The sequence below is a fragment of the Salvia hispanica genome, chromosome 1 (genome assembly GCF_029641045.1).
Source record: "Salvia hispanica isolate PSC_SH4W2 chromosome 1, Shi_PSC_v1, whole genome shotgun sequence".
NCBI lineage: Eukaryota > Viridiplantae > Streptophyta > Magnoliopsida > Lamiales > Lamiaceae > Salvia > Salvia hispanica.
In genome coordinates, this window is record NC_142692.1 from 30,156,177 (window position 1) to 30,227,291 (window position 71,115).

The window sequence follows — 71,115 nt, forward strand, 5'->3', positions numbered from 1 at the left end:
TCCCTTGTAACCACATCAAAAGAGATGTGGGAAAGCCTAAAAAAGAAGTACAGTGTAGACAATGCTGCCGGTACGGAACATGTTGTAGTATCCAAGTTCATGGACTACAAAATGGTCGACTCTAGACCGGTCATGAAACAAGTTCAAGAGTTCCAAATGATCATCCACGGACTCGTGGCTGAAGGGATGAATTTGCCCGACAACTTTGTGCGGTGCATACTCATTGAGAAGCTTCCTCCTAGTTGGAAGGACTTCAAGCACTATCTCAAGCACAAGCGAAAGAAGATGAGTCTTGAAGACTTGATCGTGAAGCTGCGCATTGAAGCGGATGTGCGCAAGATCGATCACAAGGCTAAGGGCTTTAGCCCACTTGACGCCAAAGCCAACTTGTTGGAGCGGGGCGGACCCTCCAACAAACGCCCCCGCCCAAATCAGAAAGACAAAGGGAAGGGAAAGCAGCCTGCAAAGAAATTTGAAGGCGAGTGCTACAAGTGTGGCAAAGTTGGCCACTTTGCCAAAGACTGCCGCAGCAAGAAGAAGAAGCCGGCAGCCCACGTCGTTGAGAAAGAGTTCAAGGACTGGAATGAAGATGACCTCGTTGCCGTGGTCACTGAAGAAGTCAACATTGTTGACAACAAGGGCGGCTGGTACGTCGACACCGGCGCTACTGCTCATGTTTGCTCCGATAGGAGCAAGTTTGCCTCCTACACCGCTGTTGAAGGGAGGAAGATCAACATGGGGAATCAAGCATCGTCCGAGGTCCTCGGCATTGGCAATGTGATACTCATGATGACATCTGGAGTCACGATCACTTTGAAGGATGTGCTACATGTTCCGGACATCCGCAAGAACCTAGTGACAGGATCAATACTAGTTAATAAGGAGTTTAAACTTGTACTCGAGTCTGATAGGTTTGTTTTGTACAAGTTTGGGAAGTCCCTCGGAAAAGGTTATGTAACCGACGGACTTTTCAAGCTTAGTGTGGCTACGCGCCTTGTTCCAAAGCCTTTGGCTAACAATAATAATAAAGCATCTACTTCCTCTTATTTGACCGAGTCTTCAAATTTGTGGCATTGTAGATTGGGACATGTAAATTCAAAAGCCGTAAAAAGATTAGTAAATTTAGATTTACTAAAGGCAATTGAAGTAGATACCCAAGACAAATGTGAAATATGTCTTGAGGCAAAAATGACTAAGTTACCGTTTCACTCAGTTGAACGAAAAAAAAAACCCCTTGAATTAATTCACACGGATGTATGTGATTTAAAGATGGTGCAAACTAGAAGTGGTAAAAAGTACTTTATCACTTTTATAGATGATTGCACAAGATATTGCTATATTTATCTTTTAAGAAGTAAAGATGAAGCAATCGAAGCGTTCAAAAATTATAAGAACGAAGTTGAGAATCAACTTGGTTGTAAAATCAAAGCGATTCGAAGTGATAGAGGAGGCGAGTATGTAGCCCCGTTTGAGGAGTTATGCAACGCAAGTGGTATAATTCATCAAACAACTGCTCCATACTCACCACAATCTAATGGTGTAGCGGAACGCAAAAATCAAACTCTAAAAGAGATGATGAATGCGTTACTACTAAGTTCAGGATTACCCCAGAACATGTGGGGGGAGACTATTTTGACAGCCAACTATATCCTAAACAAAATTCCACTCAAAGGAAAAGACATCACTCCTTATGAATTGTGGAAAGGTAGGAAACCATCCTACAAATACCTCAAAGTGTGGGGGTATTTGGCCAAGGTGATGGTTCCCCCGCCCAAAGAAGTTGCAATTGGCCCTAAAACAGTCGATTGTATCTTCATTGGATATGCACTTAACAGCAGTGCATATAGATTTGTTGTTCACAAGTCTGAAATATCGACTATTACAGTAGGAACAACAATCGAGTCAAGGAATGCCGTATTTCTCGAAAATACATTTCCTTGCAAGGACAAAGAAGAAGTCCCAGTCAATTCCGAGACAAGAATTGAAGATGAGGCCACTAGTTCTAAAACAGTGAATGAAGCCACTAGTTCTAAATCCGCGGATGAAGAGCCTAAATGGCGCAAGCGAGTGAGGCATGATCCAAGTGATGCAGTACTAAGACGTGGTAGTAGGGTCAGAACACCAAAAACATTTGGTCCTGACTACATTGCTTTTATGTTGGATGAAGAGCCAACGTCAATAAAAGTAGCCTTCGATGGCCCAGACGGGTTACATTGGAGAGAAGCTGTTCAAAGCGAAATTGATTCAATTTTGCTAAACCACACTTGGGAGTTGGTCGATTTGCCCGAAGGTGCGAAACCTTTAGGGTGCAACTAGGTGCTTAAAAGAAAATTTAAGGCCGATGGAACAGTGGATAAGTATAAAGCCCGATTAGTAGTAAAGGGTTTTAAACAAAAGGAAGGACATGACTTCTTCGATACCTATTCACCTGCAACGAGGATTACATCTATCCGAGTGCTTCTCGCGATTGCTGCATTGCACAATCTTGAGATTCATCAAATGGATGTTAAGACTGCGTTTCTAAATGGTGAACTAGAGGATGAAATCTATATGGAACAACCCGAAGGGTTTGTAGTGTCCGGACAAGAAAAGAAGGTATGCAAACTAGTTAAGTCCCTCTATGGATTAAAACAAGCGCCGTTGCAATGGCACTTGAAGTTTGATAATGTGATGTTATCAAATGGGTTTAAAATCAACGAGTGTGACAAATGTGTCTATATTAAGAGCACTGATAACGAGTACGTTATAGTGTGTCTCTACGTTGATGACATGTTAATCATGGGTAGTAATACTCAAGTGATTAACGAGACAAAAGCCATGTTAAAGAGAAACTTTGACATGAAAGACATGGGTCTAGTCGATGTAATTCTTGGAATGAAAATTCTAAGAACATCCGATGGAATCATCTTAACCCAATCTCATTATGTTGAGAAGATATTGAAGAAATTCAATGCCTATGATGGCGCGCCGGTTAAGACTCCAATTGAACTCAATGTTCACTTGAGCAAAAACAAGGGCGAACCCGTTACACAAGAAGAATATGCACGGGTCATTGGGTGCATTATGTACTTAACTAATTGCACTCGACCGGACATTGCCTGTGCCGTGAACAAGTTGAGTCGCTACACGAGTAATCTAAGCAAAGAGCATTGGAGAGCTCTTATAAGGGTTTTGAGATATCTAAAACATACTCAAAATCATGGGCTATACTTTTCGAGATACCCCCCGGTACTTGAAGGGTACTGTGATGCGAATTGGATATCCGACAATAAGGACTCACTTTCAACAAGTGGATACGTCTTTACTATTGGGGGTGGTGCTGTCTCGTGGAAATCCACGAAACAGACATGTATAGCCCGTTCAACTATGGAATCAGAATTCATAGCTTTAGATAAAGCTAGGGAAGAAGCCGAATGGCTTAAGAACTTCCTTGAGGATATTCCAGGTTGGTGTAAGCCGGTGCCTCCAGTGTTGATTCACTGTGATAGCCAAGCCGCTATCGGGAGGGCGAACAATGGCTTCTATAACGGCAAGTCTCGACATATTCGACGACGACATAACACCGTGAGACATTTGATCACAACAGGCGTGATTACAATTGACTACGTGAAGTCAATAGATAATCTAGCGGATCCGCTAACCAAAGGGTTAAATCGTGATCAAATGAATAAGTTGCTAGAGGGAATGGGTTTGAAATCCACAAACTAAAGAATTGTCATAGTGGTAACCCAACCATGATGACTGGAGATCCCAAGAACTTGGTTCAATGGGAAAACTAAGCTATGGGAGTTCGTGTGAAACACTCATCTACATCTATTCCCTAAAGAGCAATAGAGTGTTGAAAACTTGCCTTGTGGTGAGGATAAGTCTATGACTTTTAATGATTTCTAAGGATCTCAAGGAGATTGAGTTCTCTAAGAGACCGAGTAGGGCAAGATACTCGAGTAGGAATCACCTATGTAAGTGTGAAGTGTGGCCGCTTCAAATTACACACTTATGAATCCAAAGTGGTGTCCAAGGCCGCAAAGGACACAAAACGTGAGAACGGATGAGGTTGAGGTGTTTAAGTGTTAACACCATTGTCTCGGTGCACGCCGTGGGGGGCTAGTTCAAAGCATCGCGCTACTAGGCCACCTGTGTATCCGATGGCGTTGACTATGGAAGGTTCAAAGCTAAAAGCTACCTATCCCTATGCTTATATGCCTCTCGAGGGTTGAGCTTGTGTCTGCATGCATTTGCATTTGACTATTTCCACTCATGTGGGGGATTATTGGAATCTATGCCCGGTCAATGGACTTTGACCAATTATAATTTCAACGAGACATTTAATTTTGTAAAATTAAATGATATAGTGTCGATCTACGTTCGGAGTAGATGACCGTGGTATATTTATTTTCTCAAATCCGATTCCCGGTGAGTGAGAAATAATTGTTTAAAGTTGTGCAAAAATTGCAAACTTAATAAGCTATGAGAGGAGATTAGGGAATAATTAAGAGAGTTAATTATCCCACATTGAAAGTTTCAACCTTATTAAACTAGTATTTAATAAGAAGGATTATTACATGTAATAATTATAGTGGACTAAGATGGGCTGTAAGAGCCCACACGCGCGCACCGCCCGCCCCGCCGCGCGCCCGTGCCCTTGTCCTTGGACTTGGACTTGGCAATTGGTCTTTGGGCTGTTCTTTGGGCCTGGTCGTGGGCTTGGTCCTTGGGCCTAGTTGCGGGCTTGGCCCAAGTCTAGTGGGTCTAGTTCTTTTTAGACCACCACCGTTTCCACGTCAGCGAGCCAAGCGGGATGCCACCTCGTCAGTATGACGCGGTAAGCCAACGTGGCTGGCACGTGAGAGTCCACGTCGTGAACGAATCTAGAAGCTTCTAGACTCAGCCTCTCTAGCTCTGAGCGCGTAACGGCTTGTAACGCCCGAACGTTACAGCTCGTAACCGACGACCGTTACGGTCTAGCTTTAATGACGGCCATTATGGCCGTTGACCCCCTGCAGTGGACCGAGCCTATAAATAGGCTAGCCATTCTAGCATTCTACACATCAGAAAACTAGAATACACTCTGCATCATACACTCTCTTCTCCCTCTGCATTGTTCTTCTGTCGAAGCTCTGCCCTCTCCTCCATCCAGTTCGCCGGAGCTCTGCTGATAGCGGTGCTGCTTCATCAGAGACGTAGCCGTTTTATCTTTGGGGACGAAACGCCAATTCGAAGAGCACTACCGGGGCGTATCTCGTCTTGCGGAAAGAGGCCTCCTCGACTCGGCTATTTCCTTTTACGGTTCATTAGTTTCGAATTTTCCGTTGTAATTTTCGTTTCAGTTCTTCTTGTATTCCTTCTTGTAATCCCTAAATCTCCAACAATTCTGAGATTATTTTCGGATTTCGAATGTGTAGCTCAATTTTTACAGAGATTCACCTCAGAAGGACAATTCTTATGGAAGCAGGGAATTTTCTATTGGTCAAGGTGCATCTGATGATGCTGATGCTGATGCTGGAAATTAAGTCTAATGAAAGACGCAGTGGTTCTAGCGAGATGACACTGGAGGAGAAAAGAAAGGCTCTGCCGGCCCTTAAAACTGACAAGCAGGAAAAGGTTGATGTTAAAGAGTTGGAGTCCATGCAACAACTTTCAAACAACAAAGCTGCTGCTGATGTTTTCCATCCAACTGGTAATTGACTTGCACTTATGACAGAATGAAGTCATACTTCTCACTCTTGTCAATTTTTTTCCTTTTTCACTTGTGTTTCATTTCTCTCATCTGTCCTTTTCTTTTGTTTCTGTATTTGATTCAATAAAACACTACAGTAATCAGTATTTGTAATCTATGCCAAGATTATAAGGTTGATTCTATTTCAGATTTTCAGTATATTATTTTCCATACTGAATTCACCCCCATTTTCCCATATTACTCCGTGCTCCAAACATAATTTTCCTCTCGATTTTGGAATATTTCAGACATTAGTTTTTTTTTTTTTTTTAATTATCTTCAACTTGGTTAAAATGTTAGTACATCTATATAAGTTGAAGTATGCACGATTTAATGATCATCACAAATTTATGGTTTCGTAAAATTTCGTCAAATTTTACACTGATAATTTCTTTTGTTTTCACATGTATTTATTGCATGAATAATGTGATCTCTGTCAAACTATAGAAGGAAGAAAATCATCTCAAGGCAGAGAATCAGAGGAAATTACGTGATTGATACACATAATTGATATCACAATGTATAGCCTAGAATAGATTTATTTCATCCTTACTTAGATACATTCTTCTCCTATAAAAGGAGCCCTACTGTACAGAATTTATATACAAAAATAACAGAACAATATATCATTCTCCACACACAAAAATGTTTAGCCTTTCTTTCCCTACCTCTCTCGATTACCATCGTTAAGATGGTATCAGAGCAGGTTTGGGACTCAGAACAGATTCATCACAGTCCCGGGCATAACTTTCCCGACCTTTCCTAAAATCCCTGCAAAACCACCAAGATGTCAGAATTTGACAAAACCAAACTCGAAACCACAGAAAGCTCCCAACTATTCAATATGAATACAGATCTTGCTGCACAGTTTGCAGAATTTGTGAAATGGCAAAACAGCCAACAATCGAAACCACCAAGCCGAATCTCCCCTCAACCAGAGTCGTTTGGGGAAGTTCACTTACAAACCAGACTAAATGGAGACAATTACTCCTTTTGGTCAAATCTGATGGAGCGGGCTATCGGAGGAAAGGGCTTAGCATCTCACATCGATGGAGTTCACGGCCCTCCTCCAACCGACAACCCAGATTATCCCAAATGGAAGTAGCGAGATCACTGCTGTTTCAACTGGATCATCAACAACATCGAGACCAACTTGGTGAGCGAGGTGTCCCAGTACGCAACGACCCGAGACCTATTGGGAGGGTCTGGCCATTACATACGGAAGTGGCGCCGACCCGTTCCAAGTCAGCGACATACACAGACAGGCATATGGTATGAAGCAAGGGAACTTATCCCTGGGGCTCTCTGGGTCAAATTCCAGGATCTCTGGATCTCAATCGATGCAAGGGACCCGAATCCAATGTACACCCCTAGCACAATAGAGAAATACAACAAGAATACACAAAGGCATAGGTTGTATCAATTTTTGTGGGCATTAGATGAAAAATACGATGCAGTCAAGAGAGAACTATTGAACAAGGAGCCATTACCCACAATGAGGGAAGCTTACGGAGTAGTAAGGCGAGAGTCAGCCAACTCGAAGGTCATGAAGACAACCAACGAGTCCAAAGAATCTGGAGTCGGAATCGGCCTCGGAGCGTTCGACCGAGGCCGCCCACCAGTCACCACGCCACCGTCTTGTTTTCCGGCCAACCGAAGGGGAGAGGAAGACAAGAGCAAACTCGTGTGTAGTCACTGTGGCGGGAAGAAACATACCGAGAGACTTGTTTCCTACTCCATGGTTACCCAAATGGTGGGAGGAGATGAAAAAGGCACGCCAGCAGCGGAATGGCGGTGGGGGAGGACGAGCCTCGGCAGCCGTGATGGTCGGAGACCGAGCTACACCCACATCGGGAAGCATCGGTACCTCAGACACCAACACTATGCGAGATGAGGAGAAGGCAGTAGCTACGGTGGCTAGGGTTTGGAGCTCGGGAACGGAGGTGACGGGCGGCAATGCGAGGGCTGGAAACTCGGAGATCCGAAATGGGGCGGCTAGGGTTTGGGAAGAAGGTAAAGAGGGATTCAATTTGAATCCCTCTATCTCTCTAAATTCCGATTTTTTACCCCATTTCATAAATAATACCATTTCCCCCCCTCAACCTGTTAATAAATTGCTAATCAGTCCCTCTAGTGTTGATGACTCCAAATTTGGGCCCAAGTTTTTCGAAATCTGCCCATCCATACCTTGTCATAACTCTTTTAAGGCTTTAACCAACTCATCGACCTTCGAAACTGGGGAACGGGATCATAATTGGATATTTGATTGTGGGGCAACGGACACAATGTCTTTTGATTCAGCTGATTTTTTAAATATGTCTAAATCTAAGAAATCGTTTGTTCAAACTGCCAATGGGGAACCTGTTAGGTTTGGTATACTGAAAAGCATGTTTTGAGCAAGTTTCGCTCGAATAGAATCTTGCTTGTATACGTAAAACTCTATAATCCACTTTTAACCCGATTCAGTATTATTCGAGCAGTTTCGCACGAAAAGAATCACTATTATTATTACATTGTGTTTGCTTGTGCATTTATAAGATGTTTTACAAACATTTAAATGCATAAGAAGTAAACAAAGTCTAAGTCTTTTGCTTAGTAGACCGGTTGTGGGCGTCGTCCACTTTAAGGTAACACGGTCAGATCTATGCAATGCTTTGCAAAAGAAAAAGAAGAATTTCACAACCTAGATAGGCTTTGGCTACCTATCGTGAAAGGTTGCAATGTCAGTCCGCATATTTCTAAGCCTTACTGAAATAAGATGACATTGGTGTGGTATAGCACTGAACGGATCTAACAGCAAGACGTGTATTTATGCTATCTACTGAAAGACTAGGTCTTGATAAAATACTATTTCTTAATCTACATATGTTAGCATTGAGCATACGGTATTGGTTATGCACTACTTTGACTTATCAAATGGTGCGGGTTTTTCGCAACCCAATAATCCTGATATATTGGATAGTGGTGATTAATATCTAGCAGTGCTAGGATTGCTATTATGTTGAAACATGCGCGAGGTGAGTCTCGTTTGATAATGTCCTCAAGAGGAGCTCGAACAAAGTTTTATTATTCGGAAAACTGGCCAGTTGGAGTTTTATTACTCTATGAATAATAAATAAATGTTTATTGCTAAGTCCACTCTTGGAATTAATAAGATATTAATTAATTAAGTCCATAGCAGACATTAATTAATTAATGGACATTTATATCTTAAGCGCGGGAAATAAGTAATAAATAACGGAAACCCGGATTACTTAATTTCAGATTTGGATGGGGAGAGTTCAATATTACTTCTGTAGTGGCTGCTCGTAATATTTGTATTAAATTGTGGGTTCAATTTAATTAGTAAAAAGCTAATTGAAGGAGCCCATATCCAAAACCTTCCATAGATCCCTGTCTGGGCCTAAAAGGAACTTAATATAAATAGGAGAATAAAGGAGACATAAATCATTATTATTATTACTCATAATTTTCGTTCTCCTCTACCTAGAGGAGTTCGAATTTCTCTCCTAATTGGAGAAGGATTTCTTCTGTCTTCTTTATTCGAGTCCTAGTATTTTGATAAGATCAGCCCACCCTGATATCGAGATACAGTTCGGGAACCAGAGAGAAGATCCGTGGTCTAGTATTGAAAATCATCACGTGGAGAAGGCGCGAGCAATCAACGATTCTTTGGAGAATCAAATCGGTAACTCTAAACCGTAGAAATCATGTTTAGGATTTATTTTCTATGAGCATGAATTATTTGCGTTCTAGCATGCAATTATCTGTTTAACATGTGAATTGATTAATTGCATAATCGGTCAAATAGATCCTTTGTCTGATTTATTTGTTTTGTACAAGTCTTCCGCTGTGCAAGGGGCACTAAACCCCATCAGAACTAACACATGTTCAGGGATCGGGTACCATTAATATATCTTCGACACTCCGTCTGTCAAACTGCCTATATGTCCCATCCTTGTCTCATAAATTACTATCAGTGAGTCATGCTACTCGAGAACTTAATTGCAAATTGTTGATGCAACCTCACTTGTGTCTATTACAGGATACCCAGACGGGGATGACAGTTGGGCGTGGCACTGAACGACGCGGGCTGTATTATGTGGATGAGGTGGCTCAACAGAGTACTGCGTTGCTGTCTCACGGACTGACCGAAGACAGGCTTGGCTTTGGCATCGCCGATTAGGGCACCCATCCATAGGATATCTTCGCATGCTTTTTCCTAAAATCAATTCATCATTTACTATGAACTGTGAAACTTGTTTTTTGGCCAAAATCCACAGACACTCATTTCCTTTAAATAGTACTCGAGTGAAAACTCCTTTCTCTTTGATTCATACTGATGTTTGGGGTCCGACACCTATTATTGGGGGTTTTGGCTTGCGTTATTTCTTACTCCCTCTGTCCCATTATAAATGAAACGTTTTCCTTTTTAGGATGTCCCATTAAAAATGAAACGTTTCTAAAAATGGAAACAATATTCTCTCTACTTTTTCTTCTCTCTTACTTTACTCTCTCTTCATTAACTCACAAAACAACACTACATAAAATCCTGTGCCGAAAAGCAAATGCTGCATATTTAATGGGACGGAGGGAGTATTATTTGTGGATGATTATTCGCGTATGACTTGGGTTTACTTTTTAAAAACAAAATCAGAAGTTTTTGAAAAATTCACTCAATTTTATACGCTCATACAAACTCAATACGAACAGACCATCCAAATCCTAAGGTCCGATAATGGGGGGAGTTTGTCAACTCCGCAATGCAAAATTTCTTTAGAGAGAAAGGGCTAGTCCACCAAACTACTTGTCCACACACTCCTGAACAAAACAGGGGTAGCTGAGAGGAAAAACAGGTATATTCTAGAAATCACCCGAGCCTTTCTCATTGAATCTAAAATTCCCAAATCATTCTGGCCAGAAGCAATTGCCACCTCCGTCTACCTTATTAACCGTCTCCCAACCAAAATACTTGACTTCAAAACCCCACTTGAAATTCTATCCACTCAAACCACTGTACCATCATCACTTACCCTCGAACCCAGAGTCTTTGGGTGTACCGTATTTGTCCATATCCCAAAACAAGAACGCTCTAAATTCTCACCATGCGCTATCAAATGTGTCTTCCTAGGGTATGGAAAAACCAGAAAGGGTATAGATGTTATGACCCTAAGAGCCGAACTCTTTACACCACCATGAATTGTGATTTTGTCGAGGGGGAATTCTTTTATAGCCAATCCGGGAGTCAGGGGGAGAATCAACCAACTAATCTAGAAGGTGACTCACCTGATTGGCTACCCACTATCACACTAAACCATAGTTCGATTGAGGGGGAGAAAAACCAAAGGAGAGAAGCCTGTCGGGATAGTGAAAACTGCCAACCAAATCCAGGTCTTGTCTCTACCGTCGGTCCACCCGAGACAGTTAGCGGTACCGCCGAGACACCAAATCCAAGTATACAAAACGAGGAGTTAAGTGACAATCCGGAATTGTCAAACCCGCTCTCGGATCCTGAGGTAAGGCATTCTGACTGTAATACTGTTCCTCAAGTTAGTCCAACTGTTATGGATAACATAAGACAGGAGGATGAGATCCTACAGTTAACTGGAGAAACAGAAGTTGTTGAGGGAAGAGAAGAGAATGGAGATACAGGGCAATTTAGAATGCCACCAAGAAGTACACGAGGCATACCACCGAGAAGATACTCCCCAGACTGGAAATGGAAGAAAACCAAATACTCAATTGTAAACATGGCTCAAGAACAACTTACAGAGATGGCACGAGCATTTGAGACTGCCCTGTACGAGGAAGAAGAAATACCCCAGGCAGTGCAGGAAACAATGAGACATAAGCATTGGAGAGCAGCTATGAAAAAAGAGATGGACGCACTGATTGCTAATCAAACTTGGGAAAGGTGTATGCTGCCTGAAGGGAAGAAACCTGTGGGATGTCGTTGGGTGTTTACTATCAAGAGGCGAGCGGATGGTTCAATCGAGAGATACAAGGCAAGATTGGTAGCCAAAGGATACACTCAAGTGTATGGTGTTGACTATGAAGAGACATTCTCTCCAGTGGCGAAACTAAGCACAGTCCGAACACTGCTGTGCTGTCTGTAGCCGCAAGTAGAGATTGGCCCCTACATCAATTAGATGTTACGAATGCATTCCTGCACGGAGAGCTTGATAAGAAAACAGAGGTCTACATGGAGGCTCCACCAGGGTATGCCGGGGAGTTTGAAAGTGGTGAAGTCTGCAGACTCAGAAAAACCTTGTACGGGTTAAAACAGTCTCCAAGGGTGTGGTTTGGAAGGTTTTGCCAGGCTATGCTCAAACATGACTTCAAGCAGAGTCACTCCGACCATACACTTTTCGTGAAGAAAAGGGAAGGCAAGGTGACATGCCTGATTATCTACATCGACGACATGATCATTACCGGAGATGACAGAGAGGAAATCAAGAAGTTAAAGGAGAATCTCTTCAAAGAATTTGAAATGAAGGACCTTGGTGCACTGAAATATTTCTTGGGGATAGAAGTGCTCAGATCAGAACGAGGAATCTTCCTGCGACAAAAGAAGTATGTACTAGACCTGTTGGCAGGAACAGGCCTACTAGAGTGCAGGCCTGCAGAAACACCCATAATGACCAACTATGGATTGAGAATTGTAGAAGGAGCAAAACTAGCAGATCGAGAACAGTATCAAAGGTTGGTAGGGAAGTTGATTTATCTTTCTCACACAAGGCCAGACATAGCCTATGCTGTTGGAGTAATGAGTCAATTTATGCACCAACCGCAAGAGGACCACATGGATGCAGTCTTAAGGATTGTGAGATATCTGAAAGGAATCACCGGCTATGGAGTGTTCCTAGAAAAAGGAGAAGATCTGGAGATTGATGGGTATACTGACGCTGACTGGGCAAGTAATCCCATCGACAGACGATCAACTGGAGGATACTTTACCTTTGTAGGAGGAAACTTGGTCACATGGAGGAGCAAAAAACAGAAAGTTGTTGCACTATCCAGTGCAGAGGCCGAGTTCCGTGGGATGAAGAGTGGTTTGATGGAAATCATGTGGGTAAGAAGACTCCTAACAGAAATAGGCTATCCTCCAAAACAGAAAAGTAGACTATTTTGTGATAACAAGACAACAATTAGTATCTCCGAAAATCCTGTGCAACATGATAGGACGAAACATGTGGAGGTAGATCGTCACTTCATCAAAGAAAAACTTGAAGACGGGGTCATTGAGTTTCCATTTGTCCGATCAGAAGAACAACTTGCAGACATACTTACCAAGGCCGTAAATCCCAAGGTGTTCAAAGAAGTTCTGGGCAAGTTGAATATCGGGGATGTCGTTGTTCAACTTGAGGGGGAGTGTCAAACTATAGAAGGAAGAAAATCATCTCAAGGCAGAGAATCAGAGGAAATTACGTGATTGATACACATAATTGATATCACAATGTATAGCCTAGAATAGATTTATTTCATCCTTACTTAGATACATTCTTCTCCTATAAAAGGATCCCTACTGTACAAAATTTATATACAAAAATAATAGAACAATATATCATTCTCTACACACAAAAATGTTTAGCCTTTCTTGCCCTACCTCTCTCGATTACCATCGTTAAGAATCTCCACATATGATCGCCTTTTTTAAGAGTGAAATAATATATGTATAGCTTTGTTTTATTAGTAGTATATAAAAATAGATAAAAGAATATATATATAACTCAAGAAGGGCCATCAATCAGTTTCTTTGTGTGGCCAACCCAAACTCAAAGAAAACTGAATCAGCAGAAACAGAATCTTCTTTTTTGATTAGAGAGAAAATTTATTGGTATTATATGCTAACTAGGGCGTATAATCTTGTGAGTGAAATGCGATTACGAATGTTATCCTGTTTGTCTATATATACACACACACACAAATCACAATGTCAATGTATATGCATATGCAGAGAGAGGATATTCGTTTCCTTTGATTGAGCTGATTTTGTGGCGGATCTTGGAAATTGGCAACCCTAAAATATCTACCGTTTCTTGTTAGGGGATGTTCCAATTAACGGCGTCGGATTCGTTCCACATTTCTCCCGATGTGATTTCGATTCCCAAATTCCATCGAATTCCATCGCGATTGAATACGTCCTAGCAACACCCGGGGAATGGATGGCAGAGGCCGAGGAGGAGAATCCTTTGTGGCGGTGAGGAGAATGTCGAACGGCCTTGGTCGCGGAAGCGCCTACCATTCCACTCCTCGTATATTCTCTCTCTCTAATTTTACGCTTTCTCAATCTCCATTGTCAACCTACCTATATTATCTGCCTTCATCCTTTCAATTCGAATTTGCTTATCCCTATGATTCTGTATGCAAGTGTGCGGTGATTGTGTGGAGATCCTGGATCTGTGAATTGAAAACAATTGCGTCAAGTTATGCCTACTTGCTTTGAGATTTTTGGTTAGTTTTCTTGTTTTGGATTAGTTTGCTATTAGCCTTTGTTGAATGCATATGTGTAGCTGTTATTTTGATGTTTGATCTATGGAAAGTTTACAGTTTTACACAGTTATGTTGAAAATGTGTTTTATGTGGAAAACATCACAATATTTGTATCGTTTATTTCACAATGTGCAATTTGGATGTACTATATTCATAATTTACCATGAGATTGTGGACCTAGCTGTATTCTTCAAATAGAGTTGGCTTGTTAATCTGTATGTATGCTATTCTTTTGCTACAGCGGAGGTTGTCACAGGATCAGCTGCATGGCTTGGCAGAGGACTCTCATGTGTTTGTGTACAGATAAGAGATAGTGATGCTCGTCCATCATTTGATTTGACACCAATGCAGGTTATAATGCTCAGCTGAATCACCAAAAGAAATTATTTAATCCATGTTGGATAGTACTATATTTTATGATGTTTTGAGGTGTAGTGAATATATTGATACAGGATGTTGATTTCGGTTTTGGGTTTATTTTCTGTAAAGAAGCTCTTTACAGGTTGCTTCATGCATAAATACCTGATGATTGTACTACATAATTTTTCAGGAAGAGTGCCTAGATAGACTGCAAAGCCGATTAGATGTACCCTATGATGGTTCTAACCCCGAACATCAGGTATATTTCATAAAGCTACTACAGAGTACAGATAAATGTTGGTAACATAGTTATGGGGTTCATTAGGAGCCTTCTTTTGGTTAAGCTTTATATGAAGTTATGAACACAAAAATCTGCATATGCTTGATAATATTTTCTTTTACCATATTGATAGGAAGCTTTGTTGGCATTGTGGCATGCTTCATTTCCTGAAAAGGAACTACAAAGTTTAATTTCCGATCAGTGGAAGGAAATGGGTTGGCAGGGAAAAGATCCAACTACAGATTTTCGGTATAGCGTTGAATATTTTGCATTCCATTTTTCATCTTTTCAAATCTTTGGTTTTTATGTCATGTCATCGCATAGAACTCACATGTGGCATGTTATGATAGGGGCGGCGGTTTCATATCACTGGAAAATTTGTTGTATTTTGCAAAGAACTTTCCGGTATACTCACTCACTCCACACTTTATTTCCAACAGCAGTCAGTGCATATGCATGCGTCTAGATGCATATTCTTGTGCAGGCACTTAGTTCTTAGTATCAAGATGGTTACATATTCTCTATGTAAATGTGAGTGAGTTGCAATTGATTTATTTGACCTGCTAAACATTTTCAAGTCTTCAATTACAGGCTGGTATTCCTATATCTGAAATTCAAATCTTGAATCCTCTCTCTATCTCCAACTTAAATTGGTTGCCATTCTAAATATATTAACATTTAACAATGAAGTCTATTATGTTTCATGGGAAATATCAGTTTCTTTTATATTCGAGTTTTCTTAGATCCATGATTTTGGTGCTTTAGCTGGATTTAGGACTACATATCTCCAATAGTATGAGAATGCATGGCTGTAATTGAACATGGAGATGGTTTCCTGTCCTTTGTAGGACTAAATTGATTTTACTTGTTGATGTCTATGAGACCATTGTTGCTCTCCAAAATTTTGCCTTATTCATTGCTGATCTTGTGCATGTATTCCTGGATAGATATCTGAGACTTTTTTCCTGGACTTACCAAATGTTCTTCTGTAGAAATCTTTCCAGGACCTTCTTCGCAAAAAGGAAGGTAATCGAGCAGTGTGGGAGTACCCATTTGCTGTAGCTGGGGTCAACATCACATTCATGCTTATTCAGATGCTTGATCTTGAAGCATGTGAGTTTGTTTAATGTGACAAATAGATAAATGAATATGCTGAACTCTCCAAATTGTGATTAAATAAAAACAGGATGAAAGTATTTGCTTTTGTTTATCAGTTCTAGTTTTTCCAAATCTTTGCAGATAAGCCAAGAACGCTTGTGGGAGCAGCCTTCTTGAAGTTTCATGCAGGTAATGCTTTCGCTTCATTCTCACCCAGAGAGAGCCTCATTTTGTGCGTGTGGACACATTTCATTCTCACTTCTTTTCGTGTGGGTAGAAATATACAACCTTTGCTGAATATTTCTTGTTACTGGTGAACACTTTGATTGTTTTGCTCTACAGAAAATGAATCAGCATTTGACCTTCTATATTGTATAACATTCAAGCTAATGGACCGTCAGTGGCTTAGCATGCGTGCTTCTTACATGGATTTCAATGTAAGTTTTGACTAGCATGTGTGAGTTGATTATAAATAGTTACTATATGTAAGTACAAATAGGCTCCATGAATTTTTCATATTTTTCATTAAAATTATTATGGGATGGAGATTTTGCTTGTATGAGCCTTCTTGTACTTGGGTTTTTCTGATAAATTATTCATCAATGTCACTTATCTTCCACCGTCGCATAACTTTGTTTCGTCATACACTCAGGCTGTGATGAAATCTACACGTCGTCAACTGGAAAGTGAGCTTCTCCGAGAAGGCGTCAGGCACCTACAAGACTTGCCCTCTTACAAACTGCTTAGTCGGTAGTGGAATAGGTAGCTATTGTGGTTTTGAATGAATGCGCAAAAACAAGTTAGCTCTAGCTTGTTTTTGAGTAGCAAATCCATTGTTTTTTTTTTCACTTGAAGAGGATATGTATTTGTTGATTATCATTAGGAGTGATATTGTGCCCCAATAATTTTTGGTGGTCATACAATACTGGGGATCTTTTCAATTTCTAAAAAAGCTTAATAACATTCATTAGACATTGAAATGTTAATAGCAAAATGGTAAGACAAACATACTCAAATTCAAAATCCAAAATCACAATGTGAAGCCACCAATGGCAAGGGAAACAAAATCGCAAATCTGATGTTCTAACAACTCAAGTTGAAGCCAGGACATTTACTCGTAGATCCAGTGGTGGGCGCTGCTCTTCCATTCAGCAATTCCCTCAGGGAACCAGAGAGCAATCTCCTTCCTCGCACTCTCAACAGCATCACTGCCATGAATCACGTTCCTGCCAATATCAATGGCGTAATCACCACGGATGGTCCCCGGAGCAGACTCAGCTGGGTTGGTGGCACCGATTATCTTCCTGCCCGTGGCCACAACATTCTTGCCTTCCCAAACCATAGCAACAACAGGTCCAGAGACAATGTACTCCACCAGTCCATTGAAGAAGGGCTTGGCTGATAAATCAGCATAGTGCCTCTCAGCAAAAGCACTATCCACAGTGATTAGCTTAAGACCTGAATAGGGGGAAAACCAAATGGTATTCAACTATCAAATAAGAAAGTGTATTAATATAACATAACTGAAAATACAATAGAGAACAAAATTACATAAAACTGAAACAATTTAAAAACATTCAAAGTTTTCCACTAGAATAGTTCCCTAATTTATACATCAACTGATTAGGAAGTGAAAGTTCAACCAAAATAAGCATTTTCCTCACAATTGTCCTTCTCTCCATTCAGGTAGAAGAAATCAAAACATTTAGGGCATAATTGCTGCTTAAAATCAGTAACAGTCATAGTCATCGCATAAGTGAGCAATTATCTCAACTTCGAAATGATTGAAAAATAAACAAGCAGATAACATATGACATTCGAAAGCAAAAGGCAGTAGCTTGCACCTAATACCAAGTAAAACACAATCATGAAAGCACTAACAATCACTGCAACGAACCAAAAATGAATTGAGTACCTTTCAAAGTGAACCCTTTCTTCTCAAATCTGCCAATGATCTCACCGACCTGAACACAAACATACACAAAACTATATAATTAGTTTAATATCCTGGACTCTTCTACCAAATCGTGGCAAGAATCTACAGGATCTATTACATATCTTCAAATTCAGCCAATCAAACCAAATCACATACTACAATTAAACTTTTTATATTCTATCACATAAAAAAGAAATACTCCTAAAATTTTACAACAATTTCATGGATGCTCACCCTATCTACACACCCAGCAAAACACAGTGAATATGTGAAAGTTCATCTAGTGTGATTAAAGCAACTAAGATACCACTAAACAGATTTCAACCTCGATATGAAAGCAAGATAAATTTTGGTTGAATAATTAACGAACCAGATTTCTCTGAACACCATCAGGCTTGATCATGATGAAAGTCTGCTCCATTTTTGCTAAGGCGGCGAAGTAGTATAGCTAGTTGAAAGGTTTCAGCAGAGTGAAGTTGAGCTGATAGGGGCGGGCTATATATACAAACACACGCGTTAAACAGCATCCACAAACCCTAATCAACCAATTTTATTGATTCAGAATTTTCCTTTTTTTTCTTCTTCTTTTTTTTTGGCTTCTCTTTTTCGTTGTGGGCCTCTTTTACAAGTGTTTTTTGCGTACTCCTCCAGATTTTCAGCGAATTACAATTTGGACCCTTACTTTTCTCTTTAATTAGTCTTTCACCGTCTACAACAATTCTCCAAATTTTCCGTTTAGAAAATAATGCGACTTTAATTAATAGAATACAAGTGGTTTTTATTTTATAAAAGAAAAAACAATGACACTAACCCAAATCAAAACACTCATATTTTTATTTTTATTTGGATGTATAAAAATAAGGATAAAGAGTTTAAATGTAACTGTCAATTAAAAGAAAGATTGTTACAAAATCAATAAAAGTCGATCCCGTGACAAATTAAATAAATTGATTCCTTGGTATAAAAAGTGAATGATGGTCGGTCACATACATAGTTCAAAAAATAAAAATGAAGAAGAATCATACGAATTCCTTAATAAAAGTAAGAATGGCCATAGCCCTACGGTTATCAATGAGATCAATGTTGTGGAACCCGACGTCGTCGAAACGCGCCTCCACCTGCACCCCACGCTCCACCAGCATCTGCACCAGCTCCTGCTGCCGGTCCACCAACGGGTCGCCCCCGAACCCGATCACCAAACACTTCCCCAAACTCTTCACCTTCTCCTTCATCGCCGCGTCCACCAGCGGGTTGCAGAACCGGTGGTCCCGGTCCGTCCCCACCGGCAGCGCCAGCTCCCACAGCAGGTCGATCACCGGCAGCGGGAAGTACGGATCCGTCGCCAGCTTCAGCTCGCTCTTCGTCCGCTTCTTCCCTCCCATGAACGGCTGGTTCAGGATCGTCCCTGCGATCTTCAGCGGCTGCGGCTTCATCTCCGGCAGCCGCAGCGCCGTGTTGTACACGATGTTCGCGCCGCAGCTCGCGCCATAGAGATAGCATCTGTAATATAGTATATGGGAATTACATTAAATTAAAAACAAAAATCAATGTAAATTATCTTATTATTTCCTTTTTCATTTATTTACAAATGATTACCTTTTTTACATTTTACTCCTAGTTTCAGTAATAAATGGATCACACGTAAACAAAATAATGTTAGGTTACAAACTCATCTCACATGATTTGGGAAGTTAATATTAAACTATTATAGAGTCGACGGTGCTAACAAGTAGTAAGATAATTAATCTGATTTACCTATTGAGATCGGCGTTGTCTCTGATCCAGGGATCGCCGTTAGGGTGGGTGGACTGGTTCTGGACCCAGGTGACGGCGTCCATGGCGTCGTCATACTGGGCGGGGAGGCGGTGCTCGGGTGCGAGGCGGAAGTTGACGGCGACGAGAACGGAAGGGACCTCGGCGGCAGTGCGGTTGCTGAACTCGTGCATGAGGCTCTCAGCGACGCTCATTTGGATCCAGCCACCAGGGTGGAAGTAGAGGATGACGGGGAGGCGGGTGGTGGAGGGGAGATTGGAGGGGCGGTAGAGGCGCATCCACGTCTTCTTGTCGGTGTTGAGCGTCACGTCCTTGCTCAGCACGGCTTGGCTCGAGTCGCTGTTGGGGGCGGTGGTCGGGAGCTTCATGTACCGAGTCAGTGTCCCGTCTTCATTCAGAGACACGTTCAGGTGATCGTACGGGTCAAATTTTGACATTATTTTTCCTCTCTCTTTACTTTTTCCCTACCTCAACAATTAAACTCACCGCTTTCTTTAAATTCATTATCACGAATTTCTTTAGCGTTTACCTCAAAACTAGGGAGATTATTGAGGCTCTCCTTAAAAATCGTTGCTCTTCAAGCCTACTTTAATTTTATGTTTCTAAGTACAGTATTTGTAATGTAACGACTTTTAAATATAGAATTTAAAAAAGAAACATAGGTCTCCATTATATTGATTGATTTTGAAGTATATATTCTAGTATTGAATATCCAATCTTAGAATATTAAGGATGGTTGACAATGATGGAATAATTAAACAAGTGAAAGGTATCCATGACTTTTGACGACGAGTTATACACCCTACCAAACATGCTTTTCTTTCTCCATCTTACTTTGATATCTCTTTATTAACTTTTAAACATTAATTTCTTAAATTTTGTGTGAAAAAAAGTACTCCCTCCGTCTACGAATAAGAGTCCCGTTTTTTCATTTTGATCCGTCCACAAATAGGAGTTCCGGTTCATAATTACCTTAAATGGTAAAGAGACTGTAACATCTCGATTTCCCGAACCCTAATGTTAGAGCCCTAGAATTTATTTTGATGACGTGGAGACGTGAATTAATTTATGAATGCATTTATTGCATGAGATGCTATGGCCGAGTCGAGTCTAGGGTTTGCGTTGGAAGTTTGAAAAGTCAAACTTGTTTATTATTATGGTGTGGCATGTGATTTATTAATTTAGGAGGTGAATTATTTGTTTAAGGGTGAGTGAGAATATTAGAGAAAATTTCCATAAATACTAGCCATTTTCGACCCCCTTGATTTTTGAAGAAGAAATTCTATTTTTCCGGATTTAATTTAATTCTTGGGATATTTATCCAAATTAAATCCAAGACCCAATTATTCCTTATATTGAAGAGAGAAAAAAAATCGCCCCCTTTATTCCTTGGTGATTTTCGAAAATCACCTATTGTGGGAAGGAAAGAATTATTTTATTTTAGTTAACCCCTTATTTGATTTCCTTCCATACCTAAAATTTGAATATTCTACCAAATCTTTCCATACCTTAAGAGATCTTGCCTTATCTTATTTTAGTTAATATTCAAAATCCATGCCTTATTTAAAAGGCATAGGGGACGCCTATTTCAATCCCAAGTTGGGAGAATTCTTATTTTTATTTTGCTCCGTGATATTTTATTCTACTCCGTAAAATATACCAAAACAAAATCTTGGCTAATTGGGAGCCATATGTTTCGAAAATTTCAAGCCTTGATACCCTAGTCTATTTTTGTTAATTCTTCTTCCCTACCAAATATTCTATTTTATTTACCTAAAGACTTTATTGAGCACTATAAATAAGAGAAACCCCTAACCCTAGCCCCATAATTTTTGCCCCCCTTCCCAATAGTACACGCCCCCTCCCTTCTTCACTCTCTCCCAATTTTCTTCTACTTTACTCCATTAATCCTTCATCCTTCGAGAAGAATTAGAGTTTGAGCCTCAAGATTTTTGTAGAAACCAAGTCCTTACTTCGTTTCTACCGTTCGTTTTTCTCAAAAAGGTATTCTTATGTTAATCTTCTTCTTTCTACACGATTCCTCTTCTTTCTAACCGATTAATCGGTATTCTTGAACCCTCATGCATCTTGTTTGAGTGAAAATGAGATAAAAGGGATATGTAAATATGTATGCATGAGGTGTGTGTGTGTGCGTGCGTGTGTGTGCGTGCGTGTTGTGAGTGTGTGTATTGTGTGTATGTTGGCAAAATACTCTTGTGTGGCACATGTTGGTGTTAGATCTAGAATTGAGATGCGAATGAAAGTCATATGATGAACATGATCTTTGATTGGTAATATTAAGATAAATCGATGGGAAAAGGGAAGGCGTTGAGACATGCATGAGTTAGGAGTATCTATTGAATCTGATTTGTGATATGTGCCTATGTGATTAAAAAGGTGAAACCTCAGTTGCGGAGCCGAATAACAAAGGAAAGGACATACTTGAAACCTAAGCAGTCGAGGTGGGCTTTACTCTTAAACTCTTTTATGTGCAAATTATGAATGTGGAGAAATAAGGGTGGTTTAACTGTTATGACATGCCTATGTCTGTTTTGTTGTGATATTGTGCGCCTGATGCCCAGTTTGAGAGTTCGCTCCATTGGGCTATAGGGCTATGTATATGTTTAAACGAATTCGGGTCTGAGTACGGGCCGCAAACCCTACCAGGGTGTGTACACGAGGGGATCCGGAGCCGTCCTTGCTAGTCGGCCGGTCTCGTGGGCGAAAAGTGTGGCCACACTTTCGTCGCACCATGGAAAGATTGTGATTGTGGAATTTGATGAGAAAAGTGGGGAGTTATTTTGACTGGCCAGTCTATGGAAAATATATTTTGTGATACTCGTGATATTCTCTTATAACTGCTTAAAACTCGAGTTCACTTGGTAAGGGTGGCATAACTTATAAAATGTTTTGGCAATGAGCTCACTGAGTATTTCAAAATACTCAGCCCTGCATGCGTTTTCCTTATGTGCAGGTTGAACGATGACGAGCGGTGGCGGGTGTTGAGCATGATAATTAATTAAGATGGATGTTTTGAACTTCAAGCGTAGTTGTGTCTTCATACATAGCTATTCTTTCTCTTGGTCGCTTTCTGCTGAGTTTTTGATACACTTATGTTTATTTTGAATATTTTGCACTCTCCTTTCGGTTTAGAGGCCTTAGACTATCTTGTGGTTTTTATCTTGGAAACTATGTCATACTCTTGAGATTCTTGAACGTCATTTATCATACCTTCCTTTTTCTAATTCAAGCTTCTAGGTTAAGTTTGTTGTTTTAAATGCTATGATAGTCTTTCTAATCTTTTGGTCAACCCTCTTTAAATAAAACCCTAGCCCTTGTTCATTTCTTCGAGTCCGTTTGGTAGCAGTTGCCGCATTTATTGTACCCTAGGAGGGCGGGCTGTTACAGAGACCCTACATTCCACTCACATATCATTTAAAATTAATATATATAAGTGAGACTCCTATTCCACTAACTTTCTTCCACCCACTTTTCTTAACATTTCTTAAAACTCGTACCGATAGAAATAAGACTCCTATTTTGAACTGAGCGAGTACTTATCAAGTAGCTTGGGCTACATTTCAGTTTTTCATAGAAAATTCAACGTATCCTTGGGTTTATCAATTAAACGAACTTATATTAACTATCACCCCAAACCCTCTTAGTCAAATTCATCAAACTTATTAAAAGCCCATCTACCAACTAGGCCCACACCAAAAAGCCCATTAAAAGAAACGTAAACTGCTGCTTAGGTCCACTTTGAACATAGAGGAAAGAATTCATGCGGGAAGAGAAGCCGTATTAAACACCACCCATTTCGAATTAGATGCTCTGCAGTGCATCTAGTGGTGGATTCAGAAATTTTATATCCGGGTGCGATAAATAATTACACCGATTTAGAGATTTAAAATTTAATTTATCTTTTTTTTTATTATATCTATAAGAAATAGATTAATTTTTGATATTATTACTTGAAAGCTATTAGTTTTTTTTAATAGTTCTTGGATATTTATTTAACAATGAATTTATCTTAGTTCTAAAAAAGTTTTAAATAGTTAAACTAAAACAAAATGCATCATATTTTTTACATAATCCCAAATATGAGCATTAGAAATCATAGATTAATAAAGATTTTCAATCATATATGCTTTATTGTGTATAAAAAATAAATAAGAGAATAAATAATATATTATGATATTTAATGCATAGGTAGGTAGAAACTATAAACAATTATTTAATTGATTAATCAAGATAGAATAGGGTGCAATTAAGTAAAGCAGAAAAATAAAAGAAGCTATGTTAGAAGAGAATATTACCATTAGGCTACTTGCAGTTATAGAGTAAACTCGTACCCTTTTGTTCTTAACTAGATCCGCCACTGAGTGGATCAAAACACAACATTTGATGTTGTGCTTAAAACGCACAAAATAATAAATAAAACGCTAACAATTTGCTTCCTTGTTTTGGAATAAGATTATTTTTAATTCTAGAAATTATTACTGTGAAAAAATTCTTAGCTTTGATCTGTAAAATATTTTTTTAAAAAAAATAAAATGATAATATTAAATAAAAAGGTAAATAAAATTATTATATTAAAAAAAATCATACTTACAACTCTGATATGATAATTAGCATATAAATTATAATATAAGGAGAGTGATAAATTGCTAACTCTCTATAGTTGCTAACTACAACTAATTTAAGACCATATGATTTTGGAAATTTAGTGGTGTAAAATTTGCCACGTGTAATTTTCGTTTTTATCAATTAAATCGAAAAAGATGAAAAAAACCATCAAATTAGGGTTTTGGATGAAAATGTGAATATAGTGTTTTGAAAATATCAACACAGTACTTTGAGAATGTCAACACATTTCTTTAAGAATGATATTTACACGTATTATATTTACACATTTTAAATCTTCACAATTAGGTATTTACACGTGTATAGGGGAGTGATCAATTGCTAACTCATCATTTAATTGCTAACTACAACTAAATTAAGACCATATAATTTTAGAAATCTAGTGGTCTAAAATTTACCACGTGTAATTTTCGTTTTTATTAATTAAATCGAAAAAGATAAAAAAAACTATCAAATTAGGGTTTTGGATGAAAATGTCAATATAGTGTTTTGAAAATATCAACCCAATGCTTTGAGAATGTCAACATATTGCTTTAAGAATTACATTCTACATGTATTATATTGACATATTTTATATACTATGTTGACATTTGTTGCTGTACGAAAAAATTGGAAATATTTGAATTTTTTTATCAAATTTTGATATCGGAACATATGCAAGTGAGATCTCGTTAGAATCCTTATGAAATTATCTTTAACTAATATATGTTGTGCGAAAAAATAATTTAAATCGAGAAAGTTATATGCCTTTTATAGTTATGAAATATTTTTCAAAAGTTACTTACAACTAATTTGTTGTAAATTGACCTTAATACCCTTATTGACGTTTTTGTTGACTGTATTGATATTCCGGGACTGATGATCTAGGCTCTTGATTTAAATATCTAATGATTATTATTTAATTGTAGTTAGTAATTAAGTATTGAGTCATTCTCATGTAATATAATCTATATATAAGCTAGTTTATGAATCTAGTTTAATTATTGATAAGTCGTATTCTAAGCCTTGGTTACTGGTTAGTATGTCGTGAAATGCATGGATTATCCGCAAAATAGTTGCTCAAGTGTGCAGGATTAAGGGATCCAAGTCAGCAGGAGATGATTCAGGTGATGCAAGTGAAAAGAGCGCTAGAAGGGTGCAATACTGACCAGGATGCATGCAAGAAAAAAAGGCTCGAGATGGAGAAGAAGGATAGCTGGGATGATCATTAACAAGGGCAGAAAAGTCAAATCGTGAAGGAAGTCTATCCAAAAAGCAAGGGCAAGCCTCCCTATAAAAGAAGCCACTTGGAGAGAGACAAAGAGTTCTAGTTCGGAGTTCGCAAGCTCTCGTTCTCACACACACTTAGTAGAATTCTCTCTAGAGGATCGGTCCTTCAGCATTATCCAATCTCTCGTTCCTCGCCACAACTATGGTCACTTGACGTCCAAGAGTCTGCCGGAGAAATCATCGTTCTAACGTTCTAGCCAGTTTGTCGTAGTAGTATAGCAGTATCACCGCCCGGAGTGGCAAAACAATCGTTATTTGATTTCTAGTTTAATCTTTACCTGCTTTCTTCGTTGGATCTGTTGCAAACATTTATCTTTGTTGCCTTTTGAAGTACTTGGTGAAGATCCAAACGTTAAGTTATGAAATTTCTATTCCGAATGTCTCTTGGGTTTGAGTTTGCTTCATTCTGCCTAGGAAAGTTAGATTTAGTTATCGCTTTTAATCTTTAAGTGCGTGCATGTATTTTCTTTTGAGTAAGCTAGATCTGTGGTTGGTGATCGAATTTTGTAGTTATGTTTCAGTTTGAGTTTTCGTGCATGAATTTCCTATTTTGCGCTGTTATCACCACCTTGCATGTTAGTCAGTAGAGGCAGTTTTCAATTTCAGCTCTTCATCTCAAGTTAAAAATTTTAATCAATAGATCTCGAGTTTGAAGTTATGAATCTAAGTTTAGTCATGGAGTGTGTGTTCATCTGATTTCTGTTAATGCTTGGTGAAGAAGAAAACGTCAAAATCAACTTTTTCCTTGGACCACTTTTACTTTTTAAGTTACTTTTGCTTTTGTCTCCCACTTTTCAGTTGTACCTTCCAGACCTGTCAGAAAGCCAACCAGCCACCAGATATGCCTTGTTGTCTAAATTTCCTCTTTTAGTAACTGTCTACTTTTCACATGCCTATGAGATTACCTTGTCCCCTATTTTCACGAACACAACCACATGCCTGTTATTTTCACGCCAACTAGTCAGTAGAGTACCGTCTTATTTTTCGCCTAGGTAAAATCTCAACCCCAAAAGCGTGGTAGCTAACCAAAAACACCCAGGAATATCACCATAGTTATCCGAACGTGTCCATCCTTGTGGGATTCGACCCTTACCTCAATTATACTAACCAGTAGAAGTGGGTTGAGAAATTTGTTTGATACCAGGTTCCGGTTATCGTGCCAATGACTCAGCTAGGTCGGGAATCTCATCCTGATCAGTTGGATACACCCCTGCATTTACACATGTTGACCGAGGAGAAAGAAGATCTAGAGTACCAACTCCCAGAGCTTCCACTCCAACCGGTAAGAGCACTAGTGAGAATGGCTGACCAAGGTGAGGACGACCCCGAGCTCGCTACGCTTACTTCGCATGCTGACGGAGATCCCCCACAAGCCATTGTGGTCACCCCAGGCCAGACAGCCTGTGATGTGAAACCCCACGTTATTGCAATCCTGCCAACGAGGGACCCTACGAATTTTTAAATGAGTTCTGCAAAATTTGTAAGGCGCAGAGACGACCAGCAGGAGCAAGCGAGGATGACTACAGACTGAAAGCCCTACCGTTTGTCCTAAAGGGAGAGGCCAACACTTGGTTCATGCGCCTGCCAGCCGACTCCATCAACACATGGGCCGATTTCAAGTAAGCTTTCCTAGCTGAGTTCTTCCCGTCTTCAAAGGCAATCACATTGAATAGGAAGATATCATGTATAAGGCAAGAATACGATGAGACCCTGAGTGAGTACTGGGAGAAATACATGAGTCTTCTGGAGTCATGCCCCAACCATCGCATGAAGGAGAGAGAGGTGCACCACACCTTTTATGAGGGGATGAACAAAGAAACAAAGGATCTGTCGAATTCATTATCCAGAGGCGATTTCACACAGTTGAGAGTCAGTGAAGCCAAGAAGGTCTTACTTAAGCTGTTGAATGCGAAAAAGTCGTACGACAACGCAAGGGATGGTTACAACAGAGAAAGGGTAGCAAGTGCTTCGGCTACTGACCAGGAGGAAAGGATGGATCTAAAGATGGAGAAGTTAAAGAAGGAGTTGCTGACTACAATCAAGCAGAACACTCCACCACCTTCTCCGATTGGAGGCAAGGCGACACCAGAACTACCGTATGATCAGCCAGACAACCAGCCTGATGTGGATGTGGAGCAAGCAAATGCCGCAGGGTACTACAATTCTAATGGCAATTGGATTCCGGGGAAGCAGAGGGATGCACCGTGGAGGGACCACCAAAACTTCCGATGGGGAGAAGGAAATCAGAATCAGAACCAAAATCAAGATCAGAATCAACCCAATCCCCACCTGAACCAAAACTTCAACCGTGGCCCAACGAACCCTGACCACTAGTCTAACTGGGCAGGAAGGAACCAGCAACCTCAGTACCAAAACCCTCAAAACCAGAACCCGAACCTTGCCTATGTGCCACCCCATCAGCGGAACTACCAGAACCAGAACCAGAACCAGAGCCAGAACCAGAACCAATATAACCAAGGGCCTCAACACAACAACCACAACCAAAACCAAAATCAGTACCAGCACAACCACGACCAGTACAACCCTCCTGCCCAGTATAACCAATACCCACAGAACCAAAACCAACAAAATTTCCCGGGCTACCAGTCAAACCCACCACCCCAGTATAACCAGCACCAAGGCTCGAACCAGTTCTATCACCCAAATAGGTCGAGGAGGTCTATGGAGGACATGATGGGAGAGATGCTTGCTTCGCAGCAGAGCATTAAGAGCGACTTGCAGTCCAGTAATGAAACAATGCAAGGAATGCAAAGTGCCCAGAAGGAGCATAGGACAAATATGGATATGATGAATAGACAGTTGGCCCAGCTCGCTAACTCGGTGGGCGAAATGAAAGGGAACTCAGGGAAACTCCCATCTACAGTCCATGTACCTGAAAAGGCAAATGTGAGTAAGATTACACTGCGGTCCGGAACAGCCTATAATGGACCTCAACTCAAGAACCCTATTGGGGAGTCTAGTGGAGCAAGGGTGCTGAGCGACACCGTCTCAGCGGAAGAGCTCAAGAGGCCTCTGCCTCAGATGGAGGATCCATTTTTTCTGGACGAGGAGCCTACTGGGGAAGGAAAGGAGGGAGAAACACGACCTGGAAACGAGCAACCTGAAGGAACAATACCCACATCGGGACCTCAAACCCAGAAGGCACCAAAGGAAAGCCCACAAAGGCTTACTGACGAGGCTAAAGGGGAAAAACCGTTTCCATATCGGTTTGTTACGAAGAGGAAGAAAGAAAACCCCGTGGATTTCATATCGATCTTCGGGAAGCTGGATGTCACCATACCATTCCTCCAAGCAGTGAGACTGCCCCCTCTGGGGAAGTTTATAAAGGAGTTTATAGCCAGAAAAGCCCAGGAGGATGGAAAAATCATGGTGGAAGGGATAACATCAGCTTTTGTGCAGGAGAAATTACCACCCAAGAGAGCCGGCCCAAGTATGTTTACTTTACCCATAACAATTGGAGATGTAAAAATCGAGCATGCAACGTGTGATTTAGGAGAATCTATCAATGTTATGCCGTTATCCATTTATAATCGGCTGAAGGGGGTAAAGTTGTCAAACACTAGGGTGTTGATTCAACTGGCTGATAGGTCATGTATAAATCCTGAGGGTGTGTTAGAAAATGTGTTGGTCAGGATACAAGACTTTACTTATTCCGCTGATTTTTATGTAATTAAAATGAGTGAACCAGAAGCTAGGGAGTCTAGCGATATATTGTTAGGAAGACCATTTTTAAGAACGACTAAGACAATTGTAGATATGGCTGAGGGTACAATCTGAATTGACTTTAATGGTGAGAAATTTGTTTTTGACATCAATGAGGCCATGAGAAAGCCAATAGATTCTGAAAATCTGTGCTATGTTGATGTTATTGACCCCTTAGTCCAAGAATTTTTTGAGACCGAATTATTGCAGGAAAAACTCCAAGCCTTGGATGTGTATGCCCAGGCTGATGTGGAAACAACTGCATGGTGTGATCTGATCAGTAGCTGAGGGTTAACTGACGAGGAGATCGAAGGAGCAATTACAGAATTCTGTCAGAATTCGGAACTAGCGGGATCCGCAGGGGCTTTACTACCGGCCAGTATGGAGGAGAAATCAGATGGTTAACATGAGCAAGAGGAGGATTCTAAAAAGAACCCTCTGCCTACAGACACACTACCCCCACAAGTGGACTTGAAGAAGTTGCTAACGAATTTTAAGTATGCCTACCTCGGGGAGGAAGACTCGTTCCCTGTAATCATCAATAGCGGGCTGACTGAAGAGCAAGAGACAAGGCTACTAACTGTGCTGAGGAAAAACAAGAAGGCTATTGGATGGAGCCTTACGGACCTGGTGGGGATAAGCCCGGATGTCTGCATACACCACATTAGGCTGGAGGAGGGAGCCAAGGCACATAGAGATTCGCAAAGGAAGGTGACCCCAAACATGCGAGAAGAGATACTAAAGGAGATCTTGAAGTTGCTCTCGCTGGGCATTATATACTCGGTACCCGATAGTGAATGGGTCAGTCCGATCCATATGGTCCCCAAGAAATCAGGGATACAAGTGGTTAAGAATGAGAGGAATGAGCTAGTGCCCACCAGATTGGTCACTGGGTGGCGAATGTGCATAGATTACCGCAAGCTGAACACTGCAACCAGGAAGGACCATTTCCTCTGCCATTCATCGATCAAATGCTGGAGCGACTGGCAGGGAGGAAGTACTTCTGTTTTTTGGATGGGTACAATGGCTATTTTCAAATTTACGTGAACCCCGAGGACCAGGATAAGACCACGTTCACCTGTCCGTTTGGAACCTATGCGTACAGGCGTATGCCCTTCGGCTTATGCAACGCCCCTGGTACTTTCCAACGATGTATGATGAGCATATTCTCGGATTTGATTGAAGATTGCATAGAGATCTTCATGGATGATTACACTGTCTATGAAGACTCTTTCGACTCATGCTTGCAACATTTGGATGTCGTGCTGGAAAGGTGCCAAGCAAAGAGTCTGGTTTTGAGTTTTGAGAAATGCCATTTTATGGTTACAGAAGGAATCATCTTAGGACACGTGGTGTCAGAAAAAGGAATCCAGGTGGATCAAGCCAAGGTGGATGTCATATCCAAACTACCCTTCCCTACTGATCAGAAGGGAATAAGAGGTTTTCTAGGGCATGCTGGATTTTATCGAAGATTTATCAAAGATTTCGCCAAGATCGCCCAACCTCTTACCAGGCTCCTACAGAATGAGATGGAGTTCGTTTTCGATGAGCTTTGAAAGGCTGCTTTTAACTTTCTTAAAGAAAAATTGATCTCTGCACCGATCATTCAAGCTCCTAACTGGGATCACCCCTTCGAGGTGATGTGCGATGCTAGTGACTATGCCGTAAGGGCCGTACTGGGTCAGAAGATCGATGGGAAGAGGTATGTGATATTCTATGCATCTAAGACCTTGAATCAAGCCCAACGAAACTATGACACCACCGAGAAGGGGATGTTGGCTGTTGTCTGTTCAGTCGAAAAGTTCAGGCAGTACCTATTAGGATCCAGAGTCATCGTGTATACTGATCATGCGGCCATTAAGTATCTCATAGCGAAGAAGGAGTCAAAACCCCGACTGATCAGATGGGTGCTGCTTTTACAAGAATTCGACTGGGAAGTAGAAGACAAGAAGGGGGTTGAGAACAAAGTAGCGGACCACTTGAGCAGAATAGTGCAAGAAGGTAACAGTGAGGATGTGAGAGATCGATTCCCGGAAGAGATTTTGTGTGAAGTGATTTTCTCCGCAAGGAAGATCGACTGGGAAGAAGTAATGAGGCTTACTGGGCAGGACGCAACAACGAAGGGCAAGGAGAAAGTAGGACATGAACCCTGGTATGCGGACTTGGCCAACTACCTAGTGATGGGAGAGCTACCAACGGTGCCAAACATGACAAAGGCTCAGAGGATGAAGATCAAGAGTGAAGCAAAGTATTATTTCTGGGACGACCCATACTTGTGGAAGGCAGGAACTGACCAAGTTATAAGGAGATGTGTTCCTGACTGGGATCAATGAGATGTATTAACACACTGTCACTCCTTGGCATGTGGTGGACATTTCGGACCAAGGAAGACTGCAAGAAAGGTGCTGGATAGCGGATTCTACTGGCCGACTCTGAACAGAGATGCATACGAGTTCTGCAAGGGCTGTGACCATTGCCAACTGACCGGTGGGATCTCCGCAAGGGATGAAATGCCGCAAGTTCCAGTGATTGTTTGTGAAGTGTTCGACATCTGGGGCATGGACTTCATGGGGCCTTTTCTCTCATCTTATGGGAATTCCTACATTTTGGTGGCAGTCGAATATGTATCAAAGTGGATAGAAGCAAAAGCCACGAGCACTTGTGAATCCAAAGAAGTCACTAAGTTCCTCAAGATTCATATATTCAGCCGATTTGGGATACCAAGGGCAATCATCTCCGATCAAAGGACTCACTTCTGCAACCGAACGGTCGAAGCATTGATGAAGAAGTACGGGTTCATCACCGTCTATCTAGTCCTTACCACCCTCAAGCCAACGGGCAAGCGGAGATCTCAAACAGAGAAATAAAGAGCATCTTGGAGAAGACAGTCAACCCCTCCAGAAAAGATTGGAGCACGAGGTTGGAAGATGCTCTGTGGGCATATCGGACAGCCTACAAAATGCCTATAGGGATTTCCCCATATCGCATCATCTTTGGGAAGATGTGCCACTTGCCAGTGGGAATTGAGCATCGAGCGTACTGGGCAGTTCAGCAAGTTAACATGGATGCTAAAGCCTGTGAGGAGGAAAGGAAGTTGCAGCTACAGGAGCTGGAAGAACTCAGATTGGAGTCATTTGACTCAGCCATGTGGTACAAGGAGAAAACGAAGATGTGGCACCACAAAAATCTGAGAACCAAGATTCTCCAAGTTGGTCAGAAAGTACTACTCTTCCAATCGAGACTGAAGCTAATGCCTGGGAAACTCAATCAAAATGGGCAGGACCTTACATTATCACTACACTACGTGCTAATGGAGCGGTCGAGATTTCAGGGAGTATCCTAACTCTGAACCTTTTATCGTAAATGGGCATAGGTTGAAAATATATAGGGAAAATGAAGAGATGTGTGTAGTGGAAGGAATTCCACTACACTTTAATAGCGTCTAAATGGCCAGTAGAAAAGGGGTTTGGAGTTCCACATGGTCAACTTTATATAATTTGTGCTTATTGACCAAGTAGAATTTCAAATACCCTTAGTGATAATGTAAATATTGTGAATATTTAGTCATTTAACTTAAGTTAGGTAGGAAAATATTAAAAATACCAAAAAGATTTTCGGATCTTAAATATTAATCTGGAGTCCGTACTGACCACGAGATACCACTTGGGTGAAACTCTGAATTGTGTTTAAGAGTCCTTTTATTGCTTTATTTCTATTCTTAGCTAATTGAGAGGGAGATATAGAGTGAAATTTGAATTTTGGTGCGTGGTGCAGCTTTGCAGGCGAGTGCAGAGACTGGGAGGGCGCATGGAGCAGAGACGTGAAAGGAGACGTCCGATCAGCTGCGGGAACGCTCAACCGCCTCCCACCTGAAGCGTCGCGACTGGTAAACCGCCTGCAACCGGTCAAAACCCTCAACTGCCCACCCCACTATAAAATACCCCACCGCCTACTCCACTTCACTTTACAAACCCTTACCTGCATTCTCTCACCCAAAACAACCGCCCTAGACAACCACCTCCCCACTCCGATAAACCACCGTGAATCACTACCGGAAACAAAGAACCGCCACCGATATAACCCATGGCAAAGAAAAAAGCAACCAGCAACCCGACATCTACCACCGGCAACAACCCACCAGAAGTCCGAGCGACAGAGGAATCGTAACCGCCGAGTCCACAACGATCACAACCAATGCCGATGCCAAAAATTCCGGCGATGGTTCCTTTAGACGCACTGGCGGTGTATCTATGGCAACAAGACCCAAACAAAGATTGGACAACGACCCTGGCCGGATTTAGCCTGACCGGAGGGATGCCGGCGACACCAAACCCTACCCCAACTGCGACCACAGTAAACCCACCTATCACCACCCAAAAACCTCAAACCCGACATCCGAAAAGACCTCCCCAACAGTAGCAGCACAGTCAAAACCCTCTAACCTTTCTCCCAAACACCAACAAACAGAGCCACTCGACGTTAGCCCACTTTCCGCCTATCAAGATCCGAACTGGGGAGAAACAGAGGAAAGGGAGAGCGAAGGGAGGGTAAGCGAGGGCGAGAAGGATGAAGCAGAGGAGATAACGACCACTGAAACGAAAGCCGAAGAAGCAGAGAGGGAGGAAATAGATCTGAACGAAATGGCCAAGAGGCAAGGGTTAATGACGGATGATGAGTTCCAATCGATTTTGGGCGGTGGAGATAGGATAGTGGTACCTGAAGGGGTGGCTGAGGTACTGGACCTCGCATCCCAGGCAGTAGGAAGAGGGGAAACAACCATGAAAGCAGATGAGTCAGAAGGGGTAGTCCACCAGTCAGTGGAGGAAATGAGAGAAGGACAAACCGAGGAAGCTTAAAAAATTGAAGAGGAGAGGCAGGAACCAGAGACATACCAGTCAATGGAAACGAAGGAAACAGAATAAGAGAAAAAAAAAAACAAACAGAGGAAGCCTCAATAGTGTCTAAACCAAAGCCAGTCAAGAGGAGGCTAGTGTTGAAGAACGACCCCAAGGCAGAAAGGCAGAAACCCCAAAGAGTGTCATAGAGATGCTTAGGAAAGTGGAAGTCCAACAAGGCAGGAGCAAACACAGCAGCAGATGCAGTGGAGGTCTCTAGCGAAGACGAGAAGACTACTCCTACAAAACCTGGGGAGGAGCCCTCGAAAACTAGCCAGAAGGACACCCAAATGGCAACAGGGACAGTTTCATCAACGCCGACTGACCAGAAGGAAGATGCTGATAAGGTGGCTGAGGGTCTGGACCTCGCATCAGAGTCAGTAGGTCGGGAGGAGGCGATAGGAAGTGATACTAGTACCCGCATGGTAACTGAGCCTACTAACCAGGAGGACGCTTCAACACAAGCCGACGAAGAAGCAAAGGCAATGGAAATCGAAGACAAGTACATCCAGGAAAGAAAGAGAAAGGGGAAAGCCCCTGTCAAGAAGAAGCAAGTCGTCAAGAAACAGCGCACAGCCAATATCGGCATAGTGATCAGAGAGACGGAAGAAAGAAGGAGGTTGAGTGACAACGACTACACTTCCAGCGAGGAGTCAGACTCAGAGAACGATATCTCTCTAGAAGGGGAAGAGTACCATGAGCAGCAGCTCCCCGACAACCACCAAGAACTAGTCCACCCTCCGGTAGAGAGGATGGTGTACCGACGGTGGAGGGTAGAGCTCACTGATGAGCTTATGGAGGACATGAAGCACTACAACACCAAAAAGCTTCAAGACGCATTTGACAACAAGGAAGATAGCAGCAAGCAAGTCAAATGCGGAAAGGTACTCCACATACCCTCTTTGGATGAGTTATCTGTTCGTGATTCCTTCCTGGCCAGTATGGAAGCATTGGGTTTTGAGTGGTTGTTAGAGAATAAGGACCCAGAGATATCAGTAATATTAGCCAAGGAATTCTTCAATACGTTTAGGTTCCAAGTCACAACGGACCTAGACAAGGTATCAATTTCCTTCAGAATATTCGGTGGAGAGCTATCCATGAGTCTAATCGAGTGGACTGTGAGATTGGGGATGTGTAGCCTGGAGGAGGCTATAGGACCAGAATGGAGAAGCCGAGAAAGGGGGGTACTGAGGAGGCACGTAGACTTTGAGCCCCAGGAAGCTTGGGAGGAGCTAATCCACCCCGATGCTGGTCAGTTCGCCTCCACCACATCCAGATCCACCCACTTCAACAATTCCATGCTCAGACTGGTGCAACTCTACTTAGGCTACAACTTACTGGGACAGAGTAATTCAGCTGCCAGAACGTCTATGACTAAATTGTACATGGTGTGGTGCGCTAATCGCGGGAGGAGGCTGCATTTGGGATTCTGGACAGCCTACCAATGCCACCTGATAGCAACCCACCCAACTAGGAACTTGTCCCTCTGCAACATACTAGGAGCCTTCGTGCGCAACAACATCATCATAATAGAGGCAGACGACCTATCTCCGATGTATATGGTCGATGCTCCTGGACTGTTCGATATACCCTGCTTCGTCCGCAAAAACGTGGTATACTACCGAGAAGGAGTCCCTCAGTTCTACCCGATGGGAGAAGCCCCTGGTGGAAGGGCACAACAGGGCCAGGAGGGGCAAGCTGGGCAAATTGAACAAGCGCAAAGGCTGAGGCAAGAAAATCTAGAGAGGGTAGTAATTGAACTAGCGGAGGAGAATAGACAATCATGGGCAGAGATGACAAAGCTGACAACCCTGATGGAGAGAATACTGAAGGAATTAGCGAGAGGAAAGGAAAGCACAGGAGCTGGAACAAGTGGCCATGGAGGCCAGAACGATGAACCCACAGAACCTGAGGAAGAAGAAGGTGATGAGCCAGAGGAGGCAGAAGACAATCAACCGGAATCCACTAAAGAGGAACCAAAGGAACTACCTGCACAGACCCCTGCACCAAGGAGGAGCAGGAGGAATGCCTGATCGACCCCCCCCAAACTGACCAGTTAGTTTTCTTTTTAATTTTTAGTTTTCTTTTATTTCTTTTTTTTGTTACTTTTGTTGTATAGGTAGAATACTATGTGTATTTAATGTGAGCAAACCCCATTCATAACACTTAGCCTATCCAATAGTCTAAGTGTAAGAAGTAAAGGGTTTGCTACTTCGGTGCATGTGTTTTGTTTATGTTTTAATGTTTCTGTCATATGCATGCTACCTCACACTTAGCCTACACTTAGCCTACTGCGTAGTCTAAGTGTGAGGAGTTTATATATTTATGTGTAATGTGTTGTCATATTTCGTTTTGTTTTGTCAAGTCTACGTATATATCTAAAACTCTCCCACTTAGCCTATTGCATAGTCTAAGTGTGAGAAGTTTTTAGATACAGTATGTGCTTGTTATAAATGAGTTTCTGTCATACTAGTCATTCCCATTTTTCACTTCACATCCCGTATCTGGGGCAGACACTTGTGAAGGGAGAGGGGGGAGCAAATGACCAGTATGACATGTATATATGTGTTATTTGAGTCAGTGCATGTTAGTGTTTTTAGGGTTTGTTTAGATCTAGGAATTGTGTGTTTTTTTTATGAATGGGCTTAAAACTCAACTGCCTCGAATTGACGGTGAGGGGAATTGAGGGAGATAAGGCATGCCGGAAAACAGAAACCACCCCTTCCAGTAACCCCTAGTCAGTGTAGATGATGCAAGTATGACGGAAAAACCCATCACTTAGGTCAGACGCGAAAGCCCTCTTACAAATGTTGAGTTAGAAGCCCAAAGTGGAACTACTTTTCACTAAACTCAAAAAAAAGAAGAGTGGCTACCACATGATGTCTAGGGCAAGGTGACAGCGTGTAGCAAACCTTGAAGGCAGTAGGAAATCCCCCCCCCCCCCAAAAAAAAAAACACCTATACTTAGAACCCCATTTTCTAACCTGATCTATACCCTGAAATAACCCATCAGCCACTGGAACTGTGTGTGTGCAAGGCATAAGGCAAGGAGGCAACTGCCCAGGAGGACATACAAAAGGAACCAGCTGAAGAAAACAAAAGCAAGGAAAGAAGGAGAAAAGCGATCTGAAAAAAAATTCCATGTCCCAAATATAAGAAGGAATAAGGGTGGCGAAGCTACAGAAAAGAAAATCGAAGAAAATCGTCGCAGATACTTGACCACAAAAAGAGAAAGGATGAAGAAGGAATAAGGGTGGCGAATCCACAAGGAAGCTACTGACCAGTTGGAAACCAATGTCAGAATTGTCCCGCCAAAGAAGAAGCCCTGGCCAGAAGCCTAAATGCATACAGTTCTCCCACATCAAAATAAGTAGTTAATTTTTTGAACCTTAGAGCCTTAGGAACAACCACCCCAAACATTACAAACACAATAGCCCAGTTACAAACCTTAAAGACCTTCAGGAGCTGCACGTGAGATCTGAGTCCGAAGCATATGTGGTTCAGCATTGAGAGAAAACAGTCCTAACATCTCCTGTGAGGAATGAGTGACTGAGTGAACCCAGTGTTTGGCCTGGGATTGGGTGATCATGACAAGCGGATATACTGACTGGGGAAGAAAAGGGGGGCGGCGGAAGTTCAAGGCTGCCTAAGGCCGGATTGCACCTGATCTCAAGGGGAGGGATGGTTGAAAATATAGCATGTTCTATGTGTTTAAGTTATTTATATGTGTTTATGTGTTTGTGTCGATTTTTGTTTGCGTCAGAGTCTTGAGTCTAGTTAGGTAGAGTCGGTCAGGGAGAGTAACCAGGCTCGAATTCGACTTATTTCTTTTTGTTTGTCTTCATGCTTGAGGACAAGCACGTGGTAAGTGTGAGCAGTTTGATAAGTCGTATTCTATGCCTTGGTTACTGGTCAGTATGTCGTGAAATGTATGTAATATCCGTAAAACAGTTGCTCAAGTATGCAGGATTAAGAGATCCAAGTCAGTAGAAGACGATTCAGGTGATGCAAGTGAAAAGAGCGCTAGAAGGGTGCAATACTGACCAGGATGCATGTCAGAAAAAAAGGCTCGAGATGGAGAAAAAGGATAGATGGGATGATCATTAACAAGGGCAGAAAAGTCAAATCGTGAAGGAAATCTACCATAAAAGCAAGGGAAAGCCTCCCTATAAAAGAAGCCACTTGGAGAGAGACAAAGAGTTCTAGTTCGGAGTTTGCAAGCTCTCGTTCTCACACACACTTAGTAGAATTCTCTCTAGAGGATCAGTCCTTCAGCATTATCCAATCTCTCGTTCCTCGCCACAACTATGGTCACTTGACGTCCAAGAGTCTGCCGGAGAAATCATCGTTCTACCGTTCCAGCCAGTTTGTCGTAGTAGTATAGCAGTATCACCGCCCGAAGTGGCAAAACAATCATTATCTTGATTGATATGATAATTAGCATATAAATTATAATATAAGGAGAGTGATAAATTGCTAACTCTCTCTAGTTGCTAACTACAACTAATTTAAGACCATATGATTTTAGAAATTTAGTGGTAAAAAATTTGCCACGTGTAATTTTCGTTTTTATCAATTAAATCGAAAAAGATGAAAAAAACCATCAAATTAGGGTTTTGGATGAAAATGTGAATATAGTGTTTTGAAAATATCAACACAATGCTTTGAGAATGTCAACACAATGCTTTGGGAATGATATTTACATGTATTATATTTACATATTTTAAATCTTCACAATTAGATATTTACATGTGTATAGGGGAGTGATCAATTGCTAACCCATCATTTAGTTGCTAACTACAACTAAATTAAGACCATATGATTTTAGAAATCTAGTGGTCTAAAATTTACCACATGTAATTTTCGTTTTTATTAATTAAATCGAAAAAGCTAAAAAACTATCAAATTAGGGTTTTGGATGAAAATGTCAATATAATGTTTTGAAAATATCAACCCAATGCTTTGAGAATGTCAACATATTGCTTTAAGAATTACATTCTACATGTATTATATTGACATATTTTATATACTATGTTGACATTTGTTGCTGTACGAAAAAATTGAAAATATTTGAATTTTGTTTTATCAAATTTTGACATCGGAACATATGCAAGTGAGATCTCGTTAGAATCCTTATGAAATTATCTTTAATTAATATATGTTGTGCGAAAAAATAATTTAAATCAAGAAAGTTATATGCGTTTTAAAGTTATGGAATATTTTTCAAAAGTTACTTACAACTAATTTGTTGTAAATTGACCTTAATACCCTTATTGACGTTTTTGTTGACTGTATTAATATTCCGGGACTGATGATCTAGGCCATTGATTTAAATATCTAATGATTATTATTTAATTGTAGTTAGTAATTAAGTATTGAGTTAACAATATAACATTCTCATGTAATATAATCAATATATAAGCTAGTTTATGAATCTAGTTTAATTATTGATAAGTCGTATTCTAAGCCTTGGTTACTGGTTAGTATGTCGTGAAATGCATGTATTATCCGCAAAATAGTTGCTCAAGTGTGCAGGATTAAGGGATCCAAGTCAGTTGGAGACGATTCAGGTGATGCAAGTGAAAAGAGCGCTAGAAGGGTGCAATACTGACCAGGATGCATGCCAGAAAAAAAAGGCTCGAGATGAGAAGAAGGATAGATGGGATGATCATTAACAAGGGCAGAAAAGTCAAATCGTGAAGGAAGTCTATCCAAAAAGCAAGGGCAAGCCTCCCTATAAAAGAAGCCACTTGGAGAGAGACAAAGAGTTCTAGTTCGGAGTTCGCAAGCTCTCGTTCTCACACACACTTAGTAGAATTCTCTCTAGAGGATCGGTCCTTCAGCATTATCCAATCTCTCGTTCCTCGCCACAACTATGGTCACTTGACGTCCAAGAGTCTGCCGGAGAAATCATCGTTCTAACGTTCTAGCCAGTTTGTCGTAGTAGTATAGCAGTATCACCGCCCGGAGTGGCAAAACAATCGTTATTTGATTTCTAGTTTAATCTTTACCTGCTTTCTTCGTTGGATCTGTTGCAAACATTTATCTTTGTTGCCTTTTGAAGTACTTGGTGAAGATCCAAACGTTAAGTTATGAAATTTCTATTCCGAATGTCTCTTGGGTTTGAGTTTGCTTCATTCTGCCTAGGAAAGTTAGATTTAGTTATCGCTTTTAATCTTTAAGTGCGTGCATGTATTTTCTTTTGAGTAAGCTAGATCTGTGGTTGGTGATCGAATTTTGTAGTTATGTTTCAGTTTGAGTTTTCGTGCATGAATTTCCTATTTTGCGCTGTTATCACCACCTTGCATGTTAGTCAGTAGAGGCAGTTTTCAATTTCAGCTGTTCATCTCAAGTTAAAAATTTTAATCAATAGATCTCGAGTTTGAAGTTATGAATCTGAGTTTAGTCATGGAGTTTGTGTTCATCTGATTTCTGTTAATGCTTGGTGAAGAAGAAAACGTCAAAATCAACTTTTTCCTTGGACCACTTTTACTTTTTAAGTTACTTTTGCTTTTGTCTCCCACTTTTTAGTTGTACCTTCCAGACCTGTCAGAAAGCCAACCAGCCACCAGATATGCCTTGTTGTCTAAATTTCCTCTTTTAGTAACTGTCTACTTTTCACATGCCTCTGAGATTACCTTGTCCCCTATTTTCACGAACACAACCACATGCCTGTTATTTTCACGCCAACTAGTCAGTAGAGTACCGTCTTATTTTTCTCCTAGGTAAAATATCAACCCCAAAAGCGTGGTAGCTAACCAAAAACACCCAGGAATATCACCACAGTTATCCGAACGTGTCCATCCTTGTGAGATTCGACCCTTACCTCCATTATACTAACCAGTAGAAGTGGGTTGATAAATTTGTTTGATACCAGGTTCCGGTTATCGTGCCAACGACTCAGCTAGGTCGGGAATCTCATCCTGATCAGTTGGATACAACCCTGCATTTACACACGTTGACCGAGAAAACTTGCACTTTCAATTATTTTGTAATATTTTAAAATATTTATATAGAAATGTTGATCTACAATAAAATTTAAAAATATCATTTACAAAAGCAAATAAGTAACAATTATTTAGTTCACACTAGTATAATACAATTAAAATTATCATATAACACAAAAAGCAAATCTAAAATAAAAAATAATATTACTCCATAACAAGAAAAGCAAGAAGTTAGCGTTTTATTTATTGTTTTGTGCGTTTTAAGCACAACAACATCATGCTGTCTTTTAGTACACTTCAGAGGATCTCATCAAATTTATTCAGCATATCTAGTAATAAGAGATACTAAATATGTCATCTGAAAGCCCATATTTTATTTTAATATCATTATGAAAGCCCACCACACTAGATTTTGAAAGCCACTTTGCAAGCACCGGTCAATGTGCTCATAATTTTTAGCATGTGCTTGTTAAAATGCTTGCAATTTTTGCAAAGAGCGAAATGAGTATCATCCTTCGTGTCACACCCCAACCAACCCCTTTGTCGTATATTCTAATTCTAATTATATAAATATAAATTTATTTTAAGCAAATAGCCTACATGTAAAATTCGTAAAACACCCATACAAGATAGATTTATAAATCAACATTAATCTATTTTATATTTTAAAACATTTTGAACTATATTGAGACTCTCTTACCACTCTATATGTTATACATTGGTCTACATGCAAAATGACGAGGATGAGAAGGTTGCTGTAACGCCCCACTTTTTCAAACCCTAATTTTTCGGGTTATAAAATTTTTGCATTAAATGCCTTAAATGCTATGATATGTGAATTATTTGATGAGTGATTAATTGCATAGTGTCTTTGTGACCTAATTGCATATGAGAATGGAGATTGAGTTGAATAGTCAACTTGATGAAATGTTGACGTGGCTATTGAATAGTCAAAGATGTGGAAAAATGATGTGGCCGTTGAAAGGTCAATACGTTGAGAAAATGGAGTGGAAGTGAAGAGATGATTGATCTGAATATGTGAATTTTTGATGCGGAGTAATATAATTGTGGGGAATTATTTTCCTAAGGGATGAGTGAGAATTAAATAGGAACATATTTGTTATGTGGAATTTTCGGCCATCATGATTATTGGAGAAGAAATAATATTTTTCTTGGATTTAATTATTTGTTTGGGATAATTATCCAAATTAAATCCAAAGTCCAAATACTCTATAATTCCTACATGGAATTTTCGAACTCCACTTTGATTTTTCCCATGAGATTTTCGAAAATCTCATATTTTGGAGAAGAGGGAATTATTTATTTATTTGATCCCTTATTTATTCTATTCCATGAATAAATATAAATATGCTAAAATATCCTAGCATATCTTGCCAAATCTAAGAAGATATTGCATATCCTAATTAAATTAGGATTTGATTTTGAATCCCTTTGAAGAAGTCAAAAATACACGCCACTTTTCCTATTATTTGGGGAGTTTAAATAATTATTCTTGCTCCGTGATATATTATTCTACTCCGTAAAATATCTGAATTTAATTATAGGCTAAATAAATAGCCTATAATTTTCGAAATCCTCCTTCTTCTCAACCAATTCAACGCCACTTCCCCAATATCTCTCCCAAATCTTTTATTTAATTAATTATTGGGATATTATTTTGGCACTCTATAAATAGGAGAGAAACCCTAACCCTAGAGATCACAAAAACCGGCGTCTCCCACTTCTCCCATATTTTCGAAAATTACTCCCCTCTCTCTCCAAGTTTTCTTCAAGTTTCTTCAAGATTTCTTCATCAATTGAGAAGAATTCAAGTGAAATTCAAGAGATTATTGAAGAATCAAGACTAATTCCTTGTTTCTACCGTTCGTTCTTTTGGAAAAGGTACTTTATTTATTGATCTTCTCTTCTTCTACCGATTAATCGGTATTCTTGAGTCCACATGCATTTAGATGAGTGGAGGGGAAATAAATTGATGAAATTGGGATGCATGGATGTGTGTGTGTGTGTGTGTGTGTGTGTTCGACCGTGTGTGTGTGTGTGTGTGCACGCCTCGGTCGGCGTGCACAAGTGTGATGATTGTGTGCGTATGTTGTGTGTGTGGAACACTCATGCGTGATACGAATTATTGGTGATTTTGGGATGAGTATTTAAATAAAAATGGTATGTTAATCATACTTTGATTGTGATATTGATGATTTTGAAAATAATCGTTGGGAAAAAAAAAGAAACGTGGGATCATGCATAATACTGAAATCCATGATTGAAACTGATTTGTGATACGCCTAATTTAAAGGTGATACTTCGCGCTCTCAGCGTGATAAACGAGGAGAAGAGAATTCTATCGAGCTAAACCTACGAGGTGGGCTTTCTTTTAAAATAAGGACATTGTCCTAAAATGATATTGATGAGAATGAAAGATGTGTTATCATGCCTTGATTTGTTTTGTCATGTCTATCCCTCGTGGCTATGCCACTATTGTTATAATCGAATTCGGATCCTTGTAGAGCCGCAAACTCTACTTGGGTTAGTGTACACCAATGTTAGACCGAGAGTCAGCGTACAGGTTGGCCGGTCTAGTGACCTGGATTGCGGCCGCAGTCCTTGTCATGTAGAATGAGGATATGGTAACCGTCTATGAGAAAAATGGTTGCGCGACCGTGATATTTGAGAAAGAAGATATTTTGGTGCCTCGGGTCTTTCTAAAGTTAAAACCCCGATGGACACTTGAAAATGGCATGATAATAACTATATTTGTGATAAAACTGTTTTCGGCAATGAGCCCATTGAGTATGTTTATCGTACTCAGCCCTGCATGTGTTTTCCTTATGTGCAGGTTGAGTGGAAACGAGCGGGCGGCGGTGTTGAGTAGAGAATAATAAAATGATCTGTTGGTACTTAAGGTGTCGTTGTGTCCTCATACATAGCCTCACTTCTTTCTTGGTCGCTTCCGCTATTGATTATGAAAACTGTGATCTTTTGTTGGGATAAATACTTCTATTCTGTTATTTCGTGGGTATATTTTGGGTATAGAACACTTGGAAATATTTTGGAACCTTTGCTACTTTGGAGCATTTATGGTGATAGCCTTTTATTGGTTTTCTTTGCTAAAGCATAAATTCTTTTCCTATTAAATTGTTCATTAAATGCTTTGGTGAAAATATCTTTTCAAATAGAACCCTAGCCTATGATTTTTGATGCATTTAAGTCTGTTTAGATAACGATCGCCGCATTTATTATACCCTAGATGGGCGGGTCGTTACAGTTGCTATAATGCGTTAGCCGCCAACACGTGGAGTTTCTAAAACTCATATCAACCAAAACATCCGCGATATATTTGCCTGAAAAATATTAGTGGTTTATATGAGCCACAACTCAGTGCATATAAATTCCACCTTTAATTTCACGTCACAGAAATATCAAGAATATTCTTTAACTATAATCTATATACATATAACCAAAAACAATAAATATCATAAACAATTTCATATCCATATGCATATGCCTCTATGATCATCTTTAATATCATGTGACTGATCAAGCCTGGTACTGCTCGGGATTTCCATTGTATACGACCCGTAGGTCCCTTATATTTATTTGACCTTTCCACGAAGGCCCCTCTTTGTATTGACCTTTCCACGAAAGTCCCTCTTTGCTCTTTTGTTTTGACCCGTAGGTTACCCGTAGGTCTGTTGCCATTGTATATCAGATCCAGAGTAAGACAGTCACATATCCTCTTTAATCTCATGATTCGAATGATTCTAATACCATACATCAAACATATCCATTGCACCAATTACATAGCCATATATTCCATCAATTAATTCCAATACTATAAATAAACATATCTATTGCACAAATCACATATCCACATCATATTTAACAATCAATATCAAATAACACATAACTATTTCAAGCTCACATCATATAATTCAAATATTCACTTCAATTTAACACATAGCAATCAATCACATAAAATATGCAAAATTAAAAGTGTGATTTATACACACCTAATTAAAACATGTAATCTAACCGAGTTTTTGATTCCATCTCCTGTTCCATAGCCATCAATCCCGAAACTGAAAATATACGTGAATTTCTTCTCAATTCCAACCCTCTCGTTTTTCTTTTTCTTCCAATAGTTCCTTTCGTTTTTACTCTCTGACTCCCTCCTCGCTAAACTCACCCCCTTCCCTATATTATTATTTTTATTATTTCCTATCCTCCATAAACCGACTCCCATTTATATTAAATAAACCGACTCCCACTTATATTAAATAAAGAAGTGTACTTCCTATCTTCTTTCCACCACGTAACTCTATTCCATTTATAATTATAAATTTACACGCGTGGCTCCATAGTGATTATTTATCCTAACTAGTATCACGCCTGTGTTATGCACAAATAAATATATTTTTAATATATTAATTTTTAATTTTAAATTAATTAAACAAAATTAGAATCAATATTAACAATGAACAATATGAGTAACAATTTTGATTATATAAGGATCAAAAAATCTATACAAATCAACATTGAAGCATAATAAATTTGAAACAAATCACATAATATAATGTTTAAGCATTACATCATGGAGTAATGAATAATTAATCATGGAGTAGGAAAGATAAACATCTATCACAATAAAGAATTAAACACAATGGATAATTAATCATGGAGTAGGAAGATAAAATTCTAGCACAATAAAGAATTAAACACAATGGATAATTATTCATCATTTTCTTCTCATTGGAACCAATAAAATCTGAATGAAAACGAAAATCATAAGAATTAAAATTTAAAATCAATACTAACAGAACAGAATGAAGAGATTATTGACATGCAAATGTCGGTTCAATAGAAGGAAAGAGTCAAAAATTCCCATCTCCTTTGCCACATCAAATATGGCACCGAGAGTATCTCTATTAAACTGTTGAGCTTCAATAACATCTTCAAGTTGAAACTTTACTCCCCATGGAAAAGAAAGGCTTTGTCTCAAGATTCAATGCTTTGCATTCGACCCACTCCTGAGAGATAAGTTCCCTTGTTTCAAGTCAAATGCTCTCCCATTTGGAAAAGCCCATGAATGTGATATGTCGGCAGATGTAGATAAATTACTATATGTAATTAACTCTCTATTAACTGTAAATAACCCCCAACTAACTTCAAATAATTACCCACTAATTTAACAATTGTAAATAACCCCCAACTAACTTCAAATAATTACCCACTAATTTAACCATCAAGTAACCGTATCAATATCTTCAAATAATTACCCACTAATTTAACCATGGTGGCAAAGGTTGTAGAGAAAAGGATTCTATTGTATTGTTTCTGTTATATTTTAGAAGATACAAGATACTCCCTTTTATAGGGGAAAATACAACTCTAGGAACTACCACTAATTAATTGTACCTAGGTAAATCCCACTTATTAAATGTAGAAGCAAATACCAAGTTGTTGGTACTTGGTGTTGGCCAACTAGCCGTTTGGACTCTCATTTTGACACTCCCCCTCAAGTTGAGCGACGGTATCTCCGATGTTCAACTTGGCCAGTATTTCTCTAAAACTCTTTGGATTCACTGCTTTGGTTAAGATGTCGGCCAATTGTTCTTCGGATCGCACAAATGGGAATTCTATGATTCCTCCTTCCAGCTTTTCTTTAATGAAGTGGCGATCAATCTCAACATGTTTAGTTCTGTCATGTTGCACTGGGTTCTCTGAAATGCTGATTGCTGCTTTATTGTCGCAGAATAGCTTACTCTTACGGTTTGGGGAAAAACCGATTTCAGTAAGTAATCTTCTTAGCCACATGATCTCCGTGAGTCCACTTTTGATTCCTCGGAATTCTGCTTCAGCACTTGATAAGGCAACAACCTTTTGCTTCTTACTTCTCCAAGTAACCAGGTTGCCCCCGATAAATGTGAAGTATCCGCCGGTTGATCTTCTATCGACTGGATTACTCGCCCAATCAGCATCTTTATAGCCATCTACCTCAAGGTCCTTCCCTCTTTTTAAGAACACTCCATAGTTTATTGTACCTTTAAGGTACCTTACTATTCGTAAGGCTGCATTCATATGCTCTTCTTGCGGTCGGTGCATGAATTGACTGATAACTCCAACTGCGTAAGCGATGTCAGGCCTAGTATGTGAGAGATAGAGTAATTTTCCTACTAGCCTTTGATATTTCTCTTGGTCTGTAGATTCAGCTCCTTCAACAATCTTTAGTCCATGATTCGGCATCATTGGTGTGTCGGCGGGTTTGCAGTCTAAAAGGCCAGTTTCTGCCAATAGATCGAGGACATATTTCCTTTGTCTTAAGAATATTCCATGTCTTGACCTCAATACTTCTATTCCCAAGAAGTATTTCAGAGGGCCGAGATCTTTCATGTCAAATTCTTTGAACAGATTGATCTTGAGGTTGTTGATTTCTTCTGTATCATCCCCTGTGATGATCATATCATCAACATAGATGATAAGGCAGGTAATCTTGTCCCCTCTTCTTTTTGTGAAGAGTGTATGATCAGAGAGACTCTGTTTGTATCCATGCTTGATCATTGCTTGACAAAACCTTCCAAACCATATCCTTGGGGACTGCTTTAAGCCATATAAAGTCTTCTTTAGTCTGCACACCTGTCTAGGACCAAATTCGCCATCGAAGCCCGGCGGGACTGCCATATAGACTTCCTTGTCTTTCTCTAATTCTCCATGGAGGAAGGCATTAGTTACATCAAACTGATGTAGTGACCAATCTTTACATGCTGCAACAGATAATAATGCTCGGATTGTGTCGAGTTTGGCAACAGGGGAGAAAGTTTCATCATAGTCAATTCCATATACTTGAGTGTATCCTTTGGCCACCAATCGCGCCTTATATCTCTCGATTGATCCATCTGCACGTCTTTTGATGGTGAAAATCCACCTACAACCAACTGGTTTCTTCCCTTCTGGTAGATTACACTTTTCCCACGTTCCATTCTTGATTAGAGCATCAATTTCCTTCTTCATGGCTTCCCTCCAATGTTTGTGCTTGACTGCTTCTTGGAAAGTTTGAGGAATTTCTTCCTCCTCATATAGGGCAGCTTCGAATGCTCGGGCCATCTCTGTGAGGTGTCCTTGGGCAATGTTTGCAACTGAGTATTTCGTTTTTCTCCCTTTCCAGTCCGGAGAGTATCTCTTGGGAGGAATTCCCCTTGTAATTCTGTGTGGTAATTCATATTGCTTGTTATTCTCGTTTCTGCTGTTGGTTTCTCCATCTTTAATTATCCTGTCAGTGTTAGTAATTTCTAACAGAACTGTGTTGGTTTCAGAGTCATTTACCTCAGGATTTGAAGACGGGGTTGATGGTTGAGTGACGCCATTGAATTCTGTGGTCTGACTAGTGGATTGTGATAGCTCGTTGGTATGGTTATTTTTTTCTGCTTCCTCTTCTGTGGATGGATTGGGTTTTTCCCTTGACTCCTCTCCCCCTTGCTGGGTTTCCCCTTGTATAGTTTTTGATGGATGGGGTGATTCTGCTGGGATATGCAGCCAATTTAGTGGGTCACTTATCAGAATCGGCTGTTGACTCTCCCCCTGACCGCTAGAGTGGCTGTAATAATATTCGTTCTCAACAAAGTCACAGTTCATGGTTGTGTACATGTGTTTAGTCATCGGATCATAGCACCGGTACCCTTTCTGATTAACACCATACCCAAGAAATACACATTTAACGGCACAAGGAGAGAATTTGGTGCGGTCATGCTTTGGAATATGGACGAATACCGTGCAACCAAAGACTTTGGGTTCAAGGGTGAGATGGGTTGGTTTTTGTATGGTTTCATGGTTGATAAACGTATCGATGGGAGTTTTAAAATTGAGGATTCCCGTGGGAGACGGTTCATAAGGTATACCGATGTGGCTATAGCTTCTGGCCAAAAAGATGTGGGGATTTTAGATTCGATGAGCAAAGCCCTGGTGATTTCTAGGATATACCTATTTTTCCGTTCTGCTACCCCATTCTGTTCAGGTGTATAGGCACAAGAAGTTTGGTGGATAAGGCCTTTTTCTACAAAGAAGGTTTTCATGTTGGCATTTATATATTCCCCCCCATTATCAGACCGTAAGACTTGGATACTCTGTTTATACTGAGTTTGAACCATTTTGTAGAATTGGGTGAATTTGTCAAAAACCTCAGATTTATTTTTCAAAAAATATACCCAAGTCATACGAGAAAAGTCATCAATAAACAGAAGGAAGTATCGGAGGCCTTGGCCCCCGTGGATTGGGGCAGGACCCCAGACATCCGAATGAATCAAAGAAAACGGGGTAGGCACACGAGTATTATTTAGCTTAAAAGAGTGACGGTGGCTCTTGGCCAGGTGACAAGTTTCACAATCAAGAGAGTTCAAGCTAGAGGCTAATTTAGGAAACATTAATTTTAGGTATCCTATGGAAGGGTGTCCTAACCGACGATGTAAAAGCCAAGCCTTCCTTGTAGTTGGTTCATGAGCTAGTAATGCCATACTTTGTTGAGCTATCTCATCCACATAGTAAAGACCACTTCGTTCAGTGCCACGCCCAACTATCGTCCCCGTCTTGGTATCCTGTAGCATGCAAAAACGAAGCATCAGTAATTTGCAGTTTAACTCTTTCGTTACATGACTAACGGACAAAAGTTTATGGGAGAAAGTTGGGACGAAAAGGCAGTTGGAGAGCCGGAGGGTTGGAGAAATGTTAATGGTGCCTGCCCCCTCCACTCGAGCTAAATCCCCACCGGCAGTTTGGACATAGGTTTTAGTAGGTTCAGATATGTGGAGGAAATCTTTTGGATCGAAAGAGATCGTGTCAGTAGCGCCACAATCAAAAATCCACTGGTTCTCTTTTTTTTCAACAGTGGTGGATGAAGTAAAGGCTAAGGCTTTAAACGAATTTTGGCACGGTATAGTAGGCTGGAAAAGTAAATCATCAGATTTATTTGGGTTACTTTTGGAATTTTTGGAAATTTTAGGGCTTATTTGTGACTGTTTGAAACTACTGGGGTTCTTTTTGGAGATATCAAAATTTATGGGGTAGTTTCGGGTAGGGTTTGTAGAGTGGGGTTTAAAGTGGGATTTAGAAGAGTGATGGGGGGTTTTTTCGAATTTAAGGAAATTGGGGGTATAATAACCCCCATTAACCCTAACTTCCGCCGCCTCCATTCCTTCTCCAACCCCAATTTCCGTTGGCTTCTCCGATTCGACTCCAGCTGCCGACGTTGTGTCGCCGATGATGGTCACCGGAGGAGCTTGGTTACCTTCTGACCACGCCCTTGCGACCGCTACAGATGCGGTTGCTTTCTTCTCGTCGCCTCCTTCGCCGTCCGTCTGACCGGCATTTACCATTGATTTTGAATTTCCGATGCTGCCTACTGCTTTGTTGGTGTTGGTAGCTCGGTCTCCAACCACCGCTGCCGCCGTTGCCCTGCTCCCATTACTCCGAGTTCGGTTCTGCCTGTTCTTTTTTATGTCTTCCCACCAGTCGGGAAACCCATGGAGGTGGAAGCAAGTATCTACTGTGTGCTTTTTTCCTCCGCAGTGGCTGCAGGTCAGCCTGCTTTTGTCGGAATTTGTGGAGGATTTGGGTGGCGGTGGTGGTCTGCTTCGGTCAATTGCTGCTAAACCGACTCCTATGCCGGTCTCCCGTGAGTCGCCTGAGGGTTTTAGGACCCGTTCATTGGCTGATTCGCGCCTCACCAACCCATATGCGCTTCGCACAGTAGGTAACGGGTCTTTGTTCAAGATCTCCCTCTTGATTGTGTCGTATCTTTCGTCTAGAGCCCATAGGAATTGATATAGCCTATGTCTCTGGGTGATCTTGTTATACTTCTCGATGGTTGAAGGTGTATCCATTGGATTCGGATCTTTTTCATCAATGGACATCCAGATGTCTTGGAATTTATTCCACAGGCTCTCGAGACTCATGCTTCCTTGCTTCATGTTGTAGGCTTGCCGGTGTAAATCTGAAACTTGGAAAGGATCGGTTCCGCTCCCGTATGTGATGGCCAGACCTTCCCATAGGTCTCGAGCCGTCGCATATTGCGAAACTTCGTTGATGAGATTGGCTTCGATATTGTTTATAATCCAGTTGAAGCAGCAGTTATCTCTCTGCTCCCATTTCGGATATCCAGCGTCACTGATTGCAGGGGGGTCTGTAACTCCATTTATGTGAGATGACAGACCCTTTGCCCCGATTGCTCGTTTCATCAGGGTCGTCCAAACGGAGTAGTTGTCTCCGTTGAGTTTGCTTTGAACATGTACCTCCCCCAATGATTCGGGTTGAGTTGAGGGTGGAGGTGGTGGTGGCTGATTTTGGGTTTTTGGTTGGGCATTAACTTGCCTAAGGAACTCTGCTAATTGTGCAGCAAATTCTCCTGAAAAATTCATCAAGGTTTGGTTGGTGTTTGTAGCTTCTGAGTCAGATTCTGACATGGCTTATTTTCTGATTTCTGCAGGTTTTAAAAGGGGTCGGGAAAGGTATCTCCGGGACGATGATGAGAACTTTCTGAGTCCCACACCGTTGCAACCTGCTCTGATACCATCTTAAAGATGGTAATCGAGAGAGGCATTGTTTAGAAGATAAACCATGGTGGCAAAGGTTGTAGAGAAAAGGATTCTATTGTATTGTTTCTGTTATATTTTAGAAGATACAAGATACTCCCTTTTATAGGGGAAAATACAACTCTAGGAACTACCACTAATTAATTGTACCTAGGTAAATCCCACTTATTAAATGTAGAAGCAAATACCAAGTTGTTGGTACTTGGTGTTGGCCAACTAGCCGTTTGGACTCTCATTTTGACAGTCGGCAGATGTAGATAAATTACTATATGTAATTAACTCTCTATTAACTGTAAATAACCCCCAACTAACTTCAAATAATTACCCACTAATTTAACAATTGTAAATAACTCCCAACTAACTTCAAATAATTACCCACTAATTTAACCATCAAGTAACCGTATCAATATCTTCAAATAATTACCCACTAATTTAACCATCAAGTAACCGTATCAATAGTAGATAAATATTTACTAAAAATTAATTTTATTTAAATAATAATATTTATTTTAAAAGAATATTTCCCTAAATACCCCCAAAACTCCCATTTTATATATTGTATAGATATTCATATTCATGTATGTATATATATAAATATTATATAGTACATAATTACGTGCATATATATAAACAATATTACATGCACACAATTACTTTAATTCATGCACATATTCACACGTTCACATGTACACTTATTTATTAAAAATATTTAACAGTATAAATAATAAATAATTAGTTATGGATGAATTTCAGTTTATTAATCTCTATAATATCTAACTAATATATTTATAATGCAAATAACAATATAATACATCAAAATATAAAATAATGCATATTTTGATCAAGGATGTTACACTTCGTGCTCGCAAAGTGCTTGTAAAATGACGTTTTGTGCGCATATTTGGTTATTTACAAGTATTTTGGTGCCTGCAAAACATCTTTTTTTTATAGTGTCAGTAGTAATCATTAAACCTTGATGGGAACTGTGTTGGAGTATAAGTGGGATTTGAAACAAAATATAGGAAAACTGAAGGATGATATATGGAAAATAAGTGGGATTAATATAGGCTTCTCACATGGAGATTATACAAAATACACAAAAGTATTTCAGCACTATACAATTTCTCTCTCTCTATCTACCTATGAGGTACGGCTCTTTTCTTCTAGCTCTCTCGATTTGATTGATAATACAGTCAACAACTACACCCCTATTTGTACAAATTCAAATATAATAAAATAGTCAACTATTGCTAAGCTACTATACACATATTCCCTATTTAAATATATTCAAATATAATAAAATAGTCAACTATTGCTAGTTACTATACCCATCTTCATCAAGTGGCTCATTAGCTTAATTAGGAATATATGCGGGTAATCGACTAGTTCCACCGCCTATAGAAGTTGATGAGGTAGATGGGTTAATGCGGCATCCTTTTGGCCATGAAGTATTCATAAGATTACACTACTAAGATAAGGTGGTGGTGCAGCACCTTCATCACCACTCCTTAGTTGTAAACTAATTGAGTTAATAATTTCAATCTACAATAAATCTTAAAAATATCATTTAAAAAAACAAATAAGTAACGATTATTTAGTTCATACTAGTATAATACAATTAAAAATATCATATAACACGAAAAGCAAATCTAGATTAAAAAATAATAGTACTACATAATAAGAAAAGAAAAGCAAGAAGTTGGCGTTTTATTTATTGTTTTGTGCGTTTTAAGCAGCAAATGCTATCTTTTAAAATACACTACATGAGATGATCAAATTTATTCAGTATATCTAGTAATAAGAGACATTAAATGTCTCATCTGATCATGACTATGTCTTCCATATTTATTTTAATATCAATCATGCAAGCCCGTCATATGATTTAAACCTTGATGGGAATTGCTCTAAGATGGGTTTTCTTCTGCAGTACTTGTCCGAAAATCTCTTCTCTTTGGAGTTTTTTGGATTCTGCCCCTTTTTCAAGTTTCCAATCAAAGTTGTGACACATCGTTGCCACCATGGAGTGGAACATGAGGTTAGCTATTGGAAAGCCCGGGCAAATTCTCCGTCCTGAACCAAATGGAATTAGCTCCAAATGCTGCCCTCCAAAATTTATGTCGTTATTTAAAAATCGTTCAGGCTCAAAGCTCTCCGGATCGTTCCAGATGCTTGGATCTCTCATGATTGCCCAAACATTGACAAATATTTTTGCATTTTTGGGGATTATATAGTCATTGACTCGAGCTTCATCCTCCGCGACATGAGGAGATAAGAGAGGTGCGGGAGGGTGATGGCGGAACACTTCCTTGATGGTAGCTTGCAAGTATGGTAGTCTTGAGATGTCTGATTCTTCCACGATGTTTTTCTGTAACATCCCGGAATTTAGAACCTTAATCTTAGAGCCCTAGAATTAATTGTTGATGACGTGGAATCAATAATGCATTGATGTCATGAGATGTTAAGGTCGATTTGAGTTTAGGGTTTGTGTTGAAAGTTTGAAAAGTCAAACTATGTGATTTAAATGAGGTGGCATGTGATTTATTTATTTGTGAGATTATGTGGTAAATTAATTGTTTAAGAGTGAGTGAGAATATTAGAGAAATTTCCATAAATACTTGTCACCCTAATTCTTGAAATTTTCGAACCCTAGACTCCTTTGAAGAGAAATTCTATTTCTTCCGGAATTTATTTAATTCTTGGGATATTTATCCAAATTAATTCCAAGAGCCAATTATTTCCTTATTTAGAGATGGAAAAATCGAGCCCCCTTATTTTTCTAGTGATTTTCGAAAATCACCATATTTGGGAAGGAAGGAATTGTTTTATTTTATTTGACTCCTTACTTGATTTCCTTCCATACCTAGAGTTTAATTATTCTACCAAATCTTTCCATACCTCAAGAGATCTTGCCTTACCTTATTCTAGGCAATATTTGAAAAATCCATGCCTTATTTAATTAGGTATAGGAGGCGCCATTTTTGACTCCAAGAATAGGAGAATTCTTATTTTATTTTGCTCCATAATATTTTATTCTATATGGAAAAATACCAAAACAAAGTCTTGGCTATTTTGAGAGCCTAATTTTCGAAAACTAGGGAGATTTGCCCTAGGATCTATTTTTGTTAATTCTTCTTCCCTACTTCACAATATTTATTATTTAATTGTGGAGAATGAGATCTTACCAAATATTCTATTCTAATTACCTAAAGATCTTGTTGAACTCTATAAATAAGAACCAAAACCCCAACCCTAGCCCCATATTTTCGGCCCCTCCATCCCATACACTCTCTCAAATTTTCTTCTTCTACTCTCCAATATTTTGCTCTCTTTTGGAGAAGAATTGAAGTTTAATCCAAGAACTTTGAAGGATCAAGGCTAATACTTGTTTTCTACCGATCATTTTTCTCAAAAAAGGTATTTTTGTTTAAGAGTTATGCTTGTTCTCCTTCTACCTCTTCTTTTTCTTCTTCTAACCGATTAAACGGTCTTCTTGAACCCTCATGCATCTTGGTTGAGTGAAAGAGGGATAAAAAGGGATGTGGGAACATGTGTATGTGTGTGTGTGTGGCGTGTGTGTGTGTGTGTTGTTGTGTTGTGTAGTGTGTGTTTGATAGTTAAATGATCTTGTGTGATGAACATAGTCTTGATTAATTGGTAAGAATAAGATAAATCGTTGGGAAGAGGGAAAAGTAATAAGACATGCATGAGTAAGAGTAGTATTGAACCTAATTTGTGATATGTGCCTATGTGATTAAAAGGTGAAACTTTGGTTGCGAAGCCGGATAACGGAAAAGCGAAACTACTTGAAAACTAAGCAATCAAGGTGGGCTTTACTCTTAAAACTCTCTTTTATTTTGCCAAAAGTATTGATTGGTGTTATAAGGGTGGTTTAACTGTTATGCCATGCCTATGTCTGTTTTTATTGTGATGTTGTGTGCCTGATGCCTAGTTTGTGAGTTCGCTCCATTGGGCTATATGGCTATGGATATGTTTATACGAATTCGGGTCTGAGTATGGGCCGCAAGCCCTACCAGGCTGTGTACATGAGGGGATCGGGAGCCGTCCTTGCTAGTCGGCCGGTCTCGTGTGCGAAAAGTGTGGCCACACTTTCGTCGCACCATGGAATGATTGTGATTGTGGTTTATGTTGAGGAAACTGGGGAGTTATTTTGACTGGCCAGTCTATGGAAAATATTTTGTGATACTCGTGCTATTTTTCTTATAACTGCTTAAAACTCGAGTTCACTTGGTGAGGGTGGCATAACTTATAAAATGTTTTGGCAATGAGCTCACTGAGTATTTCAAAATACTCAGCCCTGCATGTGTTTTCCTTATGTGTAGGTTGAATGATGACGAGCGGTGGCGGGTGTTGAGCAGCTTAATTAATCAATATGGATATGTTGAACTCTAAGTGTAGTTGTGTCACCATACATACCTATGCTTTTCTCTTGGTCGTTTTCCGCTGAAATTTTTGATACTCTTTAGAACATCTTTTTGGAATAATTGCATTTTACTTTCGGTTGTGGCCTTAGCCCTTTTCTCGTGATTTTGTCTTGGATACTATGTCGTACTCTTAAGGTTTTGACCATCATTTATGATATCTATCTTCCTTTGAACTTCTAGGTTAAGTTGTTGCATTAAATAATCTGATATTCCTTTCAATTCTTTTGGTCAGTACTCTTTAAATGAAACCCTAGCCCATGTTTACTTCTTTTGAGTCGGTTTCGGGTAGCAGCCGCCGCATTTATTGTACCCTAGGAGGGCGGGCTGTTACATTATCTCTCCTACAACGCTCTTCAGCTCTGCTTTTAGCTTTTCCATTTTGTCGGGGTGGAGTAGTAGTTCCACCATTGCCCATTCTACCGTGGCAGCACTTGTATCTGATCCTGCAAGAATTATATCCTGACATATACAATACTCGTGTTTTAGAATAACGATTTGTAAACATGGAAATGTTAATTAAACATTATTCTCACCACAAACAAATGCTTGATTTCATTAATGCTCAAATCATACTCATTCCCTTGGGAGAGGTCTAGGAGGGTTTCAAGGAAATCACTCTTCTTGTGGTAAGACGACGTCGTTCTTTCCTGCAGTCGCTGGTCGATGAGGCTCTGGACTAACTCAAGCAAGCTCCCGAAGTGATGAGTGAGCTTTCGTGTAACAGCCCGCCCTCCTAAGGTACAATAAATGCAGCGAACTGCTACCCAACCGACTCCAAAGAGGTAAATATAGGCCAGGGTTACATTTAGAGAGAAATATCAGAGTAATTAATAGTAAAGACTTGACCTAGAAATTTTAAAGAAAGAATATGTCATAAATGGTTCAAAGGTCTTAAATGTACGACATGGTATCCCAGACAAAATCACAAGAAAAGGGCTAAGGCCACAAACAAAAGTAAGACGCAAATATCCCAAAGGAAATTCCAAAGAGTATCAAAAATTCAGCGGAAAACGACCAAGAGAGAAGCATAGCTATGTATGGTGACACAACTACACTTAGAGTTCAACACATCCATGGTTATTAATTAAGCTGCTCAACACCCGCCACCGCTCGTCATCATTCAACCTGCACATAAGGAAAAACACATGCAGGGCTGAGTATTTTGAAATACTCAGTGAGCTCATTGCCAAAACATTTTATTTAATAAGTTATGCCACCCTTACCAAGTGAACTCGAGTTTTAAGCAGTTAAGAGAAATATCACGAGTATCACAAAATATTTTCCATAGACTGGCCAGTCAAAATAACTCCCCATTTTCTCATCAAATTCCACAATCACATATCACAATCTTTCCATGGTGCGACGAAAGCGTGGCCACGCTTTTCGCCCACGAGACCGGCCGACTAGCTAGGACGGCTCCCGATCCCCTCGTGTACACAGCCTGGTAGGGTTTGCGGCCCATACTCAGACCCGAATTCGTATATCATATCCATAGCCCTATAGCCCAATGGAGCGAACTCACAAACTAGGCATCAGGCACACAATCTCACAATAAAACAAACATAGGCATGGCATAACAGTTAAACCACCCTTATAGCTCCGATAATTATCTTTGACAAAATAAAAGAGAGTTTTTGAGAGTAAAGCCCACCTTGACTGCTTAGATTTCAAGTAGTTTCGCTTTTCCCGTTATCTGGCTTCGCAACCGAGGTTTCACCTTTAAATTCACATAGGCACGTATTCACAAATTAGGTTCAATTATAAATTCTTAACTTATGCATGTCTCGTTACTTCTCTCTTTCCCAACGATTCAACTAACTCTTCATAACCTATAGATTTCAAGTCACACTCACCATGAATTACTAATTCCAAGTCATGCTTCTCATACATATATTTCTTAGCGTCTCAACCCTAGATCTATCATCATATATCATACAAAGTATTTAGCCATCAAGCACATACTACACAACACACACCTCAATACACACACACCACACGCATAATACACACACACGGCACACACACACACCTCACCCTCTCGGCACACACACACACACACACACACATGTTCCCATATCTCTTCTTATCCCTTTTTCTCTCAATTAATATGCATGACGGTTCAAGAACACCGATTAAGTCGGTTGGAAGAAAAAGAAAAGGAGAGGTATAAGAAGAACAACATAACTCTTAAACGAAAGTACCTTTTTAGAGAAAATCAATCGGTAGAAACAAAGTATAGGCTTGGTTCTTCAATATCCACGGATTAAACTTCGATTTCTTCTCAAAAGATGAAGGATTTATGGAGTAAAGTGGAAGAAAATTGAGAGAGCATATGGGGGAGGGATTTTCGAAAACTATGGGGGCTAGGGTTGGGGTTGGTTCTTATTTATAGAGTCCAATGAGATCTTTAGGTAATAAGAATAGAATATTTGGTAAGATCTCATTCTCCATAAATTAAATAAAATGATAAAATATTTGTGAAGTAGGGAAGAAGAATTAACAAAAATAGACTAGGGCAAATCCCCATTATTTTCGAAAATAATGCTTTCCATAAAGCCAAGATTTTGTTTTGGTATTTTCCCATATAGAATAAGATATTATGGAGCAAGATAAAAATAAGGAAAATCCTCCATGGAACAAGGTAATAGGCGATTTCTAGCCTATTTAAACAAGGTATGGATTTTGACTATTAATTAAAATAAGGTATGGTAAGGTTCTCTTGAAATATGGAAAGATTTGGTAGAATAATTAAATTCTAGGTATGGAAGGAAATTAAGTAAGGGATCAAATAAAATCAATTAAATTCATTCCTTCCCAACTATAGTGATTTTCGAAAATCACTATGAAATAAGGGGGCTCGATTTTTGTGTTTCTAAACAAGGAAATAATTGGCTCTTAGAACTTGATTTAAATAAATATCCCAAGGATTAAATTAAATCCGGAAAAATAGAAATCCTCCACAAAAGGGGCTAGGGTTCGAAATTCACAAGAATTAGGGTGACAAGTATTTATGGAAATTTTCTCCAACATTCTCACTCACCCTTAAACAATTAAATTGCCACATAAACAATAAATAAAACACATGCCACATCATCAAATCAACAAGTTTGACTTTTCAAACTTTCAACATAGACTCATCTCACGAAATTAAAGCATTCTCGATTCCACGTAAACAACAATTAATTCTAGGGCTCTAAGATTAGGGTTTTAAATTCCGAGGCGTTACATCCTACCACACTTAAAGAAAATTTCGTCCCGAAATTTGGTACCTTTCACGGAAAGAGTTCTGGGTATAGCTCTATCATCTTATCCTCCTGTTCCCACGTGGCTTCCTCAGGTCCGTGGTTTCTCCATTGAATCTTCACGAAGGCTGTGGTTTTATTTCTCAAGGTTTGAACTTTTCGATCTAAGACTATCTGGGGTTGCTCCTCGTAGCTCAAATCCGGGCTTACAGCAATATCCTCATTACGAATCACATGCTTCGGATCGAACACGTATTTCCGCAGCTGCGATACATGAAACACGTTGTGTACACTCCCAAGGCTGGGCGGCAGCGCTAAACGATAAGCTACGGGTCCTACTCCTTCTAGAATCTCGTACGGCCCGATAAAACACGGTTTCAGTTTGCCCTTGACTCCGAAACGCGTTATCCCTTTCGACGGGGATACTTTGAGAAAAACTTTATCGCCAGCGTGGAACTGCAAATCCGTCCGTCGGACGTCGGCGTACGACTTCTGTCTGTCCTGAGCTTCCTTCATTCGCGTGCGGATTTGTCGAACGATTCCGACCATCTCTTCGACTGCATCGAGTCCAAGCGCTCTTCGTTCGCCAACCTCGTCCCAATAAAGCGGTGATCTACACTTTCTCCCGTAGAGTGCTTCGTATGGCGCCATGCCGATCGTTGCTTGAAAACTGTTGTTGTAGGCGAACTCGACCAATGGGAGTGCGGTCTCCCAACTTCCGCCTCGGTCGAGCACCACGGCTCTTAACATATCCTCGAGAGTTAGTATCATCTTCTCGGATTGTCCATCGGATTGGGGGTGGAAAGCGGTGCTAAAGTTTAAACGCGTACCAAGCTCGCGTTGTAAACTAATCCAAAACTTTGAGGTAAACTTCGGGTCACGATCAGACGTAATCGTCACTGGAACTCCATGTAGTCGCACGATCTCTCGAATGTAGATCCGAGCCAGCTTATCCGATCCGTGGGTTACGGGGATTGGTACGAAATGCGCGCTCTTGGTAAGTCGATCGATTATCACCCAGATCGCGGTATTCCCTTTAAGGGTTTTTGGCAACGCCGTCACGAAGTCCATAGCGATGTGCTCCCATTTCCACTCGGGTATCTCCAGCGGTTGTAACTTCCCGTACGGTCGTTGGTGTAAGGCTTTCACCTGTTGACAGGCTAAGCAGCGCTCCACGAAAGCTGCGACGTCTCGCTTCATGCCGCTCCACCAAAAGGACTTCTTCAGATCCTGATACATCTCCGTGCTCCCGGGATGAGCAGTGTATGGGGTTTCGTGCGCTTCGCTCAAGATCTCGTTCCTAAGACTCTCGTCGTTCGGCACACACAATCTCCCTTCAAAGGTAAGAGCGTTATCGGAAGCCTCACTAAAACTTCCGGACTCACCGGTTCTCACTTCGACTCGAATCTCTTCTAATCTTTCATCTAGCCGTTGAGCTGCAACGATCCTCGTTCGTAGATCAGGTTCCACTATCAACGCGACAATCCGGCCTTCCACGGTTTCGGGGGTTCTAACTACCTCTATCCGCAACTTACTCAACTCTCGTACTAAGTTTTCCTCTTCTGTCAGAAAAACAGCGAGTTGCGAATGGTCTCTACGGCTTAAAGCGTCTGCTACCACGTTTGCCTTGCCAGGGTGGTAGTTGATACCACAATCGTAGTCCTTCACCAGCTCGAGCCACCTCCGTTGTCGCATGTTCAGGTCCTTCTGCTCGAAGAAGTACTTCAAACTCTTGTGGTCCGTAAAGATTTCACACCTAACTCCGTAGAGATGGTGCCTCCAAATCTTTAGGGCATGCACTACCGCGGCTAACTCTAAGTCGTGGGTGGGGTAGTTTAACTCGTGCGGTTTCAACTGTCGCGACGCGTAAGCGATCACCTTGTTGTTCTGCATCAACACGCATCCTAATCCGACCTTTGAAGCGTCGGTATAAACTACGTAGTCGACTCCAAGCTCTGGCACGGCTAACACTGGTGCGGTGGTCAATTTCTCCTTCAAGAGTTGGAAGCTCGCTTCACACTCCGGCGTCCAACTCACCTTGATTCCTTTCTTGAGCTGCTGGGTCATTGGTCTTGCTATCTTCGAGAATCCTTCGATGAACCTTCGGTAGTATCCTGCCAAACCCAGGAAACTCCGAATCTCGTTCTGCGTCGAGGGCGACTTCCATTGCTGCACCACCTCCACTTTGGCGGGGTCCACTCGGATTCCTTCTGCTGACACGATGTGCCCTAAGAAGTTGACTTCCTTCAGCCAGAATTCACACTTGCTGAATTTGGCGTACAACTTCTCCTTCCTCAACGTCTCCAGCGCGATCCGTAGGTGCTCCGCATGCTCCTCCTCGTTCTTCGAGTAGACTAGGATATCATCTATGAACACTAAGACGAACGTATCTAGGTACGGGTGGAAAACGCGGTTCATTAAGTCCATAAACACGGCTGGGGCGTTGGTTAGACCGAACGGCATCACGACGAACTCATAGTGACCATATCTGGTACGGAAAGCGGTTTTTGGGATATCCTCTTTTCGCACTTTCAGCTGGTGGTATCCGAACTTCAGATCCATCTTAGAGAACACTCCGGCTCCTTGGAGTTGATCGAACAGGTCATCTATCCTCGGCAACGGGTACTTATTCTTGAGGGTCAACTTGTTCAACTCTCTATAGTCGATACACATTCTCATTGACCCATCTTTCTTCTTAACGAAGAGCACCGGTGCGCCCCATGGCGAAACACTGGGCCTAACGAAACCTAGGTCCATGAGCTCTTGCAGCTGAATCTTTAACTCCTCTAACTCCTTAGGTGCCATGCGGTACGGCGCCTTTGATACGGGTGCGGCTCCAGGTTCGAGATCGATTGCAAACTCTAACTGCCTATCGGGCGGCGGTCCAGGTAATTCCTCGGGAAAGACATCGGGAAAATCTCGTACGACAGCAACGTCTTCAAGCCTCGCTTCCTCCTTCTCTTCTCCGTGGAGATAGGCAAGATAGGCCGGGCGTCCTTTTCTCAACATTGCGGTGGCTTGTAACGCGGAGACTATAGCTATTCGTCGGTTCATCGAGATTCCGTGGTAAACGATGGGTTTCGCACCCGGAGTTTGCAGGGTTATTAGCCTCTCCTTGCAGCGAATTGTCACAAAATTCGTAGTCAACCAATCCATTCCTAGGATTACGTCAACGTCTTTCATCGCCATAACTTGCAGGTCGCGAGCCACTAACCTACGTTCTCCTAGTACGATTTCTATGTTCAAGCAAAAACGAGAGATCTCTATCGTTCCTCCTACTGGTGAGGACACCATCATCTTATGTTCGGATTTCCTAGTAGGCAAGCTTAGGGTTTGAACACACAACTCGGATATGAAAGAATGAGATGCGCCTGTGTCAAACAAAACAACAACGGGGTATCAAGGATTTCGCCTATACCTGCTAGATTTCCGTTTTCGGGCTTTCCTTGCTCGACCTTGGGCTGCTTCTGCTCTATTGCGTACGCTCTAGCCGGGGCAGGAAGTCTTGGGCGGTCGGGCTGCTACAGCCGCAGGGGCTGGTTCCGGCTCACTCCCGAGCCTGTAGGTGGCGTTCTCTGCTGCTGACGGAAACCTTGGTGGTTCTGTCTCGATCCGTTTCCCTTGCTCGGACATTCCCTCGAGAAATGACCGCTTCCTCCACAGTTGAAACACCGCGTCGGGTTCGGTCCTCTACACTCCCCGAAATGGTACCTTGTGCAAACGCTGCACTGGGGTGGTCTGGCACGGGGGTCACTCCTTGGGTTGAACGAAGACTGTCCTCCTCCGTACGGTGGCCTGTTCTGAGTGGGGCGGTATCGCTTGTTGTCGTAGGGAACCCTACTCCCCTCCCATCTCCTCTTATCATGGTTGGGTCGCGGGGGGGGCAGTGTCGTCACGGTGTTCCCTACGCTCTTCTCCTTTGGCATTGCTGCCTCTACATCCAAAGCGAGGGCTAACGCCTCGGCGTACGTAAGGGTTCCACGAACTGCCAAAGCCATCCTAATCTCGTGCCTAAGACCTTCACGAAACTTATCGGCCAGTTTCTCGTCAGTATTGGTCTGTTCCGGCACGTAGCGGGTCATGTCACAAAGTGCACGGTCGTACTCGGTTACTGACAGACGTCCTTGGGTGAGATTGTGAAACTCAGCGGCTTTCGCCTTTCGGTAACTCTTGGGTACGTACTTGTCGTAGATCTCAGTCTTGAATTCTTCCCAAGTCATCCCGTCTATACGATCCTGGGACATGGTCTTCAACTTGGTGTCCCACCAAAAGTCGGCAGATCCGGTCAGCTGATGCGTCACGCAGATCATCTTCTCCGCATCGTTACACACTAAGGTCCTAAAGATGCGTTCCAAGGCACGTATCCAAGCTTCAGCTCGGGCAGGTTCACCCATCCCATCGAAGGTAGGAGGCTTCTGGTCAAGGAACAGCTTCACAACTTCCCTGTCCACTTGCGGGGGTGGTGGTGGTGGTGACGGCGGTCTTGGTTGCGTCACACTTTCCTCTACCGAAACCTGGGAGGCACGTCCCTCATTCCTCACGTTACGTCTTGGCGGCATCCTGATTTTTACACTCGAATTGTTAGCGCACTATTTTTCAAGGTAGCGATAGGGTACTTTGAGACAAAGATGTGTATATACAAAGATTTTCATTTGGACTCATTTTCAAGTAGGGTCTAAAGAAAGACCATATAATAACATTTGTGAGGTACACAAGTGCGCAAGAGAGAACATAATAAGGCTGCACCATGAGGTGGTAAGCACTTGAAAATTGATAGAACAAGCAATTATGCTCACTCAATAAGGATGAGGAAGAGTGAAGACGTCTTTTGGCAAACAATAGAACAAAAGGTACGATTTCCCATAAATTTCATAAAGATCTCAAAAGGTCTTGGTACAATGAATAAGAAAAGAAGTGCAAGGAAATTGTGAAAACAACAACGGAATTAAAGGTTCTAGAGTTTCAAAAAATAAACATGGGGAAAAGGGAAAACAAAATCGCTATTTGAGCACTAGCCACTTCTGTTCTCGTCCTCCTCGGGTTCTTCCGACTCTCCAACACTCTCGGCGCTCGAACACTCTCCTCTCTCGAACTGTCCCATCCCCTCGTCTTCCTTCTCGTCACTAAGGGGCGAAGGAATCGAGTTAAGCATCTCCTCGGCCTCTCTTATGATCCTTCGAGGTGCCGAAACGCGCATCCTAAGGGTTCTTCTACGGGGTACGCGAGCAACGTGCGGTTCCTCATCATCGCGATACTTCATTCGGCGTGCTGCTCCTGGCGAGTACCTTTGCGTTGGCGGATGGAGCGGAGGTCCGTCAACTGCGGTCGACATGGCCGGAAGCAAAACTCCCATAAGGCCGACGAAGTCTCCTCGAGGCGTATACTTGGGCGGACTAAACCAGACGTAGGATACTGAGGCCTGGGCGGTCTACTCGCTCCAAGGGGAAGGTAGTATGTGGATAAGTCGCATGATTCCCTCGTGATGGGTAGTCCCGTACGCGTAGGCATCCAGCCAATGACCATAAAAGTCGGTGATGAAGTTCAGAAGGAACTGCTCTCCGTCCCATTCCATCTCTCTAAAGCGCTCTACCGGAAAGTTCCTATTCTTGGCATAACGGTTGCGCATAAGGGCGTGATAGGGTTGGACCATCTACAAAAGGGAAAAAGGAACAAGTCAGCACCATCACCAAAGTGGAAAAGAATAGATAGTGCGTGATCTCAAATGGTGCTGCGAAAGTGGATAAGAGTCAAAAGATGGTAGTTCAAAACGTTGCGTCCAAGGTTCTCGTCCCTAGATAACTAATCGTGCGTTTTCCGTTCACGTTTCGTCGAGTCTTCTTGTACACAAACGGCCTTAAGCTAGTTCTTTCGCGTTTCTAGAGTTGGTTCACGCGCTGTGATCGTTTCGCTAAAGCATACTAGGTTCGAAAGTCCAAGTCTAGGCATCACAACAAGCCAACATAGTCTCAAACAATCACATTCGCATTTCAAGTTCTCATACAACATTCATCAAACATTCAAGAAGCATCGCTTCGCATTCATAAAATTCTTAACACATAAGGCATGCTTTTCACAAGTTCTCCTATTCAACATATCCTCATTAGGAAAACGTTACTTCTCATTCACAGCGTTTCCAAAAGCATCAAGTTTCAAACATAAATCACAAAATATTTAGTACCTCTTTCTTCGCGGTTGAATGATACGAGTTGCGGTGTTGAGCTATTCCACATTTTTATTTATTAATGACACGACTACAAAGACAACCTAAAGTTCGAAAAGACTCTTGGGTCTAGAGCGGAAAGAACTGAGGCTCTGATACCAACTGTAACAGCCCGCCCTCCTAAGGTACAATAAATGCGGCGAACTGCTACCCAACCGACTCCAAAGAGGTAAATATAGGCCAGGGTTACATTTAGAGAGAAATATCAGAGTAATTAATAGTAAAGACTTGACCTAGAAATTTTAAAGAAAGAATATGTCATAAATGGTTCAAAGGTCTTAAATGTACGACATGGTATCCCAGACAAAATCACAAGAAAAGGGCTAAGGCCACAAACAAAAGTAAGACGCAAATATCCCAAAGGAAATTCCAAAGAGTATCAAAAATTCAGCGGAAAACGACCAAGAGAGAAGCATAGCTATGTATGGTGACACAACTACACTTAGAGTTCAACACATCCATGGTTATTAATTAAGCTGCTCAACACCCGCCACCGCTCGTCATCATTCAACCTGCACATAAGGAAAAACACATGCAGGGCTGAGTATTTTGAAATACTCAGTGAGCTCATTGCCAAAACATTTTATTTAATAAGTTATGCCACCCTTACCAAGTGAACTCGAGTTTTAAGCAGTTAAGAGAAATATCACGAGTATCACAAAATATTTTCCATAGACTGGCCAGTCAAAATAACTCCCCATTTTCTCATCAAATTCCACAATCACATATCACAATCTTTCCATGGTGCGACGAAAGCGTGGCCACGCTTTTCGCCCACGAGACCGGCCGACTAGCTAGGACGGCTCCCGATCCCCTCGTGTACACAGCCTGGTAGGGTTTGCGGCCCATACTCAGACCCGAATTCGTATATCATATCCATAGCCCTATAGCCCAATGGAGCGAACTCACAAACTAGGCATCAGGCACACAATCTCACAATAAAACAAACATAGGCATGGCATAACAGTTAAACCACCCTTATAGCTCCGATAATTATCTTTGACAAAATAAAAGAGAGTTTTTGAGAGTAAAGCCCACCTTGACTGCTTAGATTTCAAGTAGTTTCGCTTTTCCCGTTATCTGGCTTCGCAACCGAGGTTTCACCTTTAAATTCACATAGGCACGTATTCACAAATTAGGTTCAATTATAAATTCTTAACTTATGCATGTCTCGTTACTTCTCTCTTTCCCAACGATTCAACTAACTCTTCATAACCTATAGATTTCAAGTCACACTCACCATGAATTACTAATTCCAAGTCATGCTTCTCATACATATATTTCTTAGCGTCTCAACCCTAGATCTATCATCATATATCATACAAAGTATTTAGCCATCAAGCACATACTACACAACACACACCTCAATACACACACACCACACGCATAATACACACACACGGCACACACACACACCTCACCCTCTCGGCACACACACACACACACACACACACACATGTTCCCATATCTCTTCTTATCCCTTTTTCTCTCAATTAATATGCATGACGGTTCAAGAACACCGATTAAGTCGGTTGGAAGAAAAAGAAAAGGAGAGGTATAAGAAGAACAACATAACTCTTAAACGAAAGTACCTTTTTAGAGAAAATCAATCGGTAGAAACAAAGTATAGGCTTGGTTCTTCAATATCCACGGATTAAACTTCGATTTCTTCTCAAAAGATGAAGGATTTATGGAGTAAAGTGGAAGAAAATTGAGAGAGCATATGGGGGAGGGATTTTCGAAAACTATGGGGGCTAGGGTTGGGGTTGGTTCTTATTTATAGAGTCCAATGAGATCTTTAGGTAATAAGAATAGAATATTTGGTAAGATCTCATTCTCCATAAATTAAATAAAATGATATAATATTTGTGAAGTAGGGAAGAAGAATTAACAAAAATAGACTAGGGCAAATCCCCATTATTTTCGAAAATAATGCTTTCCATAAAGCCAAGATTTTGTTTTGGTATTTTCCCATATAGAATAAGATATTATGGAGCAAGATAAAAATAAGGAAAATCCTCCATGGAACAAGGTAATAGGCGATTTCTAGCCTATTTAAACAAGGTATGGATTTTGACTATTAATTAAAATAAGGTATGGTAAGGTTCTCTTGAAATATGGAAAGATTTGGTAGAATAATTAAATTCTAGGTATGGAAGGAAATTAAGTAAGGGATCAAATAAAATCAATTAAATTCATTCCTTCCCAACTATAGTGATTTTCGAAAATCACTATGAAATAAGGGGGCTCGATTTTTGTGTTTCTAAACAAGGAAATAATTGGCTCTTAGAACTTGATTTAAATAAATATCCCAAGGATTAAATTAAATCCGGAAAAATAGAAATCCTCCACAAAAGGGGCTAGGGTTCGAAATTCACAAGAATTAGGGTGACAAGTATTTATGGAAATTTTCTCCAACATTCTCACTCACCCTTAAACAATTAAATTGCCACATAAACAATAAATAAAACACATGCCACATCATCAAATCAACAAGTTTGACTTTTCAAACTTTCAACATAGACTCATCTCACGAAATTAAAGCATTCTCGATTCCACGTCAACAACAATTAATTCTAGGGCTCTAAGATTAGGGTTTTAAATTCCGGGGCGTTACATTCCGTCTCAACCCCTGTGGATCCAAAGGTGCAAAGACGGGGAAGAAATCTGCAACATTGGGAACTCCCATATACCTTGAGAAGGCCTTAACATGCTCTTCGAATTCATTATGTATAACACCGAATTGGATGATTTCAATGGAGAAAAGGGTAGAAAAAATGAGGTTTAAAATAGTGGTGAAGGCGGATTCTCCGACGTTCATAGGGAGGCCCTCTCCACTGCACATGTTGATATATTCGTTGAGCTTCCGCAGCCTCTCTCGCCGGATATCTTGAGTGGCTTGGAGAGCTTGATTGGAGACCAGTTTCTCTCTGTATATTCGCCGGATCTTTTTCCATATGTCTGAAGCGGCGGGTTGCATGGCCATCGAGACGTCGCCGTGGCCGTGCACGCACACTTGTTTGGGAGTGAAGGGCGTCGAGAAGACGTGGCCGTGTCTTTGAAGGACTTCTTTAGCCGTCTCGGGCGATGAGGCAACGACGACGGATTGGTTCCCGAGCTTGAGGAACATCAAGGGGCCGTATGTTTTGGAGAGGTTAGCGAAGGATTTGTGGGGGTTTGGGCCAAGTTGTAGCATGTTTCCGATGATCGGAAGACAAGGCGGCCCCGGTGGGAGCTTGTGTAGCTGCCGCCGCCTTGAGTCGGACCACCTTGTGTAGATGAGCCATGCGGCTACCAAGGCAAGGGAAACAAGAACCGAAGCTTGCATTTTTTTGTTTGTTTTGTTTAGGGTTGTTGTATGTCTATCTTTCCTAGGAGATTTGAATTATATAGACATTGGTAACCAATGCCGGTCAAATTTGAAATTAAAAAATTTAATTATCTTGGGCATGTTTGGTAATCTAGATATACCAAGAAAAAATGGAATTGTTTTTTACTGTATCTGTTTGGTACAAAGCGAGTGCTAATTTTTTTAGGCCCGTGCAAATTTTCCTTTTTCTACTTAGTTACACCATGTTTTCCACCACTACCCCTCCCATGTTCTCCCTCTCCTCTTCTTCCCTATCGACAGCCCACCCTCTCTCTCAATTTCTGGCTGGGTTTGCAAGTTCGAGCCCGACGGAAATGTTTCCAAAAGACCGGCAGCTTCGTTTCTCCCTAATTCTTCCGGCGATTCCTTCACCGCATCGATCTTCAAATGCTGAGATATGGTTACTGTGCAGCCGGCAGGGGATGCACATTTTATTAGTATTTCTGTTTGCTTTAAACCTCATTTCGTGGATTTGACCACCCGATTCTCCCTCACGATCGCTTCCCGGCGCAGAAAAGGTCTTCCATCGGAATCTGGATTGACCTACCTTCCTTCGATTTTATCGTTGATGAATCTGGGTTTAATTCCCTTTTATTTCATTTCGTTTTTCAAATATATACAAAATACTACTCCCTCCGTCCCGGAGTATTAGACTCACTTATTTTGGGCACATGATTTAAGGAGTTGATATTTAAATAGTTAAAGTGGAGAGAGTAAAATATGAGAGAGGGAAAAAGTAGGGAAGAAAAGCGAGAAAAAAGTAAGTGGAGAATAAAATAAGATAGATGTTTTTTGCTAAAAAAAGAAATGAGTCTAATATGTTCGGACATCCCAAAAAGAAAAGTTTGGTCTAATACCTTGGGACAGAGGGAGCAGTAGTTTTCATCTTTTACATGTGTTTTAAATATTTTGGGTTTCATTGAAATTTGCAATTTGTGTAGATAATGACTTGATAATAATTAATAATAATTTGGTGAAAGATGCAGAAGGTGAAAATGAAAATGGCAGAAGACAAACAATCCAATGGAAATTGCAGCAGAACATAGTAGGAATTCGGATTTTTTTGTTTCATTCAAGACTTCATTTATAATTAGTAATTTAATAAATTAATTTACTAATCTAGTACTAATTCCTAATATAATAAACACATAAGAAGGAACTACGTTTACATCTCGAACAATTTTGTCATTTTGCGTGTTATCAAAATATGCTTTCTTAGACACAATATGGTGGATCAAATAACGATAATTAAATCTTATACTTGTATATCCAAACATAAAGCCCATATTTGGTAGCTTGATGTGCATATCTTCGCATAAAGTCATATTAACCACAAATCCACCCTTAAAGATTGAACTGAAGATCAAATTAGAGCCACTCATTTTTCTTAATCTTATGGTTATGATTAATTTACAATTAATTTAATATTTTATTAAATAAAAACTTTTTTTTTAGATTTTTTAATTTTTTTAAATTTTTAAAATTTTTATTTATTTTTATCTTTTTTAATTTTTTTTTATTCGATAAAAACTTGCTGGAGTAAATAATGAACTATATTCACTACATAATGAACTAAATGAATGTATGTTATGAACTTATTACTTCATTCAGTCGTGCTATTACTTCATTATGTTAGTTTATTACTTCATTTATTCATGCTATTACTTCATTCTATTAGTTTATTACTTCATTCAGTCATGCTATTACTTCATTCCATTAGTTATTACTTCATAATGTGTTATGGCATAATTATCTTTCAGTTGTGTTTAGGGTTATTACTTCATTCCGTTAGTTTATTACTTCATTCAGTCATGTTATTGTTATGAGCTTATTACTTTATTCCGTTAGTTTATTACTTCATTTATTCATGCTATTACTTCATTCTGTTAGTTTATTACTTCATTCAGTGATGTTATTACTTCATTCCATTAATTTATTACTTCATAATTTGTTATGACATAATTATCTTTCAGTTGGGTTTAGGGTTATTACTTCATTCCGTTAGTTTATCACTTCATTCAATCATGTTATTACTTCATTCTATTAGTTTAGTACTTCATTCCGTTAGTTTATCACTTCATTCCGTTAGTTTATCACTTCATTCTGTTAGTT

The 71,115-nt window shown here is 40.5% G+C and overlaps 6 protein-coding genes and 3 pseudogenes across 9 annotated transcripts; 3 read left to right on the forward strand and 6 right to left on the reverse strand.

Annotated features, from left to right (window-relative positions):
- Positions 1-12,392: 12,392 nt before the first annotated feature.
- Positions 12,393-13,057, reverse strand: LOC148933585 (uncharacterized; annotated as a pseudogene).
- Positions 13,058-13,436: 379 nt separating this feature from the next.
- LOC125222380 (uncharacterized) lies at positions 13,437-16,870 on the forward strand. Of its 4 annotated transcripts, none has more exons than XM_048124943.2 (10): positions 13,437-13,553; positions 13,763-13,971; positions 14,451-14,560; positions 14,760-14,828; positions 14,983-15,098; positions 15,200-15,254; positions 15,842-15,962; positions 16,089-16,136; positions 16,290-16,384; positions 16,600-16,870. In XM_048124943.2, exons 2-10 carry the CDS (start codon positions 13,878-13,880, stop codon positions 16,699-16,701), a joined length of 810 nt encoding a protein of 269 aa, XP_047980900.1. In that variant the 5' UTR covers positions 13,437-13,553; positions 13,763-13,877; the 3' UTR covers positions 16,702-16,870. The 4 variants fall into 4 exon arrangements, with proteins under 4 accessions (XP_047980900.1, XP_047980899.1, XP_047980902.1 ...); XM_048124942.2 differs by having other exon boundaries at positions 13,442-13,584; XM_048124945.2 differs by lacking the exon at positions 13,437-13,553 and adding an exon at positions 14,088-14,170 and having other exon boundaries at positions 13,592-13,971.
- Positions 16,871-16,944: 74 nt separating this feature from the next.
- On the reverse strand, positions 16,945-18,406 carry LOC125222381 (nucleoside diphosphate kinase 1-like). Its single transcript, XM_048124946.2, has 3 exons — positions 18,254-18,406; positions 17,863-17,911; positions 16,945-17,405 (listed from the first exon to the last, which is right to left on the reverse strand). The coding sequence occupies exons 1-3, from the start codon at positions 18,302-18,304 to the stop codon at positions 17,059-17,061; spliced, it is 447 nt and encodes a 148-aa protein (XP_047980903.1). The 5' UTR covers positions 18,305-18,406; the 3' UTR covers positions 16,945-17,058.
- Positions 18,407-18,819: 413 nt separating this feature from the next.
- Positions 18,820-20,265, reverse strand: LOC125218291 (putative carboxylesterase 9). Its single transcript, XM_048119928.2, has 2 exons — positions 19,639-20,265; positions 18,820-19,383 (listed from the first exon to the last, which is right to left on the reverse strand). Exons 1-2 carry the CDS (start codon positions 20,091-20,093, stop codon positions 18,903-18,905), a joined length of 936 nt encoding a protein of 311 aa, XP_047975885.1. The 5' UTR covers positions 20,094-20,265; the 3' UTR covers positions 18,820-18,902.
- A 14,344-nt stretch (positions 20,266-34,609) lies between these two features.
- Positions 34,610-35,538, forward strand: LOC148933586 (uncharacterized). The gene is made up of 2 exons (XM_089060688.1): positions 34,610-35,438; positions 35,534-35,538. The coding sequence occupies exons 1-2, from the start codon at positions 34,610-34,612 to the stop codon at positions 35,536-35,538; spliced, it is 834 nt and encodes a 277-aa protein (XP_088916814.1).
- An 11,150-nt stretch (positions 35,539-46,688) lies between these two features.
- LOC148933587 (uncharacterized) lies at positions 46,689-47,556 on the forward strand. Its single transcript, XM_089060689.1, has 2 exons — positions 46,689-47,075; positions 47,356-47,556. Exons 1-2 carry the CDS (start codon positions 46,692-46,694, stop codon positions 47,554-47,556), a joined length of 585 nt encoding a protein of 194 aa, XP_088916815.1. The 5' UTR covers positions 46,689-46,691.
- Positions 47,557-47,591: 35 nt separating this feature from the next.
- LOC148933588 (uncharacterized) lies at positions 47,592-51,390 on the reverse strand. Its single transcript, XM_089060692.1, has 4 exons — positions 50,317-51,390; positions 49,654-49,737; positions 47,724-48,829; positions 47,592-47,598 (listed from the first exon to the last, which is right to left on the reverse strand). The coding sequence occupies exons 1-4, from the start codon at positions 51,373-51,375 to the stop codon at positions 47,592-47,594; spliced, it is 2,256 nt and encodes a 751-aa protein (XP_088916818.1). The 5' UTR covers positions 51,376-51,390.
- Positions 51,391-53,611: 2,221 nt separating this feature from the next.
- Positions 53,612-54,103, reverse strand: LOC125221204 (11-hydroxysugiol 20-monooxygenase pseudogene; annotated as a pseudogene).
- A 14,120-nt stretch (positions 54,104-68,223) lies between these two features.
- Positions 68,224-68,961, reverse strand: LOC125202849 (11-hydroxysugiol 20-monooxygenase pseudogene; annotated as a pseudogene).
- Between the last annotated feature and the right edge of the window lie 2,154 nt (positions 68,962-71,115).

Coding starts and splice junctions, on each gene's coding strand:
- LOC125222380 (XM_048124943.2), top strand. CDS start 13,878: ATGGATGGCAGAGGCCGAGGAGGAGAATCCTTTGTGGCGGTGAGGAGA. Junction 15,099..15,199: donor GATCCAACTACAGATTTTCG/GTATAGCGTTGA, acceptor ATGTTATGATAG/GGGCGGCGGTTTCATATCAC. Junction 15,963..16,088: donor GATGCTTGATCTTGAAGCAT/GTGAGTTTGTTT, acceptor AAATCTTTGCAG/ATAAGCCAAGAACGCTTGTG.
- LOC125222381 (XM_048124946.2), bottom strand. CDS start 18,304: ATGGAGCAGACTTTCATCATGATCAAGCCTGATGGTGTTCAGAGAAAT. Junction 17,912..18,253: donor ATGGTGTTCAGAGAAATCTG/GTTCGTTAATTA, acceptor GTTTGTGTTCAG/GTCGGTGAGATCATTGGCAG. Junction 17,406..17,862: donor GAAAGGGTTCACTTTGAAAG/GTACTCAATTCA, acceptor CCCCCTATTCAG/GTCTTAAGCTAATCACTGTG.
- LOC125218291 (XM_048119928.2), bottom strand. CDS start 20,093: ATGTCAAAATTTGACCCGTACGATCACCTGAACGTGTCTCTGAATGAA. Junction 19,384..19,638: donor GACAACGCCGATCTCAATAG/GTAAATCAGATT, acceptor ACTATATTACAG/ATGCTATCTCTATGGCGCGA.
- LOC148933586 (XM_089060688.1), top strand. CDS start 34,610: ATGGTAACTGAGCCTACTAACCAGGAGGACGCTTCAACACAAGCCGAC.
- LOC148933587 (XM_089060689.1), top strand. CDS start 46,692: ATGTTCAACTTGGCCAGTATTTCTCTAAAACTCTTTGGATTCACTGCT. Junction 47,076..47,355: donor CCAGGTTGCCCCCGATAAAT/GTGAAGTATCCG, acceptor CTTGGTCTGTAG/ATTCAGCTCCTTCAACAATC.
- LOC148933588 (XM_089060692.1), bottom strand. CDS start 51,375: ATGAAACGAGCAATCGGGGCAAAGGGTCTGTCATCTCACATAAATGGA. Junction 49,738..50,316: donor AAGGAATGGAGGCGGCGGAA/GTTAGGGTTAAT, acceptor TGCATGCTACAG/GATACCAAGACGGGGACGAT. Junction 48,830..49,653: donor AGATAGCTCAACAAAGTATG/GCATTACTAGCT, acceptor GGTGTTAATCAG/AAAGGGTACCGGTGCTATGA.